Consider the following 72,089-nt stretch of genomic DNA (forward strand, 5'->3'; position numbering starts at 1 on the left):
GACATCATTACGAATCAATAACGTGTATATTGTATCAACAAGTTATGAAGAATTAACTCATTCCCTCTGAAGAAATTATATATATTATATATATATATATATATATATATATATATATATATATATATATATATATATATATATATATATATATATATATTTGAAATAAAAAATAAATCTTTTTGTCCTAAGCTATTGTGTGTGAATCTTAACTACTCGGTTAATTCATATTACAAATATGCAATAATGTACGTCCCGCAACTTAACCATCGTTAACTACAATCTCTGTCTCAATTCAACAAGTTCCAATTCCTAATAAATCAAGTATATATTTGATTTTACACTTCATCATTGATGTAACCGAAACTTTTCAGATAACATCATTCGTACTTTGCGAAGTTCACAAGAATTTAACGAAAACCAACATCACATCTCAACAAATAACGAAGTATTGATTCATAATTTCAATATTATTGAAGAAATACTTATGTAACCTCTAAAGCCTTCAAGGAATTATTCAATTCTAGTTCCAACCGTAAATCGAATGAGTTTAATTTAGTATTAACTCATTAAAATCTATGTTACATCTAAGGAGAATATATACATATATATTTTCATAAAGACTGTAATAAAATTCTTATGTACAAAATATTAATTGTGAAAATTTTTTAACGGGTAGGTAATACCCGAGAGAGATATATAAATTCACAATTAATATGTTACATTCTTCGAATCAGATTAAGCAAATTATCAATTATACTTCCTACTTTCACAATAATATACATTCTTTCATAGAAATCAAAACAACCATACTCATTCAAACCCAATTACATATTCTGGTTTTAAAATCTCAGAACTCAATTCGAGATATAACCGGTACCATCACTTTTAGATTCCTACATCTTTCAAAGCTATACTTTGACTTCAAAAGTGTGTTAGAACATCAAATGTATACAAACGATTACAATCTGTGTTCAAACCCTTCGAAAATCTCTGAAGACACTTCAAATAATGAGCAATCGAGATGATGATCCAACCACATATTACCCACAGTTATGTACTTAAAAAGCTCTCGAAACCAAAGTCATAATTCAACACATATCTGTGTCAGATCTTTTGGCATTTATTAGCCAAAATAACCTTGCAATTCCTTTGCAAAGTAGCAAATTATATCACAGCTCCAGCAAGACAACTTCGATTTTTTCATTCGGAGTAGCCTTATCATAATTTTGATATATGTGATTACCCTTTTGTTATCGGAGAACCTTTCATATTCCACCACATTAGCAATAAACTTACCAACAACTTCACTGATCTTGGGCATTCCGAAGAATCTTTATATTTATCGAAACCTCATCATTTACTCATCTGCCTCTTGTAACGAGAATTGTCATACGAATCATTGGGAATTAGCAATCAGTATTTTGAAAACTCACAGCATGTTGACGTCAACAGTTATACATAACGTCTATTTCCAAGGCTTACATACTTCGAATGTGAAGTTTCTGAAAAACACTCTGAACCGCGAACTAGTTCTCGAAATGCTGATGAAGCAACAAAAACTGTAAACGACCTTAGCAGTAAAAAGTTTGATGATAAAGATTAGTGTATTAACAAAGCTCAGAAATAGAGAAGTTTTGGAACTGGAAAACGGATTGAGCAAAGTATGAAGGAGGCTGTGGATAAATCACAAAGACTGAACCTACCTTCAAAGAATCCAAATGATTCAGTGTCTGCTGAAGTCATTAACGAATACCTTGCTCCTGACACTAAACCCTTACAGACAATATTCTTCATCATCCTCTGATATTAGAAATTCTAAGATATCATCGTATCTTTCATTATAAATATACTCCATATTTCTGAAGATATTTCCATAACTATTCTTATCTGGAATCATTTATCTCTTTGCGCTATCTATATTACATCAAAAAGGAAACTGTTTAGTTCCTATACTCTGTAAACCTTTGAGTTTAAAATATGAATGTTTTTGAAGTAGTGTTGGAAACTGAAGCATGAGTTAGTATAATATAATGACACTTGATCAACGTGATTATATTACAGTAATTCATGCTGAGTTTCTAAATGGAACGTGATGATTCAAAGATCATAACATCATCATGTACCATGTTATACGACTCTTGTATTCTATTTAACCTCTAAAATATCAAGAAAATATTTCTTGATGATTCGGCCTTTTCCAAGGTATTCTAGTAATTTGACAAGTCAAGATCGTGCCATCACAATTTCCTTCCTAGAACATTAACAATGTTCATTCCGAAATTCATATCTGTGAATTCTGGACCATTACAAGCGGTACTTAATCGCAAGAAGAAGAAACGAAAGGACAAAACTCCGAAATAGAAATTGGGGTATAAATTGCAGTAAATAAAAGAGAGCATTAACTGTGGATGACAATGATTATAGAAGATAGAAACAGAGACTTTGAAATATAAGGGAAGATATAAAGCCCAACGACAAACCAAAAATTATAAACCATATATATCGATGCATATAGCAATATAAAGACACGGGAGAACTAGAAACACTATAAACCCAAGAGTATAGTAGAAGTAAATAGATTCTTCCGGCGGTAGATGAAAAAGAAGAATGACCGATATGAAAGTTATAAGTATATCGAGAATCAGAACTGGATGGAGCATATTGACGAATACTTTAAAATATGAGTTGAGGGGGAAAGAATAGAAGGTGATGAAACATGACTAGGAACTTAGAAATCAACAGATTTAACACACACAATGACGGAATAAGTAAATCAAACCCTCTAGTGAATAGGTTAAGCTTTTTGGGATTAATTTAGTCATACCACAACTAAATCAAGTGTGATTAGATCAACACCTAGAGCTATTATTCACCACCTGGGTGATTTGGGTTGAGAGAGAATCGGAGGAGCTCACCAGATCTGAGTGTGTGTAACAAATGAGAGGCTTAACCTAAAATGAAGAACATAAGACTTTATATACCCCTGCTGTTGACTCACCCGTACGATTCATCCATCACACATACGAGTTGGCTTCATCAGCCATATGGGTGATCACTCACTCGTGTCTTCTCATTTAGGTTGTAATTGTGACTTAGCTCAGCATCAACCGTGCGTATGAGCCTGTCAGCCGTACGAGTGAGGCTTCACTCGGACGTCTGACTAAGTCTAACATAGTCAAACATCCAAATCTCGTTCCTGCAGTTGCTGTAACCACATACAAACACGGATAGGATAATAACGAACTATCATGGTAGCCTGTAAACTGTTGTACCTGCAATGGACGTGGGTAGATGTCTAGGGACTTGCGTAAAATGCATCAACAGAAGGTGTGAGTTGTAAGAAAATGAAGGAGGTGAATTTATAAGAAAATCTCCGACAGAAGAATTAAAATGGACGATCGCATTTAAAGCGGATCCTAATTCCTTTTGTTACCGGAGAATCAAATCTTATTACAAAGATTTTCTTCAAATCCCTTGAAATCTGGAAATCAATCATATCTACGTCAAATGAAAAGATGAATCTACACTTACTCATTTCACTCTTCTATGTTAGCTTCATTCGTACTTTTCATATAAATGGATTGTTTATCCAAATTATTCGCTGCTGATAAAACTCTAATTTTCAGCCTGTATGCATCATGAAAACATACTTATTGTCATTCGCGACCTTTCCACTCAAATTTTGGGACGAAATTTCTTTAACGGGTAGGTATTGTGATAACCCGGAAATTTCCAGCCAAATTTAAACTTTATCTTTATATTATTCCGACACGATAAGCAAAGTTTGTTAAGTTAAATCTCAAGAATTTTAAATTGTGTTCATACATTCATTATAACCTCGACCAAATTCTGACGATTCACGAACCGTTATATATAAATAAATATGTATATATATGTATATATATATTATAACTTGAGAATATTAATAAAGTATTAAACGTATAATACTTTACATGAACGTATTTGTTTCAATATGTTTATCGATGGAATTAAAAGATAATATCAAATGATTGATTTATCAGATACATTATGATATGATTACGGGTCTATGTTATGAGGTCCACTGTGATTTAAGAAATCTATTCTTTTTGACAACATTCGGAAAATGGTAAAGTGATTTATAAGTAAGAACGTAAAGTGTAAATAACTTAGATGTTGGATATCGACAAGTTATGTAACTCGACATTTTTCATTAAGATGATTTCATACGTTTATTTAACCTTTGAACTTTATCCCATACTTCACCAACAAACTGTAATTTAAAAACTTGAAACCTATTATGAATATATATGATTCTACTTTTCTAAAACATTTTATGATATAACGATTTCCATTATTTTAACCTTTAAACAAAATGATTCTTAAAAATATATTTGGTTTTGGAAAAAAAATTTATTATATTTATTTGATTTAGTTTCAAACGTACAAAAAACGTTTTCAGTTTAAAAAGAACTTTATTATTAAAACGTATATAACTTTTATAAATATCTAGAACCACTTTTGACAACTCATTACTTAACCAGTATGATAAAGATAACGATATTTATATTTTATTTTATTAAATATATATAACGATTTAAATTAATATTATATATATTTATACGCGTATTATACGTACATAGTTTTATACTTTTACTATACTTAAACTTTACCTTTACTTTATTTTTACTTTACTTTAACTTTAATAATTCACTTTAATAATTCATACTTTAATAATTTACTTTAATAATTCATACTTTAATAATTCACTTTAATAATTCATACTTTAATAATTCACTTTAATAATTCATACTTTAATAATTCACTTTAATAATTCAAAAATCTATTATAAATAGAATTCCATAGGTTTCATTATTTCATAGAAACTTAAAAATATTTTTCTCTAAACTCTCTCAATCGATTTACATATATATATATATATATATATATATATATATATATATATATATATATATATATATTTACTCCGTATTATTTCAAGATATTATTACTGTACATAAAATATTACGTCAGAGTGCTGTCCGAGTGATTTCGAAATTGTTTTTCGAGTGGGATTGGATTAAGGAAATTATGCGTTATAGCTATGGAGGTGATTGGGTATGGTTCATGGGTATGCTCGTGAGGTCAATATAGTGTTTATCATCTCCGTTGCGTCTACGTACCTTTCCTGCAATATTGAATCTCAATATTGATATGTGAGTACTCATAATTTAACTTTTACATACTAATAGTGTATCCCTGACTAGTGCTCGAGTATATAGGATTATGCATGTTTGTACTTTTGATATTGCCTTTAGCTAGGTTATGTTGAATCCTGAATTAGTTATATATGCGACTGAGATAAGGTATAAGATATGCATGTCGTTGGAAAGCTAGCGAAAAATTAAGAACTTTTCATTTAGATATCGAATGATTTCGATGAACGGATTTGAAGTTATAGTCCATCGAATTTTTGTATTATTATTAAAAATGATTATTATTATCGTTGTTATTATCGTCGTTCTAGTTTTATCTTATTATTATTATTATTATCTTTATCAATAAAAGGATTTATCATTAAAAATTGTTATTTTTTTTATTATTACTATCGTTATTATCGTTAAAGTTATAATTAGTATTATTATTATTATCCAATTATTATTATTATTATTATTATTATTATTATTATTATTATTATTATTATTATTATTATTATTGGTATTATTATTATTATTATTATCATTATTAATATATATATCATTATTTAAAAATGGTTATTGTTATTGTTATTATTATTATTACTATATTATCATTAAGATAATTATTAGTATTATCGTTAATAATGTTATAGTAACTATCATTATTAATATTAGTGTAATTAAAACAAATATTTGTAACACCTAATTATTTTGATTACTATTATTATCATTATTACAAACACGATATAAAAGACGATTAAAAGCTATTAAACGAAACGATTAGGAAATAATGGGTAAGAGTATCATGATGAAATTAAAATATTATAAGATATTGATTTAGATAAAATTATCGTTCATATTATTTTTATCATTACTATTAATATTAAAATTATCGTTAGTATTAAAACTATCATTTTAACAAAAATTATCATTTTAATAGAAATGTCATTGTTACTATAAAATATCATTATTATTATTATTTTAAATAGAATTATTATTTTAAAGATAATATTAAAAATTATCGTAAATATTAAAGTTATCATAATTAGAATTATCGTTTTATCATAATGTCATCTTAGTAATTATAAATATTGATATTTTTATAATAATAATTATTATTACAAAATAATACAACTTTTACTTACTATCATTATAGATATTATTTTATCAAATAAATATTTAATACAAATATATTTTACTACGTGTAATAACTTACTTTAATAATACCTATCATATTATCTTTATAATATTAAATGAATCCTATAAATTTTATTACCTAATATATATAAAAGTATATTTTATTATATAAATATAATATAAAATTTTATTTATTAATAAATAAATTATATTATTTACTCTAATAAATCTTTTAAAAATATTTAAAAATATAAAACGACGATATTTAAACTATATATTAATCATGTATAGATTTTTGGAAATTATTTTGAGTCAAATTTACTTTTGTTGACTTTTGCATATTAGTCTCGAGCATTAGGATTGTGGTACACTATGACTTGACCTAATTTGTTAGACAAATATTGACCAACACATAAATATATATAATTAATTTAGGTTCGTGAATTCGAGGCCAACCTTGCACTTGTTCAATGACGTTATATGTATTTTTACTACGAAATACAGTATGGTGAGTTTCATTTGCCTTTTTACCCTTTATATTTTTGGGACTGAGAATACATGCGCTTTTATAAATGTTTGACGAAATAGACACAAGTAATTGAAACTACATTCTATGGTTGAATTATCGAAATCGAATATGCCCCTTTTTATTAAAGTCTGGTAATCTAAGAATTAGGGAACAGACACCCTAATTGACGCGAATCCTAAAGATAGATCTATTGGGCCTAACAAACCCCATCCAAAGTACCGGATGCTTTAGTACTTCGAAATTTATATCATGTCCGAAGGAGGATCCCGGAATGATAGGGGATATTCTTATATGTATCTAGTTAATGTCGGTTACCAGGTGTTCACCATATGAATGATTATTTTTTGTCTCTATGCATGGGACGTATATTTATGAGAACTGGAAATGAAATTCTTGTGGTCTATTAAAATGATGGAAATAAATGATTATGACAAACTAATGAACTCACCAACCTTTTGGTTGACACTTTAAAGCATGTTTATTCTCAGGTGTTAAAGAAATCTTCCGCTGTGCATTTGCTCATTTTAAAGATATTACTTGGAGTCTTTCATAGCATATTTCGAAGAACGTTGCATTCGAGTCATTGAGTTCATCAAAGATTATTATTAAATCAATTTATAGTTGGATAGTGGATATTATGAAATGGTATGCATGCCTGTCAATTTTTGATGTAAAGAAAGATTGTCTTTTAAAAACGAATGCAATGTTTGTAAAATGTATCATATAGAGGTCAAATACCTCGCAATGTAATCAACTATTGTGAATCTTTTATAATGTATATGAACGGGTCCTTTCAGAAGGAGCGAGTCGATAAGGAGCACGTGCTACAGGAGCAGCGCCGGGTACAAGATCAATATGAAATTCTACCGTGTGATGCGGCAGAAGTCCAGGTAAATCCTCGGGAAATACCTCAGGAAAATCTCTAACGACATGAACAACACCACTTTTCTTCTCTTCCTTGTCAGATTTTACCACATGGGCCAGAATAGCATGACAGCCTTTGCGAAGATATTTATGAACTCTCAAACACCAGATAAGATTCAACTATTCGTATCTCTTATCTCCGAAGATCATTAACGGTTCTCCATCTAATTGAGGAGGACGAATGGGTTTACCAACGCAAACGATCCCAGCTCTATTCTTCGATAGCCAATCCTGACCAAACATGACATCAAACCTTCTTAGCTTTATTGGTATGAGGACATCTTCAAATGACCTTCCCGTTAATTTAAAGCACAACTTCAAATCATCCACCCAACTTTGTCAGTTTACCCTTTACTGGGTTCTATGGAATTTTTAACGTCCATGGTTGTTGGTGGATCATATGTCGTAACACCAAATTCCTCGGATATATGGCTTCTACCGTACCAGTGCTAAACAACTTCGAAATCATAAAATCTTGAGAAGGAATACACTATCATCAAAATCAGGATCCATGTGAGCCTCTCTGGCTGAGAAAAATATTGTCATAGTAGTTTTCAGATGTAATTAGGATGAATTTAGTTCATGCCACAGCCCGCAGGCAAACAGGAGAAATTCAGAGGATGTATCTCACCCTAGGTTTTAAATTCATAGTGAACGATTTTTAGTCGGGTACAACATTATTACTCGCATTATGCCGAGCAAATTGCTATTTAATAAACGCACGAGCATGAAAATTTTCTTGGTCATGTTAATCAAAAGATACCCGTAGATAGGTTCGATTCTTCAAAAGGTTATGTATGTGAGATAATTACCATCTTATCGTAAGGGACGAAATAGTAAGGTGTTTATAAGTTCGACGCTTGAGGGTTCAACTAAAATCCCTACAAGTGACTGTCGATTATCTCCGTTGAATTTCCAAATGTGGTCATGGAAATCATATGAAAATCTACTCCAAAAACGTAATAATAGATAACAAGATGCACGCTTTAGGAAATTTCGGGGGGTGTCACTACCAGTCACATAAGAATATGTGTCGTGCCTCCCAGCAAGGATATGGTGGTGAGTATCGAACTAACATTTAATTAAACATAGTGTAATAGGGTGAACCCAGATTCAACAAGTGATGATGATTATCAAGGAATAAGAGGTATGCCGTTAACAAGAATGAATGTAAAATTCCACAGCTCCTCGCTTCACAACCTTTATGGTATATGAGAGACTATAAATCCACTCATAAGCACGAGATGGATAGTTTGGCTAAAACGAGTTCTTCGTATATCCACAAATAAGATAATGAGTATTTTCATTCCTCATGTAATAACATTGGAATTTCTGAATGAGTAGTATAAAAGTTTTCTTTGACTCGCTTTCTATTCCTCATGTCACAATATTGGAATTTCTATATGAATTAACGTAATATAATCCCGTTGGCCAGACGCCATTATATTTCACTAATTCATAGTTCTATTCCAATAGCACTGCATAAGGTCAGGACACTTGGTCAACACCAAATTTCAACACAATTTTCTTTAGAATGATTTCTTAAACAGTGTGCTAAGGATAGCACAAAGAGACAAAAACATAAAAAGTAATGAATAAAAGTAACGATGACATAGAAATGTCTTTGAAGTATCAAGAATCTTTAAAAGTCAAGAATGACGTTTTTCGGTTCGAAAACCAAAGCACCAAGGCACAAGGGCACAAGGGCGCAAAGGCACGTAATATAACAAGAATGTTATATACCTAAACATAATAGCTGACATCGAAATGCCGAGCATTTAGAAGTCAAGAATGACATCTCGCGTAATATAACTCAAACGTTATATACATAACTATAATAGATGACATAGAAATGTCGATTAATTCCAAAAGTCAAGAATGAAATCCCTCGGTTTCACTAACCAAGGTGTTCTTATAAAAGATAAACTCACATGAGTCAGAGAATACGTTTAAATCGGAATGGGAGTTCCTCCCGAATTCAGAACATAAGAAGGAGATGTATGTATATGAAAACAATATGCATACCAATACGATACAAATAATCACATATAATAATATGCTATAGGCCAGGCTGTAGACTAGACTCACTAATGCACCCTATTGACTCGGGTAACGACATCAATGCAGCCTAATTTCCTACAACCTGGCTCTGATACCAACTTTAACGAACCGTCAAAGTACACTTGACGACCATCATTATCTTGGTCCCACAGCTTGATCATAACTCTAAATAAATTTAATAAATAACCTTGCATTCTTTATTTAAAAATGATTTTCTATAAAGGAAACCTACCAAAATATGTAAGTTTAGAAAAACCATACATAAGTACTTAACCAAAAGTTGACCAACACAAAGTCAACAAACACCCACAATTTAATGTATCAAAATAGAATGCAAGTTAATGTTTAACAAAAGCTGCCATCATAAATATGCAGACTCTCTAAGCACAGCGGAAGCAATCAATCATGAACCTGAGAAAAAAACATGCGAGTAATCTGTCAACAAAAATGTTGAGTGAATTATAGGTTTAATATTCAAACAATAATTAATTTAAACAATAAAAATTTATGTTTGAAAACATAAAGACTCATCTTGGACCACAAAATTATATGCTCGAAAACATATAAAAAGATTATTCCATTAACCTGTGAGCCACCTGGTAATTCACTTAACAACTCCTTACCCTTAACAAAACCAATATAACAATATACACTGAACATGTGTATCTTCCAAAAATACGAAGTACTAATACATTCCGTCTGTAACTGCTAGCGCGACTAGCACGAAATGGGGCTGTCAGGCCCGATAGATCTATCCATAGGATTCGCATTCACCAGTAGAAACCAGTGATTAAAATTACCAGATTAGGGAATATTTTTGTTCGACTCACAATGAATAATTTAAACCAACTTCCAGTTGTGTCCAATTTGTAAAATAAAATGCATGTATTCTCATCCCAAAAGATTTAAAATAGAAAAATGAGACTATAACTCACCTTAACGTAAATGATGCAACAACACAGTAATGTGAATAACAAATGGTAAAGTGATCAAGAATGACCACAACGCCGACTTATAAATAAACCAGGTCGATATAAATAACTAACTTAGGTCAAGTCTTAGTATGATAGCTATAGCACTTGTTGCAAATAAACATAGGACAACACTCAGTATGTTTCGGTATGATCAGGACAACGTATAACACGTACTTTCTATTTTTAGAAAGTTTCTATTTTTAGTAGGTTCCCATTTTTGGAAAGTTTCTATTTTTGGAAAGTTTCTATTTTTGGAAAGTTTCTATTTTTGGAAGTTTTTAACTTAGGAAAGTTTCCTTAATTAGAAAGTCATCAAAAGTCAACTGAAAGTCAAAGTCAACCGAAAGTCAACTCAAAAGTCAACCTTGATCAAACTTAGTCAACCTTAAATTTTAAAGTGTAAATTATATTAATAATATAAGTTATAATGTTATTTAAAGTCATATATGTATAATCATGTCATATCATAAGTTTAATTGAATTAAATTGAATTAATAAGTTAACATAAGTTTAAATGATATAATTAATATAACATAAGTATTTAATTAATTAATTAAATATTAATCATAACATAAGTATTATTAATTAATAATAAATTTTTAATCATATCATAAGTATTATTAATTAATAATGAATTATTAATCATATCATAAGTATTTAATTATAATTATTAAACCATAAGTATTTAATAATTAAATTATAATTAAATAATAGCTAAGTCTTATAATAATTAAATAATTAATCTTTATTATAAGTCTTATTATAATAATCTCATAACATAAGTTTAATACTTATCATAAGTATTTTTCATTAATAATAAAAGTATTATTAATCATAAGTTTAATTAAAAGTTTAATTAAATCATAATGTAATTAATAAATGATATAATAAATATATATATCATAAGTCTTAAATTAAAAATAATTACTTTTATATCATAAGTAATTTAATAATAATGAAAATCATTATTTATATCATAAGTCCAAATTTTATAACCATAAGTTTAGTTAAACGTTCGTCGGGTCGTAACTTGAGCCCCGGGTGTTGGTTTTCAATGAATTTTATATTTATCCTCGTCTAACCAAACCACCCGACACCTTAGTGTACTCAAGAACACCCTAAATCAGTTCCCAAGTCGTGACCTACAGCCATGAACCAACTTAGAACATTAATCTGTTTAAAATCTTGTTTTGGCAATTTAGGGTGATCCGTGGCTCGGATTTCGATGACCCGAACATGAATGTTCATCCAATCATCAATCCTAATCCACTAGTACACCCTAGAGCCTTCAAAAATGGTCACAAAGTCGAACCCCAACTGATCATATTCGTTTTTATATTTTAATCCCATCAAAACACCAAATTAAGCATAACTTTTGATCCGGGACTCGAAATAACATGAATCCAAAGCCTAAAATTATTGTCTTAATGAGAGGAACTCATCTATACACTTTATATTATCAAAAACAACAGCCAAATGTACTGATTTAATCAAAAATTCTGCTTTCCCAATTTTATTAAACCGAAAACATACATTAACGAGCATTTCTATGCATACAATCATCAATACAACAATACACAAGTACTATATCATCGTAATAACATCAAAATCAGTAAAATTGAAAATGAAAAAGTTAGGATTAGGGTTTATACCCTAATCAAGAATTGATTAGTATGAACGCGTAGAGATCGGAGAGATTAATCTGATTATGTTGAAAGCCCTAAAATCCAAGCAAGAATTGATGAAGGATGATGATGATGATGTTGATGTGGTTGTTGACGACCCCAAAAAAAGAAAAAGAGGAAGAGAGAAAATGTTAGAGAGAAATTAGGTTTAAGTTGGAAATGATTAATGAAATGATAAAAATTAAAATGAGGGAACAAGTGAGCTAAACACCCCCCTCCCTTGGGGTGTTCGGCCAAAAAATGGTATGGGGTGGGCCTCCTAGTGGACCAATTTGATAAAATGTCTAATAGCTTTTAGCCCGAATGCCCGAACGAAACCCGAAATGCGAAAACACCGCTACGCGATTAAATATTCGGAGAAATAACATATACGCGACAAATAAAATATATAAACACTATATATTTTCACATGACATAAAAATATCATATTTAATATAATTGAGATTCGAAAATCTGAAAAGTCTGACCGTTGATTTGAAAACCAAAAAGATTCGCTGGATAGAAATCCACGACACGTAGAAACGTACAAAATTTAAATACGAATACAAATGTTCATATAACACATAATAATTAATATATTATTACTAAAATAATAATATAAGTCGTAGAATGACGTGGCACGAATAACAATTAACGGACGTTAAATAATAAACGGTAAAAGATAACGGCAAAAGTAGGGTCGTGACAGCGTTCGAGATATTAAGGATCGGAGGTGTGCCAATGTTCCACCATTTGAATTTTTTTTTCCCACGTTTCAAGTGCCACTCTACAGGAGAATAGGGAATGATCGACACACTCCACGCCATCATCGCACACCGGACACCGGATCGTTCCTAGGTCCATTCCACGTTTATCTAGTTCTACTCTTGTTGGTAACCGGTTTAGCCTTGCCCTCCAAACAAAAAGCTCCACTTCAAGTGGAACGCTTCTATTGCGAATGGTGGCAATGGGATTTGAAAGGGCATTATATTCGGCTTTCGCGATAAGATTAGTGAGGGAGTTCACCGAGAACAAGCCATTAGGAGATAACGCCCATGTCCAATCTTCTTTACCGGACCTACAAGGAACAAAACTAGACAAAATATTAGAAAGATTGGTGACGTCCCCTAATACTCTCCCCGAGATACTACGTGACCAACACCAATGATAAAGGGTACGGTTGTCCTCCCAACAAATCCGGTCAAAGACGGTTGCATTTTGGTTGTTTTATCCTCTTCAAGTAAAAGTATGACTATGTATATCTTACCTTTTATACTTCGGATCGGCATGATCGGATAATGTTGTATAGTTGTATTGTATACTAACTTTATTGACGTATGTATTTATTTATCAAAAATGCCATAAATTTAACATCCTAGATCAATCAACTGCATTACATAAGGTCTTTGTAAAGTCTTATGCTACATAAATGTCTAATTTCTTGCATCAAATAAGCATAACCTTTGAATGTCAATAGACTAAAATTCATCTATTAAATAAGGTTTTTGTAACTTCCCAAAGACGTGATGTAATTTAATTTACTAAGTACGATATGTATAATGAGTGATTGACTAATTAATACGGAGTATTATTTTAAAAAGCATCACACGATAGTATTGTGTTGGTGTCCTCTTATAAAAGATTTCAGGTTAATTTATATCTTTTTTTTTTTTTTTTTTTTCCTTCTTAAATCTTAGTAACAACACATATTAATGTTAATAGAGGATGAGTAAAAAACGATTACAAAACTCGTTTTGAACACAACTTTTTAATGAAAATACTCACCTTCTCTTATCTTTATAGAAAGACAATATATTCATGACAACAAATTAAAAATAATATGACATATGACTGTAGCGTGTGTAAAAGAAGGATATTAATCGAAATCCGTTAATTTAAGACAAATAAGTTAAACATGATATTAGTAAAATTTAGTCGTATGAGTTTGAGTGCACGAGATACATGCCTGGTTCACAGCATAAAATTAGGACTAATAAATAATCAGCATCTGATTATTACGAGTATTTTTTTTTTTTTTTTTTTTTTAAGAAGCTTCAAAATCCTATTGGAAGTTTGACTTTATTTACAAAAACTAATCTTGACGGGAATTAGCAAACCATTTTAAGATAAAATTTGCATTAATTACCACGAGAGATAATTTTGGTAATTTCAGCTAACTTTCTCATATTAAAATAAGAGATAATTTTCACATACCACTTTTTAATTCATGTACACCTAATTACCTAGTTTATCCTTAATTATACTTATAATAATACTATAAGTTCAGCTTCCTAAGAGCATAACTGTGATTTTATAAGATAAAAGTGTACATGGATCAAAAATTGGTGTGTAAGAATCACCTCTCTGTTAAAATACTCATACATGGAAATGATTTCATTTCAATAACCTTTTCTACAACTAGCCCAAAGTCTCAAACAACTTCAACGCGCAAAATACATTTCATATGTAAGCTTGTTTTATAAAACTAATTTCAGTTTATACGTGGAGTTAGAAAATTTATAAGATTTGTTGGAGTAATCGAGTGTTGTGGATGATATGTAGTTATGTGAAGAAATTGTCATGACGTGATAATATTGTGCCAGAGTGCCATAGAATGTTATTGACTGATGTGACAAAATATAATTATAATTGAAAGAAAAGAGAGATGAAAAATAGATTAATTATCACTAACTCATCAGAAGCAAGTACCGTTGTGATGCCCGTTGAAACTCGGCAACTCGCCCCACTTTATGACAGGATTCTATAACAGACGTTGTGCATTTTGTGGGTGTCCACTTAGGATGCCAATGTCTATTCAACGCAAATTAAGTTTATGGCTTATTTGTGATGGTTAAACAAGTTAAGTGAAACGAAAAAGTAGTACTCATGAGTTATCATTGTTATTTGTTTTTACTGTTCATATATGTGGTGCGGGTTTCATTTTGGACACTCAGTTGGAGGCGGGTATAGCAACTGTGGTAGATGAACGCGTGGGTGGACATGTGGTTCAGTCCCCCTGAGTGATCCTTAACTAACTGTAAAAACCGAACTTTGTTGTATCATTCCAATAGGATTATCCTTGAACAAACTAGTACAATAATTAACATGTGGTACCATAACTTAATGTTATCAAGGAAGATCAAAAGTTTTTGGCATTAAAGATAAAGAAATGCAAGTTTAAAAGAAAGTATTAAATTAGATATACGAATGCACCATTGTATAAAGAGAAGATGTAAGTGGCAGAAATTAATTATAAACATTAGGTCCATTCAAGGTTGCAAAATTCGCTATTCGGGGATTAATCAGTCGGGACTTTGAAAGGATTAATCGTCAATTCGGGGATTAATCGGATTGTACTGTATACATTTAAATATTAAATTTTAAAAATTATATGTGTAACTATAGAAAAAAACCATAAATATAAAGATAATTATAACATAATTGTCTAAAATTGTTCATTTTGCTTCAAAACAATAAAATTCTAGTTTAAATTCATGTTAAAATGTTAACCAATTTTGACTTTCACTGTCTTTGATTACCAAATTCGATTTTGATCTATCAATTGATGTTGACCGTTTAATTAAACGGATTTTTGAAAATTTGAACGGATTGCTCCTTAAAATGATTAATCGGGGATTAATCGGCGAGTAATCGGGTTTTTTACAACACTGGGTCCATTTGTAAATGTAAATATATTTTGTAAGTGTATCAATCGTTTTGATATGTATCATATCAATATCAATCTTATCTTATTATAGATGATACCAGATAATTTAAACTTTAAACTTCAAAATTTAAAAATTTCGGGTTTACCTATACAATCTGGTTTTATTTATTCGGACCCTAGACTATGACCCGATTATTCATTCCTCCTTTTTATCCAATATCACATTACATATTCAATTATTATTTCCTTTGTTATATCAAAAGTCTCTAAACTCCACACTTAATTGTTATTTCAAAAGATATTACAAGTCATTAATAACATTCAATTACGTTAGTAAAAGTAAATTTATACTTTTATTTATTCTTAGAGTACATGTCACTCCAAATATTTAATTAGTTATATATCAATATCAATCAATGTTATTTCTTTCACTATATTTCAAATTAAATAAAACGTGCATTCTCTTTACCAAAGAAATTTCTACTTCACTTTCATGTTATAAATCAAAATAAAACGCGTAAGACACACCACTAGCTAAATTACTTAAGGGACTAAATTCGTCGATATCAGATTCTCAAGGGGCTTAAACTGTTTTTTCTTCTACTTATCTTGAGGTGGGTGACTAGGTGGCCTATTGGTCAAACATTTAACTTGATATAAATAATAACTTTATTTTAGCCAAAATAAATAAAAAAAAATACATTTTTTGCACGTACAGTATATGTGTGTGTGTGAGAGAGAGAGTGAGAAAAAGATGGAGATTGTGAAACCGGGATAAGAGGCAAACGGAGAGCGAACGTGATGGTCAATTTCCCTCAACTCAAACACACACACTCACACACACACACACTAATCTACATGGCAGTTAACAAACACTCATCAAGTTTTTAACTTTCTTTTATTTTCTTAATATTTTCACAAACCCCACATCTTACAGCTAAATCCTTCAGCTCAATACCTCATTTTTTTACATAATTCTTGCAAAACCCTAGCTTGTTTTTCTTGAATTACATCATTCATCTTTGATCCTTGAATTGTTTCCCGATTAGGGTTTGTTTTTTATCGATCGATTAATGGAAGAAGATAAAGATAAAGATCAGATCATCATCGGATCATCATCATCACCATCGATTGATGGTAGCAAGTTTGTAATAAAACTCAAGATCCCAAAGCTTGAGAACGATACGATCGAAAGCGTGAATATAATGACGAACGAAGCTAAAAGTGTTTGTCCAGAATGTAATAAAGAGTTCAGCTCAGGTAAAGCTTTAGGTGGTCATATGAGAATTCATGCTCATTCTTTTAACAAAAACCCTAATTTTATAAAACCAAAAAAGTATAAAAAACAACATCATAAAAAACCCAATTATTTGAGTTCAGTTATAAATCATGAAGGTAACCCTACATGTTCTCAATGTGGTAAATCATTCCCTTCAATGAAATCACTTTTTGGTCACATGAGATGTCACCCTGAACGTTTTTGGCGTGGTATTTTGCAACCTAAAGTGTCAAAAAGTTATCTTTTTGGATCTGAATCTTCTTCTGTAAGTATAAATCAAGAAAATGATAATAATGATGGTGGTAAATTGGTAGTTGATTTGGTTAATTCTTTGAGTGGGTGGGGAGCGACGGAAAGGCGCGGCCGGCCGTCGCTAAAATCGAATAAGGATAAGGATAAAGATGAAGATGAAGATAGTGTTTTGCTTGAAGCAGTTGAGGATTTAATGAGTTTAGCTCAAGGTATGAATTTTGAGGGTTCTAATAGTAATTCATTAAGTAATAAAGGGAAATTGTCACAAGTGAGTATGGAACTAGATGATTGTAATGATGATTTTGATATTGATATTGAGATTAATACTAAACAACAACAACATGTTGTTTACAAGAGTCCTAATAATAAGATCAAGAAAAGAAAGAAGATGAAGCTCATGATGGATTTGGAACCTGATCAAAATGTTGTGGTTGGTGATGTTGAGTGTAAGTATAAATGTGCCACATGTGATAAATGTTTTAGTAGTCATCAAGCTCTTGGTGGACATAGGTCAAGTCATAATAAAGTTAAGATTCCATCACTATTAATTGATCATGTTTATCATGAACAACAAGGTGATAAATTTGATCAGAGCTTTGAGTTTGCAGGACATGATGGTGTTAGTAATAGTAGTAGTGTGCATCAATGTGAGATTTGTGATAAGGTTTTTGCTACTGGGCAAGCTTTGGGCGGGCATAAAAGGTGTCATTGGACTGGAATTAGTGAGCCACAACATGTTCAAGATCAAGTTCAAGTTGAAGCTCAAGGTCCATCAAGTCAGATTACATCTATTGGAGAAAATTCAGGAAATGGGAGGAAGGTTTTGGAGTTTGATTTAAACGAGATTCCATGTAGTATGATTGAAGAAGATGAAGCTGGAAATGGGAATGGAATAGGGTATGCATCTTCATCATACAACTCAAACATGGGTTAGTTTTAGTAGTTCCTTTTAGTTGTTTTATGATTATGATCATCTTTGTTTTTGTTTTAGTGTTTCTTGAAAAACTGGTTACTTTTTGCAAGTATGATCATCAGTTAATATGTTGCTGGTATTTTGTGTTGAATTTTGTTGATGATGATGATGACATGCAATGCAAATAGTGTTGGATATGGGTAGATGGGAAAGTTCCAAAATGCCCTTTTTTTTTTTTGTAGGTATAGTATAGTAGCATGTACTATGATGATGTTATGATGTATGCAATGGGTGGTGCGTAAATCTTTTTGCAAATCAATCACTAAATAGCAGTACTCTGAGTTTTCTGTGATTATCTTTTTTCAAAGATTTTGTGGTGTTCAATGTGCTAGCTTCATCTAGTTAACTTTGAAAATTTATTTATTTAAAAAATTTTTCTTAAAAAAGTTTTGATTTGCATTAGCTCATATTTACTTCAAAGTTTGTCTTATTTTGAGTAGATAAAAACAAGTGAAGTTTTTAACTTTTTAATTAGTGTTCTGATTGGTGTGAAAAGGAATATTTTGTTTATTTTAAAGGTAGATATAAAATAAATATAAATATAATATAAAAAAATAATAATAATAAAAAATAAATAAATAACTAATATTAAATATTGTTGGAAATATAGTTGGGGAGTTGCAAGTAGGGACGGCAATGGATGTTCCATCCATGGATATTCACCCGATCCGATCCATTTATAATGGATATGGATGATGTAAATGGACGGTTAATGGATATGGATGATCTAAATATTTCGTGGATCGGATATGGATGACAATATGTCATCCATGGATATATCCATTACCACCCGAAATACATTCATATATTGATATAAACGTACTAAAATATATTTATAAACATCTACATATCGATATACATATACATATAACATATAAATTCTTAATTTATTAATGAAAATAAGGGTTATGATCGACACAATTAATAATTTGTTAATAACAACACTTAAATAACACATTTATAATAGTTTAAACGTATATTTACTTATATTATAACGCATTTTGCTCAATAAAGTCAAAATCGGAGACAAATTACATCCAAACCTTAGTAAGAAACCAATAATATTAAGATTAAATATTTATATTTGTTATGCTCTATATAAAATTGTCAAAATTTTCGTTAGATTAACGTTTCATTTAATATCCAACGGATATCCATTAACCCGCTTAATCCAACGGAAATGGATATGGATGGATGAACAAAAATTAAATGGATATGGATATGAATATGGATGAACAAAAACTAAATGGATATGGATATGGATATGGCATCACCCGATCCAAATTCGATCCATTGCGATTCCTAGTTGCAAGGTAACCAACCAAAAAGGTAGGGGGTGTGTGGAGTCGACAGGTAGTGGAAGAAGTCTTTGGAATGGGACAAAGTCAAAGCAGGATGGTCATTCTTGTGGACCAGACCAAATTGCTGGAATTTTTGTCAATTCATATTCATATTTCTCATACTAGAATCAATGAAATTTTCTCAAGTCACAATTTGGTCACTAATTTGGGATCTAAGACAAGCATCAAATCAAATACATTATTTGATGAGCAGCCATGTAAAACATGATACTATAGTGATGTCTAATTTGGTCCAAACAAATAAAACCCTTTTGAAAATTAATAGATCATAATTTGAAGATGAAAACATTGTTTTATTTTGAAAGGCAAATCATTTCATTTCAAACCAAGTTTTTTTTTTGTTCTTGAAAACATTGTTTTATGTTACGATTTACAAGTGGCATTATGAAAAATAGAGTTTTTAATACTTTAAGAAACTTTTTACGTCACTTTTATAAACGTTGATACTGTTCTCTCCCACCCTCCTACCTTACCAAATTGTTAGAGTGCTGGGAGTGGGGTGCCGTCTCCACCTCGTTGCACAGCAGGTGACTGAGTCACCCACTCCCCACTTGCGTCGCGCCTAGCCTTTTCCCATGGGTCAGTCTCATATGCGACGGACTTTTAACGTTCAGATTTTTATTTTTATTTTTATTTTTATTTTTTTATTAACCTCCAATTTATTTTTCTATATATACCATTCACCTTCACACTTCAAACACACAACCAAAAACACACTTCAAACTAAAAAAAAAATGAATTCTTGCATTGTTTCGTTAAATGTTTACCACGGTGGAGAGCTGAGCGAGGACTGAAAAACGTATTCCAACACGAAATGTATGACATTCAAGTCCCTCAACGTTAATGGGTGGGACACAGAGCGTTTGTTCAGCTACATTTCGAGGCCTCAGATTTTATGTACATTGTTCCACAAACTCAGACCTTTGAGTTTTTCACGACTGAACAAAAATGGAAAGAACTAGTCGGAAAAGCAAAACTCAACTCCGAGCCTATCGACTTGTATTGTATCCACATATGGTCCCGTAAATTCATCCGCCGCCCACATCCTCACTACCCCGCTCAACGAGAGCGATGAGGGATACAATAGTCCTAGCCCGTGAAAGGCTCGATCGGACGGTTAATATTTAGGAAATTTCAGTTTGTATTTTTATTTTTAGGACTTGTAATGTTTTTTTTTTTTTTTTTAATTTTAGGTTCGTAATGTTTTTCTTTTTAGGAATCGTAATGTTTTTTTTTTAATTTTTAGGAATCGTAATTTTTTTATTTTTAGGAAATGTAATGTTTTTTTTTATTTTTAATGAAAGTTATTTCTATTTATGTTAATTTTTATAAGTTTATTAATTTATGTTATATTTTAAATCATTATTAAAATAATAATAAAAATAAAAACTGACATGTTCAAGTGACATAGGTTACTCGTCACTTTTTCTGACTCAGCAAGTCACATCTGACATGCTAAGTGACCTGGGTCACCACTCTCAGTACTCTTAAAAAATCGCTGTGTTGACACAGGTATTAACCTTTACTACAGTATATTGTTGATCAAGATTTGTTATCTCGAATGATGTGTAAAATACAATAAAAAAGTTTACTTGGTCACAAAGAATGCATTAAATTAAAATCTCGGCTGTTATTACTCGTCATAATTTCATTTCCAATATTTTCTTTGAGTCGTCTCAAATTATATGTTCATTTCTATAAATCAATAAAATTTAAGGGCGTGTTTGTTACCTTTTAACTGAATGGTTTAAATGAACCATTCATCATTTAACGCGTTTGTTTCTGACCTCTAAATAACATATATTTATATATATTCAGAGTTAAACACTCCTTTAACAATTAAACACCTAAATTTTATGTAATATCTTTCTCATATCGTATAAACAACACTTAAAAAGAACAAGTATTTTGAATTTTTGATTCATATAACACGTTTTTTTGGTTAGCAAAGAAACCCTCCTATGAACGAGAACATTGACTCCTCCATAGGAGATAAAACCTCGGGGTACCGGGTGAATTGCGCATTATGCGCATCCTCTAGTCACACTCCTTTTTTGAACAATTTGGCATAATTCATGTAACGCGTTAATAAAGTAATTTTACTTACCTTACATCGTTTATTTAAAATAATTATGAAACAGTTTATTTTCATTCAGAATCAAATTTATTAAAAGGCTATATACCATTCAAATCATTTAGCCAAATTAAGTTTTTTTTTTTTTTTTTTTTTTCTCGTTAAAAGTATACATGTAAGACATAAAGATAAATTGATAAAATTGTAAAGTAAACAAAAAGTTCAATATAATAATTATACGTATATATATTTTTTATTTTGCGTATTTTTTGTTGGTGGGACGAAGAGAGACAGAGAGTATACTTGCATAGAGTTTCTATATCTATATATAATAATAAAACATACCCATATGAATTTGTAGAGGCTTTGGTATATTTCAGTTTCACATAAATGTCACTACATGAATTATTTTTTACCCACAGACTTGTAAGAAAATGATACGAAGTAGTGAGCAATACATTACTAATTCTATTGAGCAGAAGTGTAGTTAGGTTCAGTGTCATATGATATGGGTCTTTTGTGTTTAAACTAATTTGCGCAATAGGTTATCAAACAGGCATAACAAGAACTATAAGCATCATCAAATGGACGTGCGTTATATCGATCTTTCTAAAGAGACATTACTTTGAATTTTACACATCTTTCCTTAAGTTTTATGGTATCACATACTATTTCAAAAGACTTATGCGAATTAATTGAATTACTAAAATATCCTCATCATGTTTTTCATGGCTTGCAAGAATCAATCAAAGCTCAATATGTGCTTGATCGATCGATATACCAATAATCAAGTCTTCAGTCAAGTCAACTGGTTGAATACATCTAATCGACCTGGGAGCATTAGTCGGAATTGGTAACTATCTTTAATGATTGAAGAAAAAAACATGACCTGAGTACCTACATCCACAAATATAGAAGATTTAAAATTTGATGATCACATTATGATTTACTCAATATTTTTATGTGTTGACCTAAGACGTGTAACATACACAGTAGTTGTGTTGTGTTTAACTATAGTTATCTTACGTATACAAATTGAAGTCTTGTTTACTTTGCTCAATAGAAATCTTGGTTCAAGAGTAAAATGACATGGGGATTACAAAAGTCTACATACAACTTGTATAAAATAATAAAGGCATGCTCATTATGAAGATGAAGAGGCTTTTGCTGTAACTCAATCCCACATAATTAGCTACTAACAAAGGTCAGTATATGAAACAGGGCAATACATGGACTAATAATGCATAATTTAATAGTAATGCTTTTCTAATTTAATAGTAATGCTTTTCATAACCATCCATTTCAATTTTATAATTTAAAAAGAGGTTGACCCTTCAGGTTCTAAAAAACCCTTCTCTATCTTGTTAGTGATGTCTGTCCAGTCTCAATTATTGACTTTGTGACCAAATCAAAAACATAAAATTAGCAGCCACAAGACCCTTGGTCAGATATTCAGATAGGCTTCCAACTTCCAAACTCAATAAATTTCAACAATGGCTGATTACAGTTTACAACAAATACCAAAGTTCAAGATTAGCCCAAACAATGACTTGATAAAAGATAATATTCTCAGTTTATTATTCAACTTGACTATTGTAATCACACAAAAGTCATATAAAGATACAAAATTGATTCATGAAAATGACTCCCTACAAAATTATCCCCAAAAATAAACACAGCATTATGTTCAATGTTACAACAAATAAATTCTAACAAGTAACTTACGTGGGTACAACCTCTACGTTTCGCGGAACAAATTTCAGGTACAGGATTACAAGCAATAGTATCAGCTGAATCATAAAACGCGTAACAAATTTACACAACCTTTTTTGCAGATTCTTTACATCTTCTCGGGCCTCTAACTTCGCGACTTGCTTTTTAGGCCCCAGTGTATCTTGTGATGATACGTTCTTTTGTTGTAAATTATGTTTAATTTCACTTAACGGCCCTGCAGTCAAGGTTTTAGTAGTTGTAGTTATTACTACATATTCCACCTCAGCTTGAATTATTTTCTTTAAGAGATCCTCAAGCTCAGTGTCTCCTGAAATTAAGGTGGATTCTAGTTCCAAAATCTTGGCATCCTTGATCTCAAGCATATCGTTAATCGAGGAATCAAGGATAAATGAATCGTCTTTTCCAACATCCCTCCATTTCTGCACTTCTGAAAATGATAAATCGATCTTATAAGCAAAAAAGCAATAACTTATTAGAACTGTACAAGGGTGTATTTGTTTACATCTCAATTGAATGGTTCAAAGCTGAATGCTGAACCATTTAGCATTCAGCGCGTTTGTTTTCGACCTCTGAATGACATATGATGCTGAAAGGTTCAACACTCAGGGTGTGTTTGATAAAACTGAATGATTTAGCGCTGAATGGTTCAAAATATGAAGGATTCAAAGCCTCTGAATAAAGTTTGTTCTGAATGATAATAAGCTGTTTGATAATCATTTAAAATGAACGATATAAAGTGAGTAAAATTACCTTATCAAAGTGTAACATGAATAAAATATTCAATATACTTGTTAATTAAGTGTTCAGGATAAGATTTGAGAAGAAAATTACAGAAAATTTAAGCTCTTAATGGTTAAGAGAGTGTTTCATCTCTGAATGATTCAGCACTGAATTCTGAACCATTCAGCACCATATGTCATTCAGAGGTCAGAAACAAACGCACTGAATGCTTAATGGTTCAGCATTCAGCACTGAACCATTCCATTAAGAGGCAAACAAACTCACCCTCAGTGTTGAACCATTCAAAGTTGCAACACTCTCTTAACCATGAAGCGCCTAATTATCCCGTAATATCCTCCTCAATTTATATTGAGAACACTTAATAAACACGTATATTGAGTTTTGTATTCATGTAACACGTTAATAAGGTAATTTTACATGATTCATATCGTTTATTCAAAATGATTATCAAACAACTTATTTTCATTCAGAACCAAGTTTATTCAAAGACTTTGAATCGTTCAGATTATGAATTATTAATTCAGGGATTAATCATTCAGTTTTATCAAACTCAGCCTAATTTAATAATGTGCTAATGGCAGACAAAATTATCTCATTTTAGATATTACAAATAAAGCAACCTACAGGGACAAATATATTTTGAAAGAAAAAAGGATTATGATTTTACAGTTAAAGGGCTCTTTAAGATTTTATTTTCAGAGTGATTGCGAGTTCGAAAATTCTATTTATTTAAAGTTTACAAGTAGAATGACCTTGTTTAGTAAGTAACGTATTCTACCACTAATTAATCTATAAAACCAAAAACCGTTTCACTATATTTAACGCTAGACGCTGATCAGTTATGACTTGAATAATGAATACACAACATCTAGATAATCACTTGTAAAACATAATGCCAAACATCACCATCAACTTATAGCATGCAAATTAGCTTGAAAATAAAGAAAAATAGGTGAAAAAACTTGCCTAATGCAAAGTTCAATGATCCAGTTAGCTGCAGAGCACAAAAACATACTTATGATATCCAAAATTACTTTAAATGACAACCAATCGATTGTTATAAGTGTATAAGATAATAATGCCACACCCAATTATCTCATCCTAGATATTACTAATAAAGCAAACTACCGAAACAAATAAAAGGAAGAAGGATAATGATTTTACAGTTAAAGGGCTCTTTAAGATTGCACTTTTAAGTGATTGCAAGTTTGTAAATTCTACTTATTTAAAAGTTTACACGTAGAATAACCCTAAGTAATGACTAACATATTATACCCCTGATTAATTAGAAAGCCAAATTCCATTTCACTATATTCAAACGCTAGACGCTGATCAGTTAAGACTTGAATACACAATACCAAACATCCCCCATCAACTTATAGAATGAAACTTTCCTAATACAAAGTTGAATGATCCAGTTACTAGCAGAGCTTAAAAACATACATATCATATCCAAAATTACATGAAATGACAACCATTAAACAAATAATAACAAAGCAGGAAACTTTATCGGAATAATTCTAAAAAATATAATGAAACACACAGAGATCAACAAGCTACCTTTCTCGAATTCCTTCTGGGCAAGATCAAGTCCTTTGATAGATTCCACAAGAACATCCTCATGCTTCTCAGATGCAATATCCTCAGATTCATCATCACCTTTTAAGAATTCAATTCGTTCTTCTCCTTCTTCATTATAATGTATATCACCATAATTAGCATCATCACTATAGTCTTCATCATAACTCACAAACCCGCCACCACTCTTACTTGCTACAGTGTTAATACCCTGCACAAACAAAAAGTTGGTGCTTCTAGAGTCAGATTCCACTGAGTTTTCCTTCTCGATTTGAAACCCCCGAGCCTTCTTCCCGGGTTCAAATCGACCATTTCTCCGTTGATCATAATCAGATACAATTACAACTTGATTCCTCCCATTTAAACCATTTATTTCATTTCTGATTCTCGGAATACTAGCAGCCGTAGATGATCTACTACTCTGGTCAGAATCCTCCCTAGTAGCAACTGTTGAATTACCATTATTGTTCACATCACCATTTATATTACTATCTTTTTTAACAAGTTCCCTAGGTATTCGCCGCCATTTTTTCAACACTGACCGCGTTTTGGACAACGTTTCGGTGACCGCAGGTTGTATTACATCTACTAATTTTCCATTCTTATCTTCAACATGATAAACTCCATTACTATTTGATTTGTTTTCACTATCATTCATTGATTGTAATACAGGTAACTCAGTTCCTAAATCCATACCTAAATTATACAGTCTCTGTATATGTGTTTACATTTACATACAGAGTAATACATACATACATACAAACAACAAAGTGTATCAAAACCTTAGATAGATTACAGTACATATCAAAATGGATAGCAAATAGCAACAATAAACTGAAAATCAGATCTCAGATGTCTAATTGTGTGCAATTCTTCGATATGGTGACATAACTGGGGAATCAAATTATTATTATAAGTGAAATTGAAGTGTAAAGTATAAAAATTGGAAGACTTGAGCGTACCTTAGATTCCATAATAATGGAGTTTTAATTTGGGGGAAATGATGGCGATTGATTGAATTGGATGAAACTGAGCCCTAAATAGTGATTGTGAATTAACATATGCAACTTGTTGCTGTAGCCATGAAAATGAAATTTCTCGGAATATTAGAAAAAAATAAAAACTGAAATATACTCCGTAATTAATAATTAAAGTTTAAAGTTTATTTATATGTTATACAATAATTTATTTATTTATAATAATGGAATAATAATAAATGGAAAATAATTGAACGTGGGAAGTTGGACAACGAAGAGTGGTAGTGGGCCAGCTTAAAGACATAACCGTCACGCTGGAAGTCACGTGACATCGGGTCCTTATTCTCTCGATCACTTTTTATTTTCGGCGATTAAAATCATACGGAGTAGAACTGAAAGAAATTTGGTTACCGTGCCCGGTTCGGTAAAGCGTTAATTTCTGTAAATTATTCAGTTTGATGTTTTGCTTTCGTTAGTTTAGAGCGGCGGTTCTTGTATTTGGTCATAGAACTCAAAGAAATTTGGTTACCATAAAGCGTTAATATCTGTTAATTATTCAATTTGATGTTTTGCTTTCTGTATTTGGTTATAGAACTCAAAGAAATTTGGTTACCGTAAAGTGTTAATTTCTGTTAATTATTCAGTATGATGTTTTGCTTTCGTTAGTTTAGAGTGGCGGTTCTTGTATTTGGTTAGTTTGGTTTGAGTGGTTATTAACTACTCTATTGAGTCCACACCAATCGTTAATTTAGTGGCGACTTAACTGAATTTTAGAGCCTAAATTAAATTTCAGGCAAAATTTAAAACTCATAAAAATTTGATTCTACTATTTTCATGGCGTGTATTATTATTTTATTTTATTATTTTTATTTTTAAAAATAAAAAAACATTTTCCTACTTAAAGGCCGGATGTCCTCTCGAAAACGATCTCTTTATCCGTCGAATAAAGAGTATGATGACTTTCTCTACTCTTGAGGTTGTTTTATTCTGAGTGGAGAAATGACTTGTTTCTATCATCGGATATGGGAATGATTGTCTACATATCACTTCCCCTGTACACCACTCATGTGGTATTGGATTTTGTTGTTGTGGTGGTTTGTGTGGTTATTACAGACAAGAAAACGTAACTACGAAACATGGTCATATCATGTTTTTGGTGAACAAGCAAGATATCAAGATATTAGTAAGTATATATATTTGTTTGTTATACTTTGTATTTATTCTTAATTTATATATCCTGCAATTATATGTAATCCTCCTATATATATATATATATATATATATATATATATATATATATATATATATATATATATATATATATATATATATATATATATATATATATATATATATATATATATATATATATATATATATATATATTAAATGAATATATCAACCCACATTATCATGTGAAAAATTAATTTATCAAATATTGCAGTGGTACTTGTATTTGATTATTTTGGTTTGAGGTAGTAAGGATTTTTGTTTTCATCCCGGTGTCATGTAGATGGCTTGACTCGTTTTTTAGTTAATTATAACCCGTGTTAGTTTGTACGTGTTCGTTTACTGATACTGACCATTGCTATGTTGGTTGTAATTTTGTTAGTTTTTTCATTTTTCGATGAAAAGACTCTGTTCTTATATAGTTCTCGTTATTTTCATAATACACCCTTTTATGGATATTGGTTCAGTGCAGCTAGTTAATCGTCTGGATAGTTGGGGATGGTTACTCACCGAGGATGGTTTATACTTGGTAAATAGTGCCCACTCTCATATTGACTCCATTTCTTTACCTACTATGGAACAATCTTTCAAGTGGTTTAAGCTTATCCATCGAAAAGTGAACATTTTCCTTTGGCGCCTCTATATAGATTGTCTCCCATCTCGTTGGAATCTTTCTAAGAGAGGTATTCATTTGAAGTCTATCTTGTATCCTTCTTGCAACACCAGGGCTTAGACATCTCATCACGTGTTTTTTGAATTCGATTTGGCTATGGGTATATGGAATCATATGTGTCTTTGGGTGGATATTTTCACTTTACAGAATCCTTCATTTACAAACTAAAAAAAGCTGCTTGAAGACACATACTTTTGAAGGAATCCAGAGATACCTTGAAGACTATATGGGTTGCCTCTCCATGGTTTCTTTGGCGCTTCCGCAATGGATCCACTTTTGGTTCTTCACGTTTGAAAATGAATATGTTATATGATTGCATTCAATTTCTATTTTTATTGTGTTGAAATCATATGGTTGATTATTCAATCTTCTCCTAGAAAGGCTTGTACTTTGTTGACTTAATGTTTTGTCTCTTTCAGTTATGTTTGGGTTTGCTCTTGTTGTTGGATACAAATTAAGGAGGGGGGGGGGGGGGGGGGTAAAGTGTCAATGTTGGAAAGATGTTGCTGGAAGGACTGTTATTGTAAATCCAAAAGACATTAGTTGACTTTTCTTATTTTTTCAATTATGTAAGGGCCCAAGATGTGTTTTCTCATACATATATACCCCAAATCTCATTAGGGTTATTCACTAGTTGAAATCCCGATCATCGTTTATCTCTTTTCTCCCAATTTAAGAGTTTCAGTTTTGTTCTTATTATTCTTGGTTCATCTTCATAATCAGGTGTTCTTTTTATAAAGAAATGTATAAGATTGTGACTGCAAGTCATAATCCGCTTGGTTAAATTTTGTAATCGTTTGAATTAAAGTTGATTAAGGGTTTCTTTGATTAAATCTAGTGTTTGTGTGCTAGTATTCTGGAATTCTGACATGGTATCAGAGCGATTGGTCATGTATATCGGCTGATTCATTTATCTGCAAAAAACTAGGGTTTCAAAATTGTTTTGGGTACTTACTGTTATTGGTGCGTGGTTGACATGTGTTCTATGTTTACACCTCTTGGCTGATCCAGAGGTTTATTTGTCTTCCGATGCTGTCAATTGTGATTCCTTAGTCTTATCTTCTTCCATTATTACTGTAAGTTCTTTTTCATTTTCTCTTTGAATATGAGTCTACGCGTGAGTTTCAGGTGAAGTTCGTTATCCTTGATCTACCAACATTGATTGGATGTGAAATCCTGGCTCTAACAACTTAATTAACTTGATTCTTATAGCCATCGGAGTTCTCTTGAAAGGCATCTTTCAAGACCTTATAACGTTATTACGTTGAGTCTTCCATTTTTATTTCTTGTTTCTATTGTATAGCTAACCTGCAGGTTGCTTGACTAGTAGTCAATTGCTGTTGCTGGAGTTGGTAATTTGTAATTTCTAAGCTGCTTTTCTCTCTTGTGTCTTTGTGTTTGATTATGTGTTTTTGATTGTCTTATGTGTCTTGTGTTTTATCTGCTTGTCTTCTGTGTTATCTATTTGATTAGTTACACTATCGGGTACACTGCCCGTGAGTGTGTGTAATTATAAAAGGTAATTCTTGTTAAATATATTATAGACGCAATTTTACACATCACATATCTAGGCCTATGTCTCTTAAATCAAGTTTTATTCGTACCGATAATCTCCCTATTTTTCTCTCGACACTGATGCACCAATATTTTGTGAAACGAGGTTGTTTCTTCTCTATGTTCGCTTCATGTACCAAATTCGCATCAATCTTTGCTACAAGTGTCTTGGTTTTGAAATCTCCACCTTCATCGAAAGACCCCTTCTACTTATTATTAGTAATATTAAAAGATAAGATTTGTTAGTTATTGAATATTTCTTTATTATGGTAATTATATATTGTATTCAATTGTAATTCCTTGTAATTTTCTATATATATCAATATAATCCAAGACTACAATTTGTGGCTTGTAATTTTCACATGGTATCAGCCTAATTGATCCATAACCCTAAATCACCTCCTTCCCTTTTCTTTTTCTTTTCTTCTTTTTTGGCCGACGTAACAAGAACGGGGAATTTGTTTCTTGATTCACTAAAAGTGGTTCATGAATTCTTAGATTCCCATCTTTAGCAATTAAAATACGTCGCATATTTAATTGGTTTACCGACTTTTAAATTGCTGTTTGCAAAATCAATAAACATCCACCAAATTTAAAGAAACTTTGTTTCTTTCTTTTATTGATTTCGATTGTGTCAGCCGTAGTCGAGCAAGCATATTATATTAATCTATTAGTAATTGTTTCTATCGTTCTCTTTTTCTATAATATCTGATTTATTAACTGCTTCTGCTCTTTTCCTTGTTTTTCTTTCTTCTTCGGCCATCATGACTGGTCATATTGTTGGTAGACGACCTCCTCGCTGCCAGTTATGTCGTAATAATGGGCACTATGCTTCTGCGTATCCCGATCTACATACTTATGCATCACGCTCATCTGTTTTTGATGCTAAAGCTATAATTCCTCGGTTTGGTGTATTGATTCAGGGGCTACCACGCACATGACTCCATTATTATCTCATCTTGACTCAGTCACACCCTACTCAGGTAATGAACAAGTCACGGTTGGTAATGGTAACTCGATACTGATATCACATATAGGCACTTCTCTCATCTCTAAAGATATTAAACTCTAGATGTCCTTGTTGTCCCCTATATTATCAAGAATCTTTTATCTATTAGCAAATTGACATCTGATAACCCTATTGACATATTATTTAATGACCATGAGTTTGTTATTCAGAATCGTTTCACAAGAGAAATACTGGCAATGGGCCGAAGGCATAACGATCTTTATATTTTATAGCGTGGTCAAAAAGCTTTTGTCGCCACTTTGCATTCAAATAAAAGTGTGCGTCTTACGATTTATGGCATACCCATTTAGGGCATATATCTTTTGATATAATTTCTTTGTTGAATAAACGTGGTGAATTGTCGGTTACATCTTTATTGCCAACACCATGCGTATGTTTGTCATGTCAGCTTTCAAAAAGCAAACGTTTGTCATTTATGACTAATGAAAAACGTGCATTAAGTGTTTTAGATCTTGTGCACTGTGATCTTTAGGGACCTTCACCCGTACCATCTACTGGTGGTTACCGCTATTATGTTGTGTTTATTGATGATTACAACAGGTTCACGTGGTTTTATCCACTCAAAACAGAATTTGAATTTGTGAGCATATTTACGGGCTTTTTAACCTTTGTGCAAACGCAATTTTATTGTAAAATTAAGGTTTTCCAAAGTGATGGTGGGACTGAATTTCTCAACCATAGTGTTCGGCTTTTACTCTCTCAAAATGGCACTCATCATCTATAACAACCCTCATATTTACATACTTGAATTGACTAATTTGCCCCTAGGGTTGTTATCCATACTTAATATATGATTAAATTCGACGTTGATTAAATATTTTTTTTTTGTCGACACGTTTTGTTAACTAAAGTTTATACTAATTATATAAAATAACTTTAGTTAATATTAATATTAATGTGTATTATATATAAAACTATATGTAACATAATTATTAATTAAATGATAAGTTATTTTAATCATCATTTATATTTTTAGCTTATAAAAAAAAAGAAATAAGATTTTTTTATAAATTAAATAATGAGCCCATGAATTTTGACTAAATATTTTCAAAAACAAAAAAACTTATTAAAAATATTTTTAACATGTTTTTATTATTTTGTCAAAATTGACGCCTTTATTTTATTATATTTTTTTTCTTTTCACCAACCATTTTTACCTATAAATACCAACCTAAAACTCATATATTTTTCACACAACCCCTAAATCTTTCTCTCAAAATTTTGAAGAAATTTGAGGTACTTTCTTTTTCTTTTTTTTATTTCATTTTTTTCTTTCGATTTACATAAAATAATATATAAATCGAATTAAATAGTTATAAATCATTAAAATTAGTAAAAATAATTTTTACAGATTCTATTAATCACATATAAGTTATTAAATTTGAAATATTAATTTATATGTTGTGCTATATATATATTTTTTTATTTTTGTTTCGGTTAGTATATATATACTATAAATCAATAAAAATTAGTACAACTTAAAAACTGAAAAAAAATATTTTCATAACTTTAAATTAACATAAAAAGAATATTAGAATTGAAATCAAAATTTATTTACTATTTTATATATATATTCTATATTTTAATCAAAACCGCTATATATATGTAGATAAAATAGATATAAATGATATAAAATATTAAGATCAGTAAGAATTGTATAAAAATTAGTTGGAACTGTTAAGGAACATGTAAAAATGATTTTTAGAATTTTTGGAATATTATTTATATTTAATTACGAATTACTTATTAATTAAACACAAAAACTATAAAAAATTCGTAATAAAATATTAAATAGTAATAAAAATAATTAATTTTTTTTTGAGATTACTATACTTTTATAAACAAGCAAAAATTATAAAAATTAAATAAATGGGTTGATTAGTATTTAAATAGAATTTACTTTTGCATTATTCTAAACCGAGAGAAATAATAAAGAAAATACAAAATAAATACAAACGTGTATTAAATCTATTTTTATAAAATTTTTATATGATTAGTAGCATCACTAGATACTTTAAAAAAATATAAAAATTAATTTTAAATTGTTTTTCCTATTTATTTAATTATAGGCCGATTAGAATGGTTAAATAATTAGAAAACATTAAATAAATAATATTTTGATATAAAATTTGATTTAATAATTTTTATAACATTTTTACAGAATATAGAACCTGTGAAAAATATAAAATTATTTATTTAGGTCGATTTGATATTTATTACCTAATTAACTTTGATTTAATCTAAACCGAGAACATATGCAAAGAAAAATGTAAATAAATATAAAAACTTGGAAAAATTATTTTTGTAAATGTTTCTACTGATTCATATACCTAACTAGAGTTATAAAAATTATGAACAAAATTTTTAGGTAACTAATGGAATTAATCAACAAATTAAATCGTATATGTATATAATTCGGCTAAACTAATTAAATACATTAATATTATATTGTTACTATTATTATAAAACATCAAAATAATACTTATAATAACTAATTAATTCCTTTCCCTATTATACATACATATACTTTATTAATTCATAAAATACAATAATATATATAATAATAAACCCAAACTTATATACACTTAAATAAATAATAAAGATAATCGAATTATTAATACGATAATAATAAACTTATTAATATCATATTATTAATACATAAACATGTCGTATTTCTATACTCACATAATGGGTGAAGGTTATGATCAAAAGATAACGTATGACTTATACGAACTCACCGCTATTTACGGTAAAGTGGATGATGTCTAGGTTGCCATAATGGGAATAAGGTTTTGGATTAAACGAAAGGTTGTAGACTTATAGTCCAACTGAAAGTTCCTGACCCCCGGTTACATCTGGTCATCCCGACTTACTTAATAGCATTGAAGTTTGGACGAAGTTGTACAACATCTTAATGTGGAGGATTATAACCCAAACGTTCTAAAACTATAAACCTGCTTTAAATGGAAACTTTTCAAAAGTAGAAACTCTTACTATAAATTGTCACTATTAATATAATCCTTATATTAATAAACATACTTTTTGTCTGTTAGAACATAACTGACTAAATGTTATATCTCTAGGTTGAGATCTCCGTTACTTACTTCCGTCATTTCTTTTCTTTGTGGATTATCTTCAACTGCTATTTAAGGTGAACTTCATAGCCCCACTTTTTACTGTTTCATAACAGTTTTACAACTTTTGGGGTGAGACACATGCTTGCTTTATAACTGTTTTACGCTTAGACACAAGTACTAAATTGTTAACTATGCTGTCATGCTTTGATTCATACTAAATCCCTACCGTAATATCGTTAATTGCTACGTTTAAATGCAAACTTAATTATTGTGAGTAAGCCTATTGAGAGTAACGTCTCTAACCATTCGACCGTTGGTCTTTGGTGAAAGGACCCGTCCTAATCCATCCGGATGAAGTCCATATTGATTATAAACGATTCACAACAGTTGATTACATCGCGAGGTATTTGACCTCTATATGATACATTTTACAAACATTGCATTCAATTTTAAAAGACAATCTTTCTTTACAACGAAAATTGACGGCATGCATACCATTTCAGAATATATCCAACTATAATTGACTTAATAATAATCTTGATGAACTCGACGACTCGAATGCAATGTCTTTTGAAATATGCCATGAATAACTCCAAGTAATGTTTCTAAAATGAGTAAATGCACAGCGGAAGATTTCTTTCGTACCTGAGAATAAACATGCTTTCAAGTGTCAACCAAAAGGTTGGTGAGTTCATTAGTTTAACATAAATAAACATTTCCATCATTTTAATAGACCACAAGATTTTTATTTCTCATAAATATACGTCCCATGCATAGAGACAAAAATAATCATTCATATGGATTGAACACCTGGTAACCGACATTCACAATATGCATATAACAATATCCCCATTATTCCGGGATCCTCCTTCGGACATGATATAAATTTCGAAGTACTAAAGCATCCGGTACTTTGGATGGGGCTTGTTGGGCCCGATAGATCTATCTTTAGGATTCGCGTCAATTAAGATGTCTGTTCCCTAATTCTTAGATTACCAGACTAAAAAGGGGCATATTCGATTTCGATAATTCAACCATATAATGTAGTTTCGATTACTTGTGTCTATTTCGTAAAACATTTATAAAAATTTCGCATGTATTCTCAGCCCAAAAATATAAAGGGTAAAAAGGCAAATGAAACTTACAGTACAATATTTTGTAGTAAAAATATTCATATGACGAAACTGCACAATGCCGGGTTGGCCTCGGATTCACGAACCTATTTCATTTGTATATTTATTAATATTCATAGTTGTAATTGAACACACACACATATATAAATGTATTAGTTATATCATTTTTATGTTAATAATTTATATATACTTTATATGTTCATTTTGTATATAAAAATATTAAATTTTATTATGTTATATGTGTTAGATATCTATATTTATGTATGTATTTCATTTATTTATCGAAACAGTAGTTCAAATTATACTAAGTTAATATTAGTACAAATAATGATAGTAATATTAATAATATATTTATGTTAATAATAATTCTATTAGATAATAACAATGATATTAATAATAATACTTGTAAAAATATAAATTTTATGGTTAGTGATCATTATGATATCGATTTTAGTACTTACATAATAATAATACTCGTGATAATATAATTAATAATATTTATGTTAATATTAACAATTCTATTATTTGTAAAAAGATACTAATACTAATATTTGCGAAAATAATTATAATTTGTATTATTTTCATAATAATAATCCTAATCATAATCATAATCATAATAAAATAAAACTATTAGTGATATATAATAGTAATCTTCATACTTGTATTATAATCATAATTATATCATAAAGCTTATATTTGTAAAGATAATAATAATTTTGTTACTAATAATAACAATATTGATAATTATATTAATGATGATCTTAAAAATAATAATACTAATAACAATAATAATAATAATAATACTAATAACAATAACAAGAATAATTAGTATAATAATAATAACAATAAATAATAATAATAATAATGAATTTTAATGTGTGAAACTACCTTTAGAAAGCCCCCAAAAAAATGTCACGAGCAGGGCTCGAACCCGAGACCTCTCGTTCACACCCAACACCCACAACCACTAAACTGTTTTCCATTTTTCTGAATTAAATCCCAACCAATTTTTTTTTATAACCCGTTTTCTTTGTATGCTTTTTCATCTTCTTCTTTACACCAACACTGAATCGACTCATAATCCATCCTAAATCCGAATTAAGGTTTTTAAATTGCCAAGTGGAAATAAAACATCAACACAGAGATTTACTACTTCAACATATTTATAATCAATCAATGTTTTAAAAAATATAAAAAAAATATAAAAAAAAAAGTCATGGAGACCTGCTGCTGTCGCAGCTTGTTACACAAAAAAAAAATAATGTTCTTCATCTTCAAGCAATTTTTGGACAAAGATTTTTACACAAACTAAGTTTTAAATTGTTTATATAAACCTTCTGAATCGTCAATTTCAACAGAAACATCCATTAGAACTCATATTTGATTGAAGAACAAATATTGACTTTTTAATTTTAAAACTTTGACTCTCAAATTCTTACTCAATTTAACGAATTGGAACCTCTAATTTTGCAGAAAGATTGTTTATAGTAATCTTAATACAACTACATTTATAGATTTTTAAATGAAATTCAAATTCGAGTGTTTACTTTTTCAAAGTTCAAGAACATGAACTCAAAATCAAATATCGAATTTGAGACTGTTTTGGACAAAAAATATAATATGAATTAGGTAGTAAAACATACCTATAAACTTCCTGGATCATTATTCGATCTTAAATCATCAAAATGAGTTCGAATTTTCATGAAGAACGATTTAGTTGACTTTTGTTTCTAAAACTTTGACTCAAAAATTCGATTTCAATTTGAGGAATTAGAACAAGAGATTTTGCAGATAGTTTAGACTATAGATTCCTAACGAGACTGCATTTTTAGTTTTTGAAAATTCATTCGAAACTGAATTATGGTGAAAAAAGTTATCATGCAAAGAATAAAAGTGGGTGTTCTATCTTTTCTATTTTTTTCCTCAACAACTAACTGAGATTGTTCAAATATATCGTGCTTATGAGTGTCTAATACAGCAACTAAAATTGATTGAAGTTGGATCCTAGCTAAATCACTCGACAGAAGACAAATGTATGAGCTGTAAGAGAAGAAAATTTACAAAAAGAAAGATAGTGATTGATACAGGATCGTTTAATTGAATTTATATAATGTTAATAACTAATAAATATAAATACAATAATATTAATTCTGTAATAATAATAAAAATAATAATAATATTAATTTTTAATAACAATCATCATAATAATAATATACTCACAAATATTAATAATAGAATTTCTAATATTATTTATGTTAAAAATAATTAATAAAACTGATATTACATTATTAATGATAAGAATAATAATGATAAAAAAATAATTTTTAGTAATCATGCTAATAATGATAATATTGATAAAGATAATAATAATAATAATATGTTAATATTATTAATAACAATAATTGTAATAACACAATAATATTACAAGTTACATATGGTAATTTCATGTTATAATTTTAATAATACTAATAACACTAATATTAATAGTAATAATGAATTTAATAATAATGTAATAATTATAATTAAACTTGTAATTACATTTAATATTTTCTTATTACAATTAATTAATTATATCCTATTTACTAGTTACCTAATGTATAGGATATTTAATGTTTATATGTATATTATGTATTTTACAATATACATGTTATCTTATTTGTATATAGAAGTCATATATATATTTATTTCAATATCCACTTAATTATCTTATATATTTTTTTGTATTTTAATTTACATAATTAAAGTATATTTTATTAATTTTTAAAATATTATATACATAAACATATTTATATTTGTATATATATATATATATATATATATATATATACATACATATTTACATCTATTTGTTCGTGAATCGTCGGAATAGGCAAGGTTAATTACACTCATGTAAACAGTTCCAAAAATTTTAAGACTCAACATTGTAGACTTTGCTTGACTTGTCGGAATCATATAAAGATTTAGTTTAAATTTGGTCGGAAATTCCCGGGTCGTCACAGTACCTACCCGTTAAAGAAATTTCGTCCCGAAATTTGAGTGAGGTGATCATGGCTAACAATAAAAATGTTTTCATGACTCATACGAGTTGATAGATGGAGTTTTATCCTCATTGAGTAATATGGATAAAATAATTCGATTACGCGAAGAGTATTAGTGAAGCTATCGCAAAAGAGTGAGATGAGAATGGTAAAGTTTCGTCATATATTTTGACATAGACAGGTTGATTTCCGAAGTTCAAGAGATTTAAAAGAAAATCTTGGAAATCTATAAGATCTGATTCTTCGAGATTTATGGAAATTACGATCTCTTTAATTAAATGCGGTCATCTGCCTCGATTGCTCTGTCGGGTATTTCCATTATTTTCACCATTCCTATATTTTCTTCCTTAATCCATGTTTCTAAAGATTGTGAAAATGTTTAATCCGGTTCTAATACTTTATATTTTCCTGACTATCGCTTATGTCATTCTTCTCTTTCATTTATCCCCAGAGGAATCTGTTTACTTCTATGATTATCTTGGGGTTATAATATTTTTAATTCTCCCGTGTCTTTACTTTGCTATAAACATTGATATACATGGTTTCTAATTTATGTGTTGTTTTCGGGTTTCATATCCTCCTTTATATTTCGGAGCTCCATGCTTTTGTTTTCTCTTCCCGACTTTAAATCAAGCGAATAATGGTCCAGAATTTGTAGTTATAGAGTTTCGAATGATTATAATATTCTAAGCAGAAATGAATGTATTAGCACGATTTGATTTGTCAAATTACTAAAATCACTGAGAATAGAACTATCAAGAATATATTTTCTTGATATGTTCAGAGGTTAATTAGAATGAAAGAGTTATGTAACATGGCACATGATGATGGTATGATCTACTGTGAACCATCATCACGTTTCATTAGAAACTCAGCATGACTTAATGTAATATAATTACGTTGGCCAAGCGTCATTATATTATACTAACCCATGCTTCAATTCCCAACACTTCTCCACAATTCATTCATAATTTATACTTAAATTTATAGAAGTTTCCAATATAATGGAATACAGAAAACACGAAGAGGTAGATAATTTCGGACAAGAATATTTATGAAAATATCCTCAGAAACATCGAAGATATTTTTGATGATATTTTGGAATTTCTAAGTTCGAAGGTTGATGAGGAAAAAAATTTTCCGCAAGATTTTAATATGACTTCGTAGCAAGATATTCTCTAAGATTTCGTTAGATCCAGATTAATCTGGGTTCTTTGAATTTAGGGTTTGGTCCTTGTATTCATTTTTGGTCTCCTTCATGGTTAGCTCAATCCATTTTTCAGTACCAAATTTTCTATCGAGCGTTCCCAACACTCCATTCTTTATCATCAAACCCTTGGCCATCTAGGCCATCTACAATTTTACTGTTTCTTCTGCATTTAATGCAGCCATATTTGAATCATCGGTTATCCATCCGAGGTGTTTTCAGGAGAATTGTGTTTTAAGATAATTAAACGCTGATGGTAATATGGTGGAATATAAAAGGGTTTCTGGTAACAATAAATGAGCACGCATATATATCAAGGTTATAATAAGGTTGTTTTGAATGGAAAGTCGAAGTTGTCTTGCTGGAGCTGTGATAAACTTGGCTAATTTGGAGAGGAATTGCAAAGTTATTTTCGGTAATAATAACGCTAAAGGAATTAGCACAGATACGTGTTAAACGTTTGCTCAGATTCTGAGAGTTTTTCAGCTGTATAACTATATGCATAAATATTTCCTTCCGTAGATGAAGTGCGGTTGGTTCATCCTCTCGATTGAGGTGTTTTCAAGAATCATGAAAGGTTTGAACGCAGATTGTAATCGTCAAGATACAAATGAGGTTTAAGATGGAATCAAGTGGCAACTTGAAGAATTGTTTGGTTTTGTATGTTATAATCAATATTTTAATTCATTTTAATGGTCCAATGTTATTAGTCCACAGTCGATAGTCCACAGTTGATAGTCTAATAATTCATATATAGTTTAATATATAATATTCAAATTAACTAATACGTGTCATGACCCGTGTACATGTCTCAGACTCGATCACAACTAAAAGTATATATATTATTATAGAATCAACCTCAACTCTGTATAGAGAACTCGATCATTACTGCATATAGAGTGTCTATGGTTATTCCAAATAACATATATATATGCGTCGATATGATATGTCAAAACCTTGTATACGTGTCCCGATATTTAAAGTGCGTAAAATAAATACAGAATTAAATGACGATAAATAAAATGCGTAAAGTAAATAACATAAATTAAATGACAATAAATAAAATTACGATAATTAAATTGCGATAAATAAACTGCGATAAATAAAATGTAATCAATTAGCTAGGAACAGTTAGCTAGGAACAGTTAGCGTGGATTCTTAACAAAATTTCATATTGTTAATTAGTCTGTTTCTAATCAATTTTTATTGTGTCCATTATTTCTTCATTATGCCACATGTTGGATTCTGATAGGTCAAAATCCAAATATGAAATCGAATAAAAATGGTTATTCTGCGGTGATCGGATACGTATATCCGTGGATGTAAGTAGAATAGTAAATGACCGTTGAATCAGATTCGAAGAGTGTACAGTGTAACTTATTAATGTGAAATCTAAATATTCCTCGAGTATTATCTATCCGTTAAAATATTTTCACCATTAACAGTTTGTACAAAAGAATTTTTAATTACAATCTTTATGAAAACATACTTAAATATATATTTTCTTCAGATGTAATTATAGATTTAATGAGTTAATATAGTATTAATCTCATTTGATTTACCGTTACACCAAGATACATAATCTATAAAACATTAGAGATTACATAATCGCCATGTCGAACGAAGATAAAATAGATAGAACAATACGTAGAACGATGATTATGCTCGTGGTACAGAATGTGATATTGAGGCATGGATTATTGATGATACAGGTGCTGTTACTGATGGTACTGTTGGTGTCGGTGATGTTGCTGAAGCTGGTAAGTTTTGCACCATGTTCTCCAAATTGATTACTCAAGCGCGAAGCTCGTTGACTTCTTCGATTACTCCGGGATGATTGTCGGTCGAAACGAGCGGATGAATAAGGTTTAGAATCTGAGTTATGATATAGTCGTGGCAAGATATTCGGGAAATGAGGGTAAAAATGGTGTTACGAATAGGTTCGCCAGTAAGTGCTTCAGGTTCTTCTCCAAAAGGTGAATTCGGTTGGTGGAAGGGATCACCTTCTTCTTGCCTACAATGATTAAGTAAGCTACGAACCCATCAGATGAATTGGGGATGGCTGATTGGTTGATTCATTCTGGTGACACTGCTTCTGGAGCTTATGTGAAACTCCATATCGGAATAGCTGTCGAAATTCGAGGAATTCGAACTGGTTGAGGGATTCATCTCGTACGATCAGATGAAGGATTTTCGATAAGAATAGATTATAGGATGTAGATTAGTACCCTGCCATACATAATTTACATATGCATATAAAATACTAAAATTCCATAAGTTACGAAGGAATCTACGGAATATGTCAGGAGAGGTTTACAGTAACAAATAAGCAAAGATACGAATTTATCTATACACTATCTATGCAATAGAGGCATTAAGATGTGTCTAGACTTTAAGGATGATAAGCAGGTAATTTTCGACACGAAAAGATAAGCAAAACTTTTGACATGCTGACACGGTCGAAGTCCAGACTCACTAATGCATCTAAACAACTATCAGTTAGACACACTAATTCAAGACCTGGTTCGTTAAGACCACCACTCTGATACCAACTGAAAGGACCCGTCCTAATCCATCTGGACGAAGTCCATATCAATTATAAACGATTCACAACAGTTGATTACATCGTGAGGTATTTGACCTCTATATGATACATTTTACAAAGATTGCATTCAATTTTAAAAGACAATCTTTCTTTACAACGAAAATTGACGGCATGCATACCATTTCAGAATATATCCAACTATAATTGACTTAATAATAATCTTGATGAACTCGATGACTTGAATGCAACGTCTTTTGAAATATGCCATGAATGACTCCAAGTAATGTTTCTAAAATGAGCAAATGCACAGCGGAAGATTTCTTTCGTACCTGAGAATAAACATGCTTTCAAGTGTCAACCAAAAGGTTGGTGAGTTCATTAGTTTAACATAAATAAATATTTCCAATATTTTAATAGACCACAAGATTTTTATTTCTCATAAATATACGTCCCATGCATAGAGACAAAAATAATCATTCATATGGATTGAACACCTGGTAACCGACATTCACAATATGCATATAAGAATATCCCCATCATTCCGGGATCCTCCTTCGGACATGATATAAATTTCGAAGTATTAAAGCATCCGGTACTTTGGATGGGGCTTGTTGGGCCCGATAGATCTATCTTTAGGATTCGCGTCAATTAGGATGTCTGTTCCCTAATTCTTAGATTACCAGACTAAAAAGGGGCATATTCGATTTCGATAATTCAACCATATAATGTAGTTTCGATTACTTGTGTCTATTTCGTAAAACATTTATAAAAATTTCACATGTATTCTCAGCCCAAAAATATAAAGGGTAAAAAGGCAAATGAAACTCACAGTACAATATTTTGTAGTAAAAATATTCATACGACGAAACTGCACAATGCCGGGTTGGCCTCAGATTCATGAACCTATATCATTTGTATATTTATTAATATTCATAGTTGTAATTGAACACACACATATATATAAATGTATTAGTTATATCATTTTTATGTTAATAATTTATATATACTTTATATGTTCATTTTGTATATAAAAATATTAAATTTTATTATGTTATATGTGTTAGATATCTATATTTATGTATGTATTTCATTTGTTTATCGAAACAGTAGTTCAAATTATACTAAGTTAATATTAGTACAAATAATGATAGTAATATTAATAATATATTTATGTTAATAATAATTCTATTAGATAATAACAATGATATTAATAATAATACTTGTAAAAATATAAATTTTATGGTTAGTGATCATTATGATATCGATTTTAGTACTTACATAATAATAATACTCGTGATAATATAATTAATAATATTTATGTTAATATTAACAATTCTATTATTTGTAAAAAGATACTAATACTAATATTTGCGAAAATAATTATAATTTGTATTATTTTCATAATAATAATCCTAATCATAATCATAATCATAATAAAATACAACTATTAGCGATATATAATAGTAATCTTCATACTTGTATTATAATCATAATTATATCATAAAGCTTATATTTGTAAAGATAATAATAATTTTGTTACTAATAATAACAATATTGATAATTATATTAATGATGATCTTAAAAATAATAATACTAATAACAATAATAATAATAATACTAATAACAATAACAAGAATAATTAGTATAATAATAATAACAATAAATAATAATAATAATGAATTTTAATGTGTGAAACTACCATTAGAAAGCCCCCAAAAAAATGTCGCAGCTTGTTACACAAAAAAAAAATAATGTTCTTCATCTTCAAGCAATTTTTGGACAAAGATTTTTACACAAACTAAGTTTTAAATTGTTTATATAAACCTTCCGAATCGTCAATTTCAACAGAAACATCCATTAGAACTCATATTTGATTGGAGAACAAATATTGACTTTTTAATTTTAAAACTTTGACTCTCAAATTCTTACTCAATTTAACGAATTGGAACCTCTAATTTTGCAGAAAGATTTTTTATAGTAATCTTAATACAACTACATTTATAGATTTTTAAATGAAATTCAAATTCGAGTGTTTACTTTTTCAAAGTTCAAGAACATGAACTCAAAATCAAATATCGAATTTGAGACTGTTTTGGACAAAAAATATAATATGAATTAGGTAGTAAAACATACCTATAAACTTCCTGGATCATTATTCGATCTTAAATCATCAAAATGAGTTCAAATTTTCGTGAAGAACGATTTAGTTGACTTTTGTTTCTAAAACTTTGACTCAAAAATTCGATTTCAATTTGAGGAATTGGAACAAGAGATTTTGCAGATAGTTTAGACTATAGATTCCTAACGAGACTGCATTTTTAGTTTTTGAAAATTCATTCGAAACTGAATTATGGTGAAAAAAGTTATCGTGCAAAGAATAAAAATGGATGTTCTATCTTTTCTATTTTTTTCCTCAACAACTAACTGAGATTGTTCAAATATATCGTGCTTATGAGTGTCTAATACAGCAACTAAAATTGATTGAAGTTGGATCCTAGCTAAATCACTCGACAGAATACAAATGTATGAGCTGTAAGAGAAGAAAATTTACAAAAAGAAAGATAGTGATTGATACAGGATCATTTAATTGAATTTATATAATGTTAATAACTAATAAATATAAATACAATAATATTAATTCTGTAATAATAATAAAAATAATAATAATATTAATTTTTAATAACAATCATCATAATAATAATATACTCACAAATATTAATAATAGAATTTCTAATATTATTTATGTTAAAAATAATTAATAAAACTGATATTACATTATTAATGATAAGAATAATAATGATAAAAAAATAATTTTTAGTAATCATGCTAATAATGATAATATTGATAAAGATAATAATAATAATAATATGTTAATATTGTTAATAACAATAATTGTAATAACACAATAATATTACAAGTTACATATGGTAATTTCATGTTATAATTTTAATAATACTAATAACACTAATATTAATAGTAATAATGAATGTAATAATAATGTAATAATTATAATTAAACTTGTAATTACATTTAATACTTTCTTATTATAATTAATTAATTATATCCTATTTACTAGTTACCTAATGTATAGGATATTTAATGTTTATATGTATATTATGTATTTTACAATATACATGTTATCTTATTTGTATATAGAAGTCATATATATATTTATTTCAATATCCACTTAATTATCTTATATATTGTTTTGTATTTTATTTTACATAATTAAAGTATACTTTATTAATTTTTAAAATATTATATACATAAACATATTTATATTTGTATATATATATATATATATATATATATATATATATATATATATATATATATATATATATATATATATATATATATATATATATATATACATATTTACATCTATTTGTTTGTGAATCGTCGGAATAGGCAAGGTTAATTATACTCATGTAAACAGTTCCAAAAATTTTAAGACTCAACATTGTAGACTTTGCTTGACTTGTCGGAATCATATAAAGATTTAGTTTAAATTTGGTCAAAAATTTCCGGGTCGTCACATTTGGTTACATAATAATGATTCCACGACACTGACAGTACAAGGTGTCATAGGGTAAATTGTTTAGTAGTGATATTACAAACTACAGCAACACTTTTAGATTGATATATCTATATTGATCAACTTTAAACTAAATCTTGTGGTCTAAAACTTTGGATATTATTTATAAACCTATGAATTTCACTCAACCTTTTTGGTTAACACTTTAAGCATGTTTTGTCTCAGGTGATGATTGAGCTAGCTGATACTTGCTTCTAGATGATTGATGTATGCTTTGCTGCTTGCATGGAGTCCATCATTCATATTTATCATGTTATTTAGACATTTTCCATTTACTGTACTCTTATGATGTAAAACTTTAAATAATGCTTTCGCTGTTTATTTAATAAATAAAATGTCTCATTTAGAGTCGTTCTCATTTGTACAACTGTGATTTGATATAATTAGTCACAAATACCCTAGGCCCTATTTGGGGGTATGACAGATTGGTATCAGAGCAGGCTGTTGTAGAGAACCATGATTGCATTTTAAGTGTGCCTTATACAATTAGGTACCTTAGCAATGTAGGACTACAACTTTCCTTGACTATAGTGCCTTTAATTGTTGCCTTTAACTGTTAAATGCTACACTATACTTTAGAAACTTTACTTATCTTAGAATGCCGAGCCAATCTAAGAACTCTGCTCATTCTCCTAAGTACTATTCAATTTCGCCACCACATTTAAATGCGACACTGTTCTCGACATTCCTATGTCATCTATCATAGTTTTGTGTATTACATATGTATTACATGAAATGTTATCCATGATTTTTGAAAACTCCTATATTTGTTACTATTCATACTCAAACGTATATAACCTCCTTGTTATATCACGTACCTATATGCTTTATGCCTTTATGCATCGGTTTGTGAACCGGAAAATGTCATTGAGTTATCGAGAATCTCAAAGACATTATAATGTCATCACTACTCATATTCATTACTTTTAAATCTTTGATTTCTTGTTATTTTTTAATCATTGAATTTTCTTGACGGATGGTGTCTACGAAACTCTAGAATAGAAGGGTTTGGATTATCGATTTAAAGGATCCTATAGCTCAAGCCCCTAGACCTGAATAGGCCATTACGAATTGAAAGTCTTTAATCGAAAGATTATCAGATTACGTACTTATCATTTTATGATCTCGACACGTCATACTGCTATTATTGGAGTATAGACACATCATATCTTATTATATCATATCATATCTATCTTAATAGACTTTGTCTAACACTTTTTCTAAATTTTCTCGGTAAATTACGGAAATCTTTTTGCTATATATACGTATATCAAGAAGACAAATATATCATTCAATATTCAACACTCATCTTATAACAAAAACCCTTATTCCGATCAGATAATATGGATTTCTCACTTGATTCCTCGAACTCCTCAAGCTTTAATGGCAGTGTAACCGGAATGAACCAACCAATTAGTCATCACCTTTTCTAGATGAATTGGGGGTGGATTCGTAGTCTACTTAATCAATGGCGAAGTGAAGAAGGTGATCCTTTTCACCCACCACATTGCCCTATTGGCGAAGAACCTGAAGCACTTACCGGCGAACCCGTTCGGAACACTATTTTCACCCTCATTTCCAGGATATCTCGTCATGAATATATAATATCTAGAATTTCAGATCTTATTCATCCCCTTGTCCGAACCGCCAATCATCCCGGAATAATAGAAGAAGTCAACGAGCTTCGCGCTCGTGTAGTAGCTTTGGAAAATATGGTGCAAAACCTACGAGCACCCGCAGTAGCACCAGCAGCATAACCAGCACCACCAGTACCATCAGCATCACCGCCAACAGCATCAGCTTCACCAACAACAACATCTGCATTCCACGCCTCAACATCACACTCAGTACCTCAAACATTAACATCATACGCCCCATAGATACAAAAGAATATTAGTAATAATGAGTTAAGATGTATTGACTCATTCTTCCTGAAGAATTATATATGTATACTTTATATATATATATATATATATATATATATATATATATATATATATATATATATATATATATATATATATATATATATATATATATATATATATATATATATATGGTTTAGAACAATAATAAATCTTTTCGTACTAAGCTATTACGAGTGAATCTTAACTAGTAAATACTACTCGATTAATTCATATCACTAATATGCTATGATGTACATCCTTCGTTAATGACTTAACAATCGTTAATCACTGCTTCAGCACACTAAACTCCATTTTCATAATAAATCAAGTGTATTATTCAAATACATGTTTGATTTTACACTTCCATTTTCGATGTACTCAAAACTTTCTAGAAAACATTATTCGTGCCTTGTGAATTTCACAAGAAATCCACGAGCACCAACATCATATACCGAGATATATCAATAACAATGAACGATGAAGTATTGATTCATAACTTCATTAGCGAAAATTCGCGACAATTATGAAATCTCTAAGGTTTTGGAGATTATTAATTCTCATTTCAACCGTAAATCAAATGAGTTTAATATTATATTAACTCATTAAATCCATGATTACATCTGAAAGAAAATATATATGTATGTAAAGATTGTAATTAAATATTCTGTTGTACAAACTGTTGACGGTGAAAATATTTTAACGGGTAGGTAATACCCGAGAAATATTTATATCTCACATTAATATGTTACACCGTACATTCTTCAATTCTGATTCAACAGTCATTAACTATACTACTTACATCCACATATGTATCCGTTCACTAAAGAACAACCATTTTCATACAAATTCAAATACATATTCTGATTTTGACATATCGGAATTTAAGTAAAGCTTTAGCAAGTGTTATCTTCTTAAAGATCACTACATTCATGAATTATATTCATTCGTATTCTATGATGAATTATCACATCAAACCACCAAACTTACCATTCCTTACTTTTGAAAATCACAAACATTTCTTCGTCAACTGTTAGATCCATTGATGGATGCATCTTATGCTTAAACACTTCAAATTCAAAATTTTTGAAAACATCCTTTGAATCTTGATGATCACAATCAGCGTTCAATCATCTAAAAACGAAATTTCTTGAAACCATCTCAGATTGATAACCGACGATTCAAATATGGCTGCATTAAATGCAGAGGAAACTGCAAAATTGTAGATGACCTAAATGGCCAGGAGTTTGATGATAAAGAATGGGGTATTGGGAAAGCTCGATAGAAAATTTGGTGCTGAAAAATGGATTGAGCAAACCATGAAGGAGACCGTGGACAAATCACAAGGACTAAACCTGTAATAAAAGAATCTAGATGATTCGATTTCTGATGAAAATCACAAAAGATCTCCTTACGCATTCTAAATCCTTACAGAAGAATTTTTCTCGTTATCATTTGATCTTAGAAAATTCTAAGATATCATCGTATCTTTCGTTATAAATATCTTCCATATTTCTGAAGATACATTCATAACTATTCTTGTCCAAAATTATTTATCACTTCGCACTATCTGTGTTACATAATAAAGGGAACTGTTTTAGTTTCTATATTTCTGTAACATACAAGTTTGAATTTTGAATGATTTGAAGTAGTGTTGGGAATTGAAGCATGAGTTAGTAACATATAATGACGTCAGGCCAGCGTGATTATATTAAAGTAAGTCATGCTAAATTTTTAATGGAAGATGATGATTCATAGACTTTATAATCATCATTTACCATGTTAAATGACTTTTACATTCTACTTAACCTCTGAACATATCAAGAACATATATTCTTGATAGTTCTATCCTTAGTAATTCTAGTAATTTGACAAATCAAATCGTGCTATTACCTTTCCTTCTGCTTTGTATATTATGATCATTCGAAACTCCATACCTACGAATTCTGGACCATTATTCGCTTGACTTGAAGTCGGAAAGGAAAAACAAGAGCATAGAGCTCCAACATATAAGGGAAAATATAAAGCCCGATAACAACACGAAAATTACAAACCGTGTATATCAGTGCGTATAGCAACATAAAGACACGGGAGAATTAAAAACACTATAACCTCAAGGTAATTGTAGAAGTAAATAGATTCCTCTGGGGGTAAATGAAAAACAAGAATGACAGAAACCATAGTCAGAAAAATATCCAGGATAAGAACTGGATGAAGCATTTTTACAATCTTTGAAAGTATGAATCGAGAAAGAAAGTACAGAAGTGGTGAAGATAATGAAACAAAAGAAGCTAATTTATAGCAAAATTCCAGACACAACAATCAAGGCAATTTTAATTTCCTTAATTACCGGAGAATCAAATCTTATACAGATTATAAAGATTTTCTTTAAATCCCTCGAATTCCGGAAATCAACTTTAATTACGTCAAGAGTTAAAACAAATCTTTATTTTCCTCATTTCATTTTTTTTACGATAGCTTCACTCATACTCTTCACGTAATCGAATTGTTTTATTACTCAATAGTGATAAAACTCTATTTTTCAACTCATATCCGTCATGAAAACATATTTATTATCAACCATGACGATCTCTGTCAAATTTCGGGACGAAATTTCTTTAACGGGTAGGTACTATAACAACCCTCATATTTCCATACTTGAATTGACTAATTTGCCCCTAGGGTTGTTATCCATACTTAATATATGATTAAATTCGACGTTGATTAAATATTTTTTTTTGTCGACACATTTTGTTAACTAAAGTTTATACTAATTATATAAAATAACTTTAGTTAATATTAATATTAATGTGTATTATATATAAAACTATATGTAACATAATTATTAATTAAATGATAAGTTATTTTAATCATTATTTATATTTTTAGCTTATAAAAAAAAATAAGATTTTTTTTATAAATTAAATAATGAGCCCATGAATTTTGACTAAATATTTTCAAAAACAAAAAAACTTATTAAAAACATTTTAACATGTTTTTATTATTTTGTCAAAATTAACACCTTTATTTTATTATATTTTTTTCTTTTCACCAACCATTTTTACCTATAAATACCAACCTAAAACTCATATATTTTTCACATAACCTCTAAATCTTTCTCTCAAAATTTTGAAGAAATTTGAGGTACTTTCTTTTTCTTCTTTTTATTTCATTTTTTTCTTTAGATTTACATAAAATAATATATAAATCGGATTAAATAGTTATAAATCATTAAAATTAGTAAAAATAATTTTTACAGATTCTATTAATCACATATAAGTTATTAAATTCGAAATATTAATTTATATGTTGTGCTATATATATATTTTTTTATTTTTGTTTCGGTTAGTATATATATACTTTAAATCAATAAAAATTAGTATATGTACTTAAAAACTGGAAAAAATATTTTCATAACTTTAAATTAACATAAGAAGAATACTAGAATTGAAATCAAAATTTATTTACAATTTTATATATATATTCTATATTTTAATCAAAACCGCTATATATATATATATATATATATATATATATATATATATATATATATATATATATATATATATATATATATATATATATATATATATATATATATATATAATAGATATAAATGATATAAAATATTAAGATCAGTAAGAATTGTATAAAAATTAGTTGGAACTGTTAAGGAACATGTAAAAATGATTTTTAGAATTTTTGGAATATTATTTATATTTAATTACGAATTACTTATTAATTAAACACAAAAATTATGAAAAATTCGTAATAAAATATTAAACAGTAATAAAAATAATTATAATTTTTTTTGATATTACTATACTTTTATAAACAAGTGAAAATTATAAAAATTAAATAAATGGGTCGATTAGTATTTAAATAGAATTTACTTTTGCATTATTCTAAACCGAGAGAAATAAAAAAGAAAATACAAAATAAATACAAACGCGTATTAAATCTATTTTTATAAAATTTTTATATGATTAGTAGCATCACTAGATACTATAAAAAAATATAAAAATTAATTTTAAATTGTTTTTCCTATTTATTTAATTATAGGCCAATTAGAATGGTTAAATAATTAGAAAACTTTAAATAAATAATATTTTGATATAAAATTTGATTTAATAATTTTTATAACATTTTTACAGAATATAGAACCTGTAAAAAATATAAAATTATTTATTTAGGTCGATTTGATATTTATTACCTAATTAACTTTGATTTAATCTAAACCGAGAACATATGCAAAGAAAAATGGAAATAAATATAAAAACTTGGAAAAATTATTTTTGTAAATGTTTCTACTGATTCATATACCTAACTAGAGTTATAAAAATTATGAACAAAATTTTTAGGTGACTAATGGAATTAATCAACAAATTAAATCGTATATGTATATAATTCGGCTAAACTAATTAAATACATTAATATTATATTGTTACTATTATTATAAAACATCAAAATAATACTTATAATAACTAATTAATTCCTTTCCCTATTATACATACATATACTTTATTAATTCATAAAATACAATAATATATATAATAATAAACCTAAACTTATATACACTTAAATAAATAATAAAGATAATCGAATTATTAATACGATAACAATAAACTTATTAATATCATATTATTAATACATAAACATGTCGTATTTCTATACTCACATAATGGGTGAAGGTTATGATCAAAAGATAACGTATGACTTATACGAACTCACCGCTATTTACGGTAAAGTGGATGATGTCTAGGTTGCCATAATGGGAATAAGGTTTTGGATTAAACGAAAGGTTGTAGACTTATAGTCCAACTGAAAGTTCCTGACCCCCGGTTACATCTGGTCATCCCGACTTACTTAATAGCAACGAAGTTTGGACGAAGTTGTACAACGTCTTGTGGAGGATTATAACCCAAACGTTCTAAAACTATAAACCTGCTTTAAATGGAAACTTTTCAAAAGTAGAAACTCTTACTATAAATTGTCACTATTAATATAATCCTTATATTAATAGACATACTTTTTTTCTGTTAGAACATAACTGACTAAACGTTATATCTCTAGGTTGAGATCTCCGTTACTTACTTCCGTCATTTCTTTTCTTTGTGGATTATCTTCAACTGCTATTTAAGGTGAACTTCATAGCCCCACTTTTTACTGTTTCATAACTGTTTTACAACTTTTGGGGTGAGACACATGCTTGCTTTATAACTGTTTTACGCTTAGACACAAGTACTAAATTGTTAACTATGATGTCATGCTTTGATTCATGCTAAATCCCTACCGTAATATCGTTAATTGCTACGTTTAAATGCAAAATTAATTATTGTGAGTAGGCCTATTGAGAGTAACGTCTCTAACCATTCGACTGTTGGTCTTTGGTTACATAATAATGATTCCACGACACTGACAGTACAAGGTGTCATAGGGTAAATTGTTTAGTAGCGATATTACAAACTACAACAACACTTTTAGATTGATATATCTATATTGATCAACTTTAAACTAAATCTTGTAGTCTAAAACTTTGGATATTATTTATAAACCTATGAATTTCACTCAACTTTTTTGGTTGACACTTTAAGCATGTTTTGTCTCAGGTGATGATTGAGCTAGCTGCTACTTGCTTCTAGATGATTGATGTATGCTTTGCTGCTTGCATGGAGTCCATCATTCATATTTATCATGTTATTTAGACATTTCCCATTTACTGTACTCTTATGATGCAAACCTTTGAATAATGCTTCCGCTGTTTATTTAATAAATAAAACGTCTCATTTAGAGTCGTTCTCATTTGTACAACTGTGATTTGATATAATTAGTCACAAATAACCTAGGCCCTATTTGAGGGTATGACATCATCGTATATCGTGCCCATACATGCCTCAGCAAAATGGTCGAGCCGAACGAAAACATCGGCACATTACAGAAACTGGCTTAGCTATGTTGTTTAACTCTCATGCCCCGGATTCTCTCTGGGTTGATGCATTCAGTTCTGCGGTTTACATTATTAATCGTTTGCCATCACGTGTTATCGACTTTAATTCTCCATTTGAACTAATATACTTCACACAGCCGAATTATGTGTAGCGACCCGACCAAATCATGTTTGACGGCGCCATCTACGTAGGTCCCATTACATGGTCATAAGTCTTTAAGATAAAGTTTGACCGAAAATATGTCGCATTCATTTCATAAGTGTGGATGTTTCAAAGTTTACAAAAGTAGTTTCCATAACTAGTACATAACGATGTTTAAAGTACAAATGAAACACGTGCGACACAGTTTAAAGTAGTCAAAAGACTCTCCACATATGCAAGTGTACTCGACATCCAAAGCAAGTATCAAAAAGAAAGTGTGGAAGCATGTATCACCTAATGATCAAGGACCTGAGAAAAACATAGAAATCTGTCAACGAAAACGTTGGTGAAATCATAGGTTTAAATAAGTAAGTGAGTAAAAGTAAGTCGAACCACAAGATTTGCAACATTGATAAATAGTAATACATTCTAAAAGTTAATATTCACGAGCACCCAATTATCAAGGCTTAACATTCCGTCCGTTGAACCCCATTAATAGTGCTAGAACAACACTGTTTCTCGAAAATATATTTCATCCGTAGACGGTAGCGAACCGTCCAAGATGAGGGTTTGTCAAACCCATATGGCCATACAACATAAGTTCACGCCTACACTTACACCCTGCAAGTGTAACTAATGATAATCGAATTGAGGATTTCGTTCTAAACTCGTATGTAGAATGTTTGTTTTCCTGTACTTGTGTTCACTTAGTTAAAAAGAAACGTTTATGTTTTCTCATCCCAAATATAAGTTCAAAAGAGTAAACGTGGGACTATGATCTCACCTTGAGCGCAAGAGTAAATAAGTACTTCGACAAGTGATGTGTGCAAAGGATAATGCTAGTCTTGACCTAAACAAGTAGGTCGTATCAATAACGGTAAACACGATAGGTCAAAGATGTTCAATTAGTCCTATGGCTCGTTATGACTTGATTATGTAGCATGCGAATCAAATTTTCAAATTTCATGCAAGATACAAGTATAGAAACAAGTTAGAAAGATTGCATAATCATTTGGTTAAGTTTGACAAAAAGTCAAACTTTGGTCGGTCAAAGTCAACGAAAAAGTCAACACGTTCGGGTCGGGTCCCGAACTATTTTTCTAAAGTTTTTATTCATATATAAGCATGTTAGAACAAGTCTCATGTAAATCGGAGGTCCATAGCGTGCCAAACATTTTCCATATTTTGACCATGGAGGTCAGAACCTGGACACGTTATATGTCGCGCCACGACCCAAGGCTGCCGCGCCGCGGCATATAACGGGTGCTGGTACCTGGTCAGTCTCAAATGTTCAAGTCTTTTTCCAAACTTCGAACAAACACAAATCACAAACCGTAAACACTTATGACTCGTACCTTATGTAGTTGGAAAGCTCTTTTGACAAGGAAGACAACTAAGCACATTTCACCAACCGAAAACATTAATTGAAATAACCGACTTTTCAAATCGAATGATCAATCAATGCACACATTTAATACTCAAATTTGATAAGTGCACATTTATGATTTGGGCATTTAATGCATACATACAACACGCCGTTTTGTAGGTAATCGAGAATACAGTACAACTAACTACTTACTAACAATAATTCATGAAATTCAATGCATCAAATATTCATTTCAAGCTTATCAAACCCTAACCCAAATTCATCAAAATCACTAATCAAGTTTATGGAGTTTTCTCAAGCAACCTACACATCAAATTGAAGCTAGTGATACTAGGAACACATTTAATACATGCATATATAACATTTAACATCATTCAAACAACCAAATCACCAAATCAAACACACCAAAGTTTATGTTCATGCTAGTTACTTCAAATAACAAAATCGAACATATAAATCATATATTCATGTTAGACTTGAGCCATAGACACTAATTAACAACTTTATAAGTTAAAAACATCAAGAACACAAAATCTATTGATTTTAGAAAGTTACCCAAATGTAATGAAATCGGTATGGAATCGAAGAGGAAGTTGTAAGGATTCTAAATATGTAATTTGTTTTGGTTGAAGCTTGATCGATTTGTTTTAGATGATGAATTCTTGTTTGAAGATTTGAGAGAAACTTTGAAAGTAATTAGAGAAAATGGAAAAGAAATGGGGAGGTGGGTTTGACTAGTCAAAAGCTAGTCACCTCTTTGGCATTTTGGCGAAACTAGTCCCTCGAGTTCGATTTGCGGGTGCGTAAAATTACCTAAACAAGTTAATTTAAAATGCGTAATAACGGGAGATGTTATAAACATATAACGGAGTTTAAAATTGTATAACGGAAAAAGGCGGGATGTTACATTATGAGAATTTCCGCACCTTTGGGTGTTGCGTTTATCCCTATTTACGCGATTATGCTCCACACAAATTAGCTCCTCGTAGCACAGCATGTGTCTTTATTGGTTACAGTACACAATATAACGGCTATCGTTTTCTCGATATCTCCTCGGGTCGTGTGTTTATTACACGTCATGGACACTTTGATGAAGCCCAATTTCCGTATTTGGGAAAGTATCCTTCGGTTGATCCAGCATCACTTATTTTTTCTTAATACAATGATTATATTTCACTCTCTCCTTCTGCTCAAGATGGGGATGTCTCTTCCACTTCGTCACATACTATATCTCAACCACATGTAGACTCCGCCACACCTCATATGTGTGCAATGTGTGATGAGCCTCAACATAATACTATAGATACTACTCCTACATCTTCTACATCAACCTCACCACCTACACCTACGGTTACTACTTCCAGTGCACCTATGATTACTACTTCAAGTGCGCCTACGGCTTCCATTCCAAGTATATCAGGTCATCCCATGACAACTCGATCTAAGGCATGTATATTCAAACCACGACATCGACTTGATCTTGTATTTCTCCAGCCTACCAAATTACATCAGGCTCTTCTTGCTTCTAGGGAACCACGTAGTTTTAAAACTGCATCTAAAGATCCCGCTTGGTTTCAAGCAATGAAAGATGAAATGCATGCTTTGAAGGTTAATAATATGTGGGAACTTGTCCCACGTCCTCCTCACACAAATGTTGTCGGCTCAAAATGGGTGTTTCGTACGAAATATCTTTCTGATGGTTCCATTGATCGCTACAAAGCACGACTTGTTGCCCAAGGTTTTACTCAGATACCGATCTAGACTATTCTTTTACTTTTAGTCCGGTAGTCAAGGCTTCAACGGTTCGTATTGTTCTTTCACTTGCTGTTCTTAACAAATGGTCGTTGCATCAACTTGACGTAAAGAATGTTTTTCTTAATGGCCACTTAAATGAAACCGTCCATATGGAACAACCTCTTGGGTTCGTTGATCCAAAACATCTAACTCATGTGTGCAAGCTCAAGCGTGCTTATATGGTCTTAAACAAGCTCCACGTGCTTGTTTTCAACATCCTAGCACGTTTCTCTTACAACTTGGATTTATATGTAGCCGTGCCGATCCTTCTCTTTTTGTATACAAGCGCAACAATTGCTTGATTAATCTTCTTGTGTATGTGGATGATATCATCCTCACAGGCAATCATTCGGCTACTATTACTCGATTTATTTCTCGACTTCACAAAGAGTTTGTTATCAAGGATCTTGGTCTTCTTAACTATTTTCTGGGACTAGAAGTTACGTATACTACTACAGGCTTGTTCCTTAGCCAAACAAAGTACGCACATGATATATTACTGCGTGCTGACTTACTTGACTCGAAACCCATAGGTACACCTCTTGCTAGTGCTGAACTATTTACTTCTAAGGGTGTTCCATTTGCAGACCCGGCACAATATCATTCTCTTGTTGGTGCACTTCAGTATCTTACTATTACTCAGCCGGATATTTCGTATGCAGTAAACCAAGTAAGTCAGTTTCTCCAGTAACCTACGGTTGATCATTTTCAATCAGCTAAGAGGATTTTGTGATAAGTCAAAGGCACTGTTAACTATGGGATATCTTTCCTTCATTCGACTGTACCGACAATTCTCGGATATTCTGATGCCGACTGGGCTCGCTGTATTGAAACGCGTCGCTCGACCTACGGGTATTCTATCTTCCTTGGGGGAAATCTTATGTCCTGGAGTGCGAAAAAACAACCTACTGTTGCCCGCTCAAGTTGTGATTCTGAATATCGTGCCTTAGCTGCCACCGCTGCTGAAATCGTGTGGATTACTCATCTTTTGCGTGAGCTTAACGTTCTTCCCCCATCTCGACCAACCATTTTGTGTGATAACAACAGTGCTCTCTTCTGGAGTCAGAATCCTGTCTCGCACAAGCGCGCCAAACATATTGATATTGATTATCATTTTGTTCGTGAACTTGTTTCATCGAGGAAGTTAATAATCAAGTTTGTGCCTACTACTCTTCAGCTTGCTGACATCTTTACCAAGAGTCTTTCTAAGCCGATATTTGACTCTTTTCGTGCCAAGCTTCGGGTCGGTCCACCTCCCATTCGCTTGAGGGGGGTCTTGGTAATATTAAAAGATAAGATTTGTTAGTTATTGAATATCTCTTTATTAGGGTAATTGTATATTGTATTCAATTGTAATTCCTTGTAATTCTCTCTCCCTCTCTCTCTCTATATATATATATATATATATATATATATATATCAATATAATCCAAGACCACAATTTGTGGCTTGTAATTTTCACACTTATCCATGTTCCTGCTAAAATATACAAGAGAAGATCAACCATTAGAAAAATCCACGCGAGACTCCCCTTGCTCTTCCCATAGAGATTTTGTCCATTTCCATTCTCCATTCCATGAGCCATCCTTTCATTGAATTCTTTCTTCAATGCACACGATTTTTTTTTCGGTTTCAAGACCGTAAAGCTTTTTCTAGAAAGGGTATTCAAACCTTCTAAATTAATTATGAAAAGAAAAGAGGAAAATGAGTCTCCTTGTCGAACCCTGCGTTTCGGCTTAAACTCTTTTGTTGATGATGAATTTACGAGAATTAATATTGAATCCGACTTTAAACATGCCATCATCCAACTCCTGCAACTTTCCCCGATACCCATGTATTTCATCATGTATAGCAAGAAATTCCACCTTAAACTATCAACTTATTTCCTCATAATACGCTTTAACGATGATGCTTTTCTTCTTATGCCTATTCATGTCATTGATTGTTATATTCATTTCAAGCACCTCATCTTAGATAAACCTTTTCTTAAGGAACGCGCGTTGTTCACCAGTGACAAATGAAGAAATCACCTTCTGAAGCCGGTTGGCCTAAATCTTAGCTATGATTGTATAGATAATTCTAATTATTCTTATGGGTCGGAAGTCTCTAAGACCTACTAGATCTGACTTTTTGTGACGCCCCAATTTTCATGGTAATTTTATATTACTATTTTAATTGTTATTTTAATGAAATGTTATGTTTATGTTTTAAGAATATAAGCACTAGTGTGACTTTGGTTAGAATAAGGACTAGTTGTGTAATGTAAGTTAACTTAAAGAAATTGTTAAATAGAGGACTAACCTTGTAAGTTGAGATAACCTCTTGGTTAGTTAAGTTAAGGACTATGCAAACTATAGGTTGATGGGGAGGGACCAAATGTGACAAGTAGTGAAAGATTTATTAAATTATATATTATATTATTACTATCCAAAATAAGTTATTACATAATATAAATTATAAACGATAACATGTAATATTAATACATTAAAATTTTATACAACAATAATATTACTCTCATTACTATAAGAAGTATTAGTGGTAATATACATATAGATACGAAGTGTGATAAATTTAAATTATTATAATATTATCATTAATAATATTATTGTTATAAAACTTATGGATATTATTATTATCAATAATATAATTATTATAACCTTTACATTATTATAAAGTGTTATTATTATTATTTACATTATTAAGAAGTATTCTTATTATAATTATATTTAATAACTAATGAGACTAAATACATATATGTACCCAGATATATATATAAAAACAGATATATTTAAATACGTTTCATATTACTAATATTGTAAATAAATTGTAATATTTAATATTAATATTTATTAATTTTTTGTCGAACATGAGAAAATATACATGAATTTAAATTCCTACTTGTCTTGCTGACATAGATACAGCTTTATATTAGTTTTTTTAAATTAGCGAGGAAACATCTGTATGAACGAACACATTGACTCCCCTATAGAGATTAAGCCTCGGATAATTTATTGTAATAAATTAAAGTTATTAGTTTCATCATTACTAATAAAATTATTATTTTTATTACTAAAAGTATCATTTTCATTATTATTATCATTATTACTATCATTTTTACTAGTATTAATTATTATTACTATCAATAATATTATTATCATCCTAAAATTTATTATTATCATTGCTATTATGAAAATTAATATAATATTACCATTATTATTATTATAATTAACAATAGTATTGTTATTATTAAAATTTTATCGTTATTATCATTTATACAAAAATTAACATTTTTGCTATCATCAAAACTATATTATTATTATTTTTAAAACCTTATTATGATTATTATCATTTTCACTACTAGTATTATTATTGTTATTACAAAATAATACTACTCTTTATTTGTTATCATTATTAAAATCGTTTTATCAAACAAATACTTATACATAGAACATACATATATATAAGTAATATATTGTACACAAACTAGTTTGATTAACATTATATGTTCACTATACATGTTAATATATAAATAATTGATATAGGTTCGTGAATCCGAGGACAACTCTGCACTTGTTCAGTGCCATCATACTCGTAATTACTACGAAATATGAAATACAGCATCTTGAGTTTTCATAGCTCCCTTTTTATATATATTTTTGGGCTGAGAATACATGCGCAACTTTTATAACTGTTTTACGTTTAGGTGGTAAATAAACATTGCAGGTGTAGTGTCTACGAATGTCCAGTTTCTGCACGTACCCTTCAATCCACAAATAGTTTTTGACACCAGAATTGTGTTTCAACTTAAGATAAAGTCCACAGTCATCCAAATCATGCAACACCCAATTCTTAGGTATTCCCATATCTATGAATATATATAGGTTTTCAGGAGTGTCGGTGATCTTTTCAATTCCGGGTATATTTAGTGAAAACTTCATCGATGTACCAAGTGTTGTGTCCACATCACCTTTACTTTCACCTCGAGCTTCTAAACCCTCCACCCTTGATGTAACACGCAGTGTATGAGGGATGCACTTTAATAATCTGTTCGCAAACTTATTATTATTATTATTATTATTATTATTATTATTATTATTATTATTATTATTATTATTATTATTATTATTATTATTATTATTATTATTATTATTATTATATATAAAGGAACCTAATAATATTTAATTATACAAACATTAATATTCAATATTAATTTTAATAGTAATAATGATTCTAATAATAATATTATAACAAGTTAAATGTATCTAATTTCATATCTTTATATTATATACAGTAATAGTATTAATATTGATATTAATTTTATATTGATTTTAGTAAAAGTAATTATATATTATTATAACAATTATATTTTAACTTTTAATTAAACTTACTATATTGGTTAATAAAACATAAATAGGAATTAAGGAAAATGATTTCTCATTTTCATCTCCTGGAAAGAAAAAGAAGAAGAAAAGGGAGAAAGAGGTGAATGCAAGCTAGTAAAAATTGGGATCATCCAAGTTGATTAAGGTTAATGCAAGCAAGGAATTTAGATCATTAAGGTGTTCTAATCATAGTGGGAGCACCAATTTCACCATCACCATCCTTCTCTACTCAATTTCAAGAAATTGGTTTTTTTTTGGAAGAAATTGGAGGTAAGTCTAGTTTACTTCAAGTTTGATGTATGATGTGTTTAAATTAGTTACTAGAACATGATTTTGAGTTTAAGATATGTTGTATATTGGTGAAATTCGGATTTAATAATATAGGTATTTGTAAAAGTCAATTTTGTAAGATTTTGGGTGGTGGAGTGTTGATTAAATGAAGGTTTTTGATATGTATGGACATAAGAACGAATTTCTAATGTATTTAGGGTTAATTTGCAAGTGAATTAGTGTTAAGAATTAAAAAGGATGAAGAAAGTGTTCTTCATGAATGAAAGATAGTTGAGTTAAGTTAGTGCATACCAAGTGTTTGTATAAATGCCTAAATGAAAGTAATAACATGAGAATTTGGTTCAAGTAGTTAAATTGAATGTATGAACTATTTGTATGTATTGAGAAAAAGGTTTAAGTTAAAATTGGGTGAGTTCAAGTAAATGTATGTATGTTAATAAAGTTCAAGTGTTAATGAGATTAGCATTGATTCTAGGTGCTAATCAAAGTGAGGAACTCGGAAGTGTTAAAAGTCTGGACCAAAGCCAAGGTGAGTTGTATGGGGGTAAGTTGGGCGGGTATGATGCGTTCATGAGTTTTTGGATTGCATCCATGCAAGAGGTCACTCGTGACACAAGGGAATGAACGTTTACTTTTTATAAATGATTATGCATAGGTAATGTTAATGATGCAAGTAACGATTAGTTCGTTATTTGTAAGATGAATGATGCAAGGGTGTGAGTTGATCGCACACTTGTAAGAATGATGCAAGTATGAGACCTTGGTCAAAATACTTGTAAGGTCAATGATGTGATGACGAAACTTATGTTGCGTCTTCGTAAGAATTGTAATGAATGTAAGTTAGGATCCGGATCCGGTTATAAGTAAGATACCCTATGCTTTATAATGTTTGATGTTATTAATGGCCTATTTACTCGCTATACACTCAATAAGCATTTGCTTACCCCATTTTATGTTGAATTTGTTTTGTAGGACCTCAAAAGCATCGAGAAGGTAAGGAACCAACTTAAGGATACTGGAGCGTTTGGCAATTAGTAAGTGGTATGCAAGTCCCATTTAACTATGCTTTTGATAATCGCTTGTTGGACGCCAAAAACGTGATTGTTAATGTTGTTGTAATTATGGTTAAAGGATGAACACACACTTTTAAAAATTGTGGTGTATGAATTTATCTAATGTTTTGGATTTGAAGGAATGATTAACGTTATGAATGTATGAAATGGATTTATGTTATGAAAATGTCTTGTACGAGTTTAAGAAGTGTCCAGATTTGTTTTTTTTAAAAGATGTCAAATTGGATTCCTTGAATTGGGTCAAAGTAATTTTAAAGGGTTTCTGATTTCAATATACCCTTATTTGCACAAGTGTGCAAGAATTTGCACATTTGTGCAGATTAGTGCATTTCGTGCTCAGCTAAAAAAAAGGGGGTTTCTGATTTTAGTTTACCCTTATTTGCACAAGTGTGCAAGAATTTGCACATTTGTGCAGATTAGTGCATTTCGTGCTCAGCTAAAAAAAATAAAAAAAATTATGTGTTTACGGTTTAAGGGCATCTCATGTTGGTATCAGAGCTATGGTTTAAGGGACTTGGATAATCCACTATAGGGTTATCTAGGCTTAAACCGAACTTTAGAAAGAACAAGCGGTTAGGACTTGTGTACGTTTAAATTGCCATGCTCCTTAGGAAAACGAACGATGCTTTTGTAGATGTAATAAATGTATGGAATGATAGAGCTTGGTTAAGAGTGATTGGATTGTTGGTGGACTAAGTGTGTATTGTGGTGGTATAAAGACACTTGGCCAACGCCTTTATAACGGCACGGTACACATAGAAATCACCACAACCAGGAACAATGAATCGAGTCCCTAAAGTTTATGTTCGTGATTATTGATTATTAATGAATGATATAAGGTTTAACGTTTTGAGTTTCACTTTCAGTAAGAAGAAATGTCGACTAATGAGCATGATGCAAATGTGGAAAGCGAGGAGGAACGTGTAGCGACCCGACAAAATCATCTTTGACGGCGCCGTCTACTTAGGTCCCGTTACGTGGTCATAAGTCTTTAACACAACGTTTTACTAAAAGTATGTCGCATTCATTTCAAAAGTAAGGATGTTTCAAGGTTTACAAAGTAGTTCGACAACTAGTTACATTACGAAGTTTAAAGTACAATTGAAACATATGCGACACAATTTAAGAATAAGTCAAAAGACGCTCCACGTATGCATGTATACTCGACATCCAAGCAAGTATCAAAAATAATGTGCGGAAGCATGTATCACCTAGCGTTCAAGGACCTGAGAAAACATATAGAAAACTGTCAACGAAAAACGTTGGTGAAATCATAGGTGTAATAGTAACGTTGTTTTTGAACCACAAGATTTAATATAGTTGATTATCCAAATCGTTTGTATTCCAAAAGTATGTTCGCGAGCACCCAATTATCAAGACTTAATTGTTTTGTACCCTGTTACGTAGTGTTAGAACATACACTAAACTCGAAAATATATTTCATCCGCTAACGGTAGCGAACCGTCCGAATGAGGGCTCGTCAAGCCCAATGTGATCACATAACATAAGTTCACGTTTACACCCTGCAAGTGTAACTAATGATAATTGAATTGAGGCTTCTCATTCTAACTCGCTGTGGAATGTTTGTTTTCGTACTTGTGTTCAAAGCATAAAAGTATGATACGTATATGTTTCTCATCCCATAGTTTAGAAGTAAAAGTTGTTGAAAAAGGTGGGACTATGATCTCACCTTGAGTGCAAGCGTATAAAAGTACTTCACAAGTAAACGTGTGCAAGGACGAATGCTAGTGTTGACCTAAACAAGTAGGTCGTATCAATAACGGTAAACACGATTGGTCAAAGTGTTCAATTAGTCCTATGCCTCGTTATGACTCAATTATTATAGCATGTGAATCAAATTGTCAAGTTTCATGCAAGGTACAAGTATAAAAGCATGTTAGAATGGTTGCATAAGTATTTGGTTAAGTTTGGACAAAAGTCAACTTTGGTCAAGTCAAAGTCAACGAGAAAGTCAAACGTTCGGGTCGGGTCCCGAACTATTTTTCTGAGGTTTTTAATCATATATATGAGCATTTTAGAACAAGTTTCATGTTAATCTTTAACGACCCGTCAAAGTATACTTGACGACCATCGTTATCTTGATCCCACAACTTGATCATAACTCTATATGAATTTGATAAATAACCTTGTATTCTTTATTTAAAAATAATTTCCTATAAAGGAAACCTACCAAAATATGTAAGTTTAAAAAAAATATACATTATTACTTAACCAAAAGTTGACCAAAACAAGTCAACAACATCCACTATTAAATGTATCAAAATAGAATGCAAGTTAATGTTTAACAAAAGCTGCCAACATAAATATGCAGACTCTCTAAGCACAGCGGAAGCAATCAATCATGAACCTGAGAATAAAACATGCGAGTAACTGTCAACAAAAATGTTGAGTGAATTATAGGTTTAATATTGCAAACAATATTTAATTTAAACAATAAAAATTTATGTTTGAAAACATAAAAACTCCTTTTTAGACCACAAAATTATATGCTAGAAAACATATAAAAACATTATTCCATTTTCCGTGAGCCACCTGGTAACCACTTAACCATTTATTTACCCTTGCCAAACACAATAAATAATATACACCGAACAATTGTATCTACAACAAAATACGAAGTACTAAACATTCCAATTATAAATTGCTAGCGCGACTAGCTCGAAATGGGGTTGTCAAACCCGATAGATCTATCCGTAGGATTCGCGTTCACCAGTAGAAACCAGTGATTACAGTTACCAGACTAGGGAATATTTTTGTTCAACTCACACTAAATAATTTAAACCAACCTCCACTTGTGTCCAAAATATAAAATAAATTGCATGTATTCTCATCCCAAAAGATTTAAATAGAAAAATGGGACTATAACTCACCTTAATAGCAAACGAAGTAACCACACAAATATGCAAACAGCAAATGAAGTAAAGTGATCAGGAATGATCACAACACCGACCTATAAATAAAGTAGGTCGATATAAATAACTAACTTAGGTCAAGTCTTAGTATGATAGCTATTGTACATGTTGCAAGTAGACATAGAACAATACTCAACATGCAACGGCTTGATCGGAACAGCGTACGAACACACACTTTCTATTTTTAGAAAGTTTCTATTTTTAGCAGGTTTCCATTTTTGGAAAGTTTCTATTTTTGGAAAGTTTCTATTTTAGGAAAGTTTCTATTTTTGGAAAGTTTCTATTTTAAGAAAGTTTCTATTTTTAGAAAGTTTTCATATTTAGAAAGTTTCTATTTTTAGAAAGTTTTTAAGTTAAGAAAGTTTCCTTATTTAGAAATCAACAAAAGTCTACTGAAAGTCAAAGTCAACCGAAAGTCAACTCAAAAGTCAACCTTGGTCAAACATAGTCAACATTAATTTTAAAAGTGTAAGTTATAATAATAATAATGTAAGTTATAATATTAATTAAAGTTAAATATGTACAATTATGTCATAACATAAGTTTAATTAAATTAAAATGAATTTTTAAAGTTAACATAAGTTTAAATGATAAAATTAATATAATATAAGTATTTAATTAATTAATTAAATATTAATCATAATATAAGTATTATTAATTAATAATAAAATTTAAATCATATCATAAGTATTATTAATTAATAATGAATTATTAATCATATCATAAGTTTCTAATTATAATTATTAAATCATAAGTATTTAATAATTAAATTATAATTAAATAATAACTAAGCCTTATAATAATTAAATAATTAATTAATCATTATTATAAGTCTTATTATAATAATTTCATAATATAAGTTTAATACTTATCATAAGTATTTTCCATTAATAATATAAGTATTATTAATCATAAGTTTAATTAAAAGTTTAATTAAATCATAAGTAATAATTAAATGATATAATAAATATATATCATAAGTCTTAAATTATAATAATTACTTTTTATATCATAAGTAATTTAATAATAATGAAAATTATTATTTATATCATAAGTTTTATTTAATAACCATAAGTTTTAATCAAAAGTTCATCGGGTCATAACTTGAGCCCCGGGAATCAGTTTTCGGCGAGCCTTATATATATCTTCGCCTAACCAACCCACCTGACACATTAGTGTGCTCAAGAACATCCCAAGAACAGTCACCAAGTTGTGACTTACAGCTCTTAATCAGTTTGGACCTTTAATCCGCTCAAAAACGTGTTTTAGTCATAGCGGGTGATCCGTGGCTCGGATTTCGATGACCCGAACATGAAAATTCATCCCATCATCAATCCTAACATACTATTACACCCTAAGGACTCTAAAAATGGTCACAAAGTCGGACCAAACCTGGTTCAATTCATTTTCATAGTTTAATCTCCACATAACACCATTTTAATCATATCTTAAGCTCCGGGAATCGAAATGACATGAATCCGGAGTCTAAAATTAATGTCTTGATGAGAGGAACTCATCTAGATACTTCAATTTCACTTTTATATCAGTTAAACAATCAGAAATGAACGAAAATTCTGCTGTCCCAAATTAATCAAACCGAAAACATATATAATCGAGCAATTCTACGCATAAAATCATCAATACAATAACATGTAACTATCATACTATCAATATAACATCAAAATACAGAAAAATAAAGAAAAATTAAAAATCTAGGGTTAGGGTTTATACCCTAATCGAGAATTGAATGATATGAACGTGTAGAGATCGAAGAGATGAATCCGATTATGATGAAAGCCCTAAATTCCAAGCACTTGATTGATGAAGATGATGATGCTAATGATGGTGGTGGTGGATGGCTCAAACAAAGAAAAAAAAGAGGAAGGAGAAAACAAAAAAAGAAATGCTTAGGTTAAATGAGGAAGTAATGGTGTTTTTGATCAAATAGCCACTAGTTTGCAAAAGTTACAAAACACCCCCTCCCTAAGGGAATTTTCGGCCAAAATTAGCAAGGGGGTGGGCTCCACCATTCCAAGATGTTAAAAAATCAATTAGCTTGTGGCCCGAACGCCCGATCGAAGCCCGAAACGCGAAAACGCTACTACGCGATTGATTTTTCGGAGAGATAGCAAATACGCGACGAATAAAATATATAAACACTAAATATAAACATATGACATTAAAATATCATATTTAAAATAATTAGGACTTAAAAATCCCAAAAGCTTGCCCGTTAGTTTTAAAACCGAAAAGATTCGCCGGATAGAAATCCGCGACACGTAGAAACGTATAACTTGAAATATGAATACAAATATTCCTATAACACATAATAATTAATATATTATTACTAAAATAATAATATAGATCATAGAAATGACGTGGAATGAATAACAATTAATGGTCGTTAAATAATTAACGGTAAAAGATAACGAAAAAAGTAGGGTCGTTACAGTACCTTCCCGTTACGGAAATTTCGTCCCAAAATTTAAGCAGGTGCAGGGGTTGACTCGGCATCTGAGAACAAATGCGGGTACTTCTACCTCATCTAATCTTCACGCTCCCAAGTGAACCCGGGACCGCGTCTGGCATTCCATCTAACTCGAACAATAGGAATTCTGTTCTGCTTGAGAGTCTTAACATCTCGACCCATAATTTCAACAGGTTCCTCAATAAAATTTAGTTGCTTAACAACATGAAGCTCCTCCAGAGGAATAGTCTTATCGGCCTCGACCAAACACTTCTTTAAATTCGATACATGAAAAACGTCATGAACAGCACTGAGTTCTTGTGGCAATTTCAAACGATAAGCCACGGGTCTAACTCTCTCAATAATCTCAAACGGTCCAACAAAATGAGGACTCAACTTTCCCCTTTTACCAATACGTATTACGCCCTTTCAAGGTGATACCCTCAACATAACACGATCACTAACCTGAAATTCAATATCGTTCCTTCTCTTATTAGCATAACTCTTTCGCCAACTTCTGGCGGTTCTCAACATTCCCTTAATCTGTACGATCTTCTCGGTAGTCTCATGAATAATTTCTGGACCTGTGAGTTGAGCATCCCCAACCTCATTCCAACAAACATGAGACCTACACTTCCTACCATACAGAGCTTCAAACGGTGCGGCTTTAATACTTGCATGATAACTGTTGTTATAAGAAAATTCATCTAGCGGCAAATATTTATCCCACCCATTACCAAAATCAATAACACACGCTCGTAACATATCTTCTAACGTTTGAATGGTCCTTTCACTCTGACCATCCGTCTAAGGATGATAAGCGGTGCTCATATCTAACTTAGTTCCCAAGGCTTCATGTAAGGATCGCCAAAACCTCGATACAAATCGACTATCTCGGTCCGAAATAATAGATACAGAAACACCATGTCTAGAAACAATCTCCTTCAAATACAAACGAGTGAGTTTCTCCATTAAATCAGTTTTATTAATTGGCAAGAAGTAAGCTGACTTAGTGAGTCAGTCAACAATCACCCAAATGGTATCATAACCACCCACAACTCTCGGTAACTTCACAATAAGTCCATCGTAATACCTTCTCACTTCTACTCGGGAATCTTAAGTTGTACCAGAAGTCCGGACAGTTTTTGATGTTCAGATTTAACCTTAGCACATGTCAAACACTTAGCCACATATGTAGCCACATCAGCTTTCAAATTAGGCCATCAATACAGCTCTTTAAGGTCATGATACATCTTTCCTAAACCAGGATGAATAGAGTACCTAGACTTATGAGCCTCATCTAAAACAAGTTGTCGTAAATCACCAAATTTCAGAACCCAAAGACGTCCAACAAAAATACCAAGTTCCATCGGTTCGTACTTCAAACTGTTTACTCAAGCCTCTGACCTTCCCGTTACGAAATTCTCCTCCTTCAAGGCTTCTTTTTGAGCTGCAAGAATCTACCTTGTGAGGTTTGTTCGAATTGTCATATTCAAGGCTCTAAACCTGCAAGGTTCAGCCCTCTCTTTGTGACTTAACGCATCGGCAACAACATTAGCCTTTCTTGGATCATATAAAAGTTCACAATCATAATCATTCAATGTCTCAACCCATCTTCGCTATCTCATATTTAGCTGTTTTTGATCAAGAATATGTTGAAGACTTTTGTGAGCAGTGTACACTGTACTTTTGACCCCATATAAATAATGTCTCCAAATCTTAAGCGTAAACACAACAACTCCCAACTCTAAATCATGGGTTGTATAATTCTGTTCGTGGATCTTCAACTGACGTGACGCATAAGCGATAACTTTCTTTCGTTGCATCAAAACGCATCCAAAGCCTTGGCACGAAGCATCACAATAGATAACAAAATCATCATCACCCTCAGGCAGTGATAATATCAGTGCAGAAGTTAACTTCTTCTTCAGAGTTTGTAAAGCAGACTCTTGTTCACTCTTCCACTCGTACTTCTTCCCCTCATGCGTTAAAGCAGTCAGAGGTTTCGCTACTCGTGAAAAATCTTGAATGAACCTTCTATAATAGCCTACTAATCCTAGAAACTGGCGAATTTGAGTAGGAGTTTTCAGAAATTTCCCATTTCCCAATTGCCTTAATCTTAGCAGGATCAACTTGAATTCCCTGTTTAATAACAACGTGCCCAAGGAATTGAACTTCTTTCAACCAGAACGCACATTTAGAAAAATTCAGCATACATCTCTTCTTTTCTTAACAAATCAAGCACTTATCTTCGTGCTCTTGATCACTTCTTGGAATAGATAAGGATATCATCGATGAAAATGATAACAAATTTATCCAGATATAGGCTACACGCACGGTTCATGAGGTCCATGAACACAGCAAGTGAGTTAGTCAATCCGGACGGCATAACAAGAAATTCGCAGTGACCATAACGGGTACGGTAAGCAGTTTTTGGAATATCAGTTTCTTTAGCCCGCAGTTGGTGATAACCGGAACGAAGATCATTCTTAGAATAAATGGACGAACCTTGAAGTTGATCGAACAGATCATCAATTCTCAGAAGAGGGTAACAGTCCTTAACTGTAAGCTTGTTCAACTCGCGATAATCAATACACCATCGGAACGAACCACCTTTCTTCTTAACAAACAAAACAGGAGCTCCCCAAGGGGACGAACTGGGACGAATGAAATGTAGTTGCAACAATGAAGGAAGAAATATATGGAGTAGTCACATCGGTGGCATAGGTATTTAAGGCAATTCTCTCAAAGGAGATAATGAGGATCATGGACTTCAAAGAAAATTTTCATTACATTTCCGAAAGGAAGACGTACGAAAGGTGTGATATTTCAATGAGAGTGAACTTCCTTGTACAATGAGCGAGGAAATCTAGGATTCATCCATATTCTTAAATTTATGTGCAGATGAAAAAAACGCAAATCACGGGTTATAAAGAATGACCGAATCCAGGTGAGATGAATCTCCAAAAATAATTTTGTGCACCTCAAAGTATTGAATCCTAGGATTGATGTTTACGTGGGTGTTGCGGTTAACAGCAAGTATTGAGAGTATAAGCTCCTCAAACGGTCTAGTGTAATATATATCAATGATACCCACTATAACAACAGTTGGGGTAGAAACCGTCCTAGCGCCTTTTCTACGATAGGGTGACCACTGAACGTACCTCAGAAAACTAATTTATCGATTTGCGTGTCAGTCGTGTCCAAACACAAGAGGAAAAATTTATGAGCGCAAAGACTTACCAACAAATTTTATAAAACCGGCATCCAAAGTGGTGTAAGAGTTTCTATCAACGAACTTAATGGTAAGTTTCATCCTTAAAAGGAGGATGAGAAGAACTGTGATCCAAACACTCTATAGAGTAATGCGAAAATTTGATAAAATCAATAAAAGGAGTTTTGAAAAAGCTTTAAACGTTTGATGTGACAACATAAACGGAACGAAGTTCTTAGTAAATTTAGAAGCATGTACATCGTGTACCATTTTATATAAAATAAATTGACTTAGTCAAACAGCTCAATAAATGAGTGGTCTTAAAATAATTTTGAAGGTATAATTTAGTATATACTAGTCAAAAT

At 30.5% G+C, this 72,089-nt stretch overlaps 2 protein-coding genes across 2 annotated transcripts; one reads left to right on the plus strand and one right to left on the minus strand.

Annotated features, from left to right (window-relative positions):
* Positions 1-17,209: 17,209 nt before the first annotated feature.
* Positions 17,210-18,768, plus strand: LOC139888140 (uncharacterized). The gene is made up of 2 exons (XM_071871171.1): positions 17,210-18,596; positions 18,659-18,768. Exons 1-2 carry the CDS (start codon positions 17,210-17,212, stop codon positions 18,766-18,768), a joined length of 1,497 nt encoding a protein of 498 aa, XP_071727272.1.
* Positions 18,769-23,632: 4,864 nt separating this feature from the next.
* Positions 23,633-27,073, minus strand: LOC139891242 (WPP domain-interacting protein 2-like). The gene is made up of 2 exons (XM_071874191.1): positions 26,111-27,073; positions 23,633-24,236 (listed from the first exon to the last, which is right to left on the minus strand). Exons 1-2 carry the CDS (start codon positions 26,820-26,822, stop codon positions 23,797-23,799), a joined length of 1,152 nt encoding a protein of 383 aa, XP_071730292.1. The 5' UTR covers positions 26,823-27,073; the 3' UTR covers positions 23,633-23,796.
* Between the last annotated feature and the right edge of the window lie 45,016 nt (positions 27,074-72,089).

This window comes from Rutidosis leptorrhynchoides, chromosome 2, assembly GCF_046630445.1.
Source record: "Rutidosis leptorrhynchoides isolate AG116_Rl617_1_P2 chromosome 2, CSIRO_AGI_Rlap_v1, whole genome shotgun sequence".
NCBI lineage: Eukaryota > Viridiplantae > Streptophyta > Magnoliopsida > Asterales > Asteraceae > Rutidosis > Rutidosis leptorrhynchoides.

Bases quoted from the DNA above. Each gene is read 5' to 3' on its own strand.
- LOC139888140 (XM_071871171.1), top strand. From the start codon at position 17,210: ATGGAAGAAGATAAAGATAAAGATCAGATCATCATCGGATCATCATCA. The intron at 18,597-18,658 runs GTTAGTTTTAGT...TTTTTGTTTTAG, and splicing joins ATCATACAACTCAAACATGG to TGTTTCTTGAAAAACTGGTT.
- LOC139891242 (XM_071874191.1), bottom strand. From the start codon at position 26,822: ATGGATTTAGGAACTGAGTTACCTGTATTACAATCAATGAATGATAGT. The intron at 24,237-26,110 runs GTAGCTTGTTGA...TATCATTTTCAG, and splicing joins CCAGAAGGAATTCGAGAAAG to AAGTGCAGAAATGGAGGGAT.